This window comes from Salvelinus fontinalis, chromosome 6, assembly GCF_029448725.1.
Source record: "Salvelinus fontinalis isolate EN_2023a chromosome 6, ASM2944872v1, whole genome shotgun sequence".
NCBI classification, from domain to species: Eukaryota; Metazoa; Chordata; class Actinopteri; order Salmoniformes; family Salmonidae; genus Salvelinus; species Salvelinus fontinalis.
This window is the reverse complement of record NC_074670.1, coordinates 52,983,951-53,053,872: the sequence shown is the minus strand read 5'-3', so window position 1 is coordinate 53,053,872 and position 69,922 is coordinate 52,983,951. Positions and strand designations below refer to the sequence as shown.

The window sequence follows — 69,922 nt, the reverse complement described above, 5'->3', positions numbered from 1 at the left end:
GCGGCGGAGGCAGCAGCTGAGTTAGGAGAAGAGAAAACAGCACTTGCCTTAATTGTCTTAGCAAAGTGAGGAGAGGGGAAACCAACTGAATTAGGTCTATAATCAATAGCCTAACTGTTATGTGCCTGGCTTTATAAATCATCCATATATATATATATATATCAATGCATTCGAAAAGTATTCAGACCCCTTGACTTTTTCCAAATTTTGTTACATTACAGCCTTATTCTAAAATGGATTAAATCGTTTCCCCGGCCCCCCCCTCACATCTACACACAATACCCCATAATGACAAAGCAAAAATTAGGTGTTTATACATTTCTGCAAATTTATGAAAACGGGGGGGAAATGAAATATCACATTTTACATAAGTATTCAGACCCTCAGTACTTCATTGAAGCACCTTTGGCAGCGATTATAGCCTCGAGTCTTCTTGGGTATGACGCTACAAGCTTGGCACACCTGTATTTGGGGTGTTTCTCCCATTTTTCTCTGCAGATCCTTTCAAGCTCTGTCAGGTTGGATGGGGAGTGTCACTGCACAGCTATTTTTAGGTCTCTCCAGAGATGTTAGATCAGGTTCAAGTCCAGGCTCTGGCTGGGCTACTCTAGGACATTCAGAGACTTGTCCCGAAGCCACTCCTGCGTTGTCTTGGCTGTGTGCTTAGAGTTGTTGTCTTGATGGAAGGTGAACCTTCACCCCAGTCTGAGGTCCTGAGCACACTGGAGCAGGTTTTCATCAAGGATCTCTCTGTACTTTGCTTCGTTCATCTTTCCCTCGATCCCGACTAGGGTTGCAAAGGGTCTGAAACGTTTTCCAGAAATGTTCCATGGGAAGTTAAGCCCTGGAATTTTGATTTAAATTCATCAAAAAAGTTAGCTTTTAACAGTGAACCTTTTTTGTGGGGTACACATAAGGCAATTTTTGGTCTTGTGGCATATTTTGGTTAAACTTTCCCCAATTCCATGGAATTGCAACCCTCTGCATACACAGTGCACTCTTCCATCACATGTACAGCTGATTCTCAAGATCTTGCACACTAATAAGATGCTATTGAGGCCACACTACTACACTGTCCAAGCCATGGACTACATACTTTCTGGTAAGTTTTGATTACAATACTGGGTGTGGTGAATATATTTTATAGGACATTATTTTTTGTTAACTAGTATATAGTAGCCTACAGCAAAGTGTGTTTAAATAATTTCTAACTTGTTAACAATTTCTGCTAGTTAGTTTTTGCTTGCTTGAGCCTGCTAACTGAGGAGTGTTAATCCACCTGTTCCCATACATGTTTCATTTTAGAACATTTATGTTACAAAGGAGTTGTTTAATCTAATTGCTTAACTATTTATCTGTACATGGAATTGTATTTGTCATTTTTTTTAACTAAAGAATTATCATCTTTACAGGACAATGCCACAGGCACTAGCTGACGTGTGGAGACATTTCACTGCAGCTAATGTAGAAGGAAAAGCTGTGTCAAATCATGTGAAGAATGCAACGAAGATGCAGAATCATCTGGCCAAGTGCATAAAGTTCCCTCAGCGCTCACAATAAGCAACCTCTGACAAAAGTCCCTCTACTTCTATTTGAGGTGAAAATGATGAATCAGACACCTTATCGATAGCAACAGCTCATGGTCCTCCTGGAATCAGAAGTTTTTGTGACTCAATGGAGGAACGTTGTCAGATAAATGATGAATGTCTTGCTCGAGCTGTGTATGCAACTGGTTCAGCTCTGATGCTCACAGGCAATGTGTATTGGAAGAGATTTCTGAATGTTCTTCGCCCAGCATAAACCCCTCCAACCAGACATGCTTTATCTACGAATTTGCTGGATGCAGAGTTCAACAGAGTTCAAGTGAAGGTCAAGCAAATCATAAAGAAAGCAGACTGTATTGCAATCATCTCTGATGAATGGTCGAATGTTCGTGGGCAAGGAATAATTAATTACATCGCCACCCCTCAACCAGTATTCTACAAGAGCACAGACACAAGGGACAACAGACACACCGGTCTCTACATTGCAGATGAGCTGAAGGCAGTCATCAATGACCTTGGACCACAGAAGGTATTTGCACTGGTGACAGACAATGCTGTGAACATGAAGGCTGCTTGGTCTAAAGTGGAGGAGTCCTACCCTCACATCACATCCATTGGCTGTGCTGCTCATGCATTGAATATGCTCCTCAAGGACATCATGGCACTGAAAACAATGGATACACTCTTCATGAGAGCCAAGGAAGGTAGCAGGTAGCAGCAAGGTAGCAGTTAGGTAGCAGCAATCTAACTCACCAAGCAAAGTGAGAAGAATAAGAGCACCACATTGAAGCTTCTTAGCAACACCCGTTGGGGTGGTGTTGTCATCATGTTTGACAGTCTCCTGGAGGGGAAGGAGTCTCTCCAAGAAATGGCCATATCACAGTCTGCTGATATGTACAGCCCCATCAAGGGGATCCTCCTGGATGATACATTTTGGGAGAGAGTGGTAAGCAGCCTGAAACTCCTGAAACCTGAAGCAGTAGCCATTGCACGGATTGAGGGAGACAATGCCTTCCTGTCTGATGTTCAGACTCTGCTTGCAGATGTAAGAGAAGAAATCTGTACTGCCCTGCCCACTTCACTGTTGCTCCGAGCAGAGGAAACTGCAGTTCTGAAATGCATCCAAAAGCGTGGAGACTTCTGCCTGAAGCCTATACACGCTGCAGCGTACATGTTGGACCCCAAGTATGCTGGCAAGAGCATCCTGTCTGGTGCAGAGATCAACAAGGCCTATGGTGTCATCACTACTGTCTTGCCACCTTGGCCTGGATGAGTGCAAGGTTCTTGGCAGTCTGGCGAAGTACACTTCCAAGCAAGGGCTTTGAGATGGAGATGCAATATGGTAGTCGTGCCAACATATCTCATCAGCCACCTGGGGGAAGGGACTTTGTGGATCTGAGGCTCTTTCCCCTGTTGCCTCCATCCTCCAAATCCCACCAACATCAGCCGCCTCAGAGCGCAACTGGTCCTTGTTTGGGAACACTTACAACAAAGCACACAACAGGCTGACCAGTACAAGGGTTGAATAATTGGTTGCCATCCGGGCAAATTTGAGGCGTTTTGAGCCTGACAACAAGTCATCCTCAACAAGGTTGGAAAGTGACAGTGAGGATGAGGCCTCAGTCTGATGTTCAAGTGGTGGACATTGAGGCGGTTCAGGGAGAAGACTTGGAAGCCTGAGAGGAAGACTTGGAAGCCTGAGAGGAAGACTTGGAAGCCTGAGAGGAAGACTTGGAAGCCTGAGAGGAAGACTTGGAAGCCTGAGAGGAAGACAACCAAAGCTTTAGGTTCTACACTATCATTTTACAGATGTATGTTGAAAATGTTTTTGGGAGATGTGATGGATCATTCAATATTCCCTTTTGTTGTTCAGTGAAATCATCCCTTGTGAAGTGTCAACTCATTTAATTAAAGTTAAATTCGGAACTAAATCTGGTTTTTTTTCTATTGGAAGGATTTAATCATTTGCAATTATGTCTGTTTATGATAAGGTAAAAGGTTGATGTTTCTGTCTCCATATGATATGGTCATTATATCCAATGCAAAAAACATCTACATTTTAAATGGTATTAATATTAATTTGCATATATTCCTGTTAATTCCCACGGAATGCAATGTACCTACAGAGATTAAACCGATCCTGCTTCTGTTGCCTGTTTAGCGTTTGGTTAATAGCTTACTGATTCCGTGAACGGCAAGCCTCACGCAACAATTTCATAAATTGGGCTGTTTTTAATCTTTGCTCTGCTGTAATAAAGGCTTTACACTTTTCTTTGCGTTAGACCAGCCTCACTGGTATTATTTTATTGATTTAGTATTGTTTAATCTGTTACAAATTATCTGACAAATTATCTGACAAGTTATGCTTCTAATAATAACCCTCCTTTTTCTTTGATCTCCTTTTTGTTATTACTATCATTATAATAAGTACTTTCATTATTATTAGTAGGTATAATATAGCAGCCTTGTATAACCACCATTGAGCTGTCGGCCTAAGAGTGCAACCTGTTTAGTCTTAATATTGTAACTTACTTAGGCCTATATTTCAATACTTATAGGCTGTTGTAACAATCAATCATTTATTTGTTCATGTCATCACACAGCGTATGGGTCATTCATGATGTGAAATGTAATCAAGCATTTTAGTTTTAAAATAACGTGACCATTGAATAATTAGCGTAAATAATAAATTGGCCTAAACCATTCCGTTTCAGAAATTGCATTCACGAAGGAATGTGACTGTTTTTAGTTTTTGCTGTAAAAAAGGCTTTACGAAAAGAAAAACAAACGTTACAACTGGTACGCCTGTAATTTATTTTGTGTTTACATTGTTCCAAACGGTCTGAAATTATATTGTAATCTAACAGCACCTGTTTGGCGCACACACAGGCCTAATGTGCACGCAGCGCTTGTTCCATACCTTCTTTTTCTTGATCTCCAGTATTTTCCGTAACTAGTCAAATGTATTCCTCACATCTGACTTCCCCTTTACCTCCTGCGCAACCAGTAAGTATTTCCCCGTTTCAAATGTATTTTTAATGTCGTCTGCATCCATTTTGCTGTCATGTGTTATGGTGTTCAGAGTTTGTTATAATCAATTTATTTATGACGTGCTATAGGTCAGGCCCTAGGGTTGAGGGAATAGGGAATGTTTTTTTCCTAAACAAATGAGGGATTTCGGGTGACACATTCACTCGCTGTCCTTTTTTAAAAACACGGCTCAACAAGTCTGAGCAAGGCGGCACAATCAAATCAATTGCGGTCGGACTCCCTCCAGTTATTTGTGTCTTTGAATTATTTAATCAAACAGTGCGCTTAAAGCATCAGACAAGCTCAGTGCATATAGTTGATTTGATTAAAACAATCGATTCATATATGAAGAAATTAATGTTTAAAAATTTAGACCAATCACTTGGTCGAAAGAACAAGGTCGACCAAGATTTTTTTTAGTCGGGGACAGCCCTAATATCCTCACTGGTTCGACACCACCTCAGCCTACTTCTCATGTACAGTACCAGTCAAAAGTTTGGACACACCTACTTATTCAAGCGTTTTTCAAAATAAAATATATATATTTTCTACATTGTAGAATAATAGTGAAGACCTCAACACTATGAAATAACACATGGAATCGTGTAGTAACCCAAAACGTGTTAAACAAATCAAAATACATTTTATATTTGAGATTCTTCGAAGTAGCCACCCTTTCCCTTGACAGCTTTGCACATGCTTGGTATTCTTTCAACCATCTTCATGAGGTAGTAACCTGGAATGCATTTAAATTAACAGGTGTGCCTTGTTAAAAGTTAATTTGTGGAATTTCTTTCCTTAATGTGTTTGAGCAAATCAGTTGTGTTGTGACAAGGGGTGGTATACAGAAGATAGCCTATTTGATAAAAGACCAAGTCCATATTAGGCCAGAACAGCTCAAATAAGCAAAGGGAAACAACAGTCTATCATTACTTTAAGACATGTCATTACTTTAAGGTCAGTCAATGCGGAAAATTTCAAGAACTTCAAACGAGTGATGGAGTGCTGCATCAGTTGACCTGGCCTTCACAATCACCCGATCGCAACCCAATTGAGATGGTTTGGGATGAGTTGGACCGCAGAGTGATGGAAAATCAGCCAACAAGTGCTCCGCATATGTAGGAACTCCTTCAAGACTGTTGGAAAAGCATTCCTCAGTAAGCTGGTTGAGAGAATGCCAAGAGTTTGCTAATGTAAAATTAAAATATATTTTGATTTGTTTTAGACTGTTACATGATTCCGTATGTGTTATTTCATAGTTTTGGTGTCTTCACTATTATTCTACAAAGTAGAAAATATTCCAAATAAAGAAAAACCCTTGAATGAGTAGGTGTGTCCAAACTTTTGACTGGTACTGTATAGACAATGTGTTGAATGTCTGTGCTGAACAAGTAATGATCATGTATTTGAATTGCGACTGGTGAGTTGCACTGATGACGTATCACAAGTCCTGTTTACTAATTTGGTACCTAGTGTAAACAGCACTGCACTTACCCTGAGTTTGCTTTGCACTGATCTGGACTCCACTCTGTTAGCCATAACTGGGTCTATTCACTAGGCACAATTTACGAAACCTAAACAAAGAGGGCCGACGCACTGGGGGGGACAATCCTGTCCAATAGAAAACACTTGCTTTTTGTTTCCTGTTGCAAAACTCTTGGTGTCCACTAATGCATAGGACCCTGGTGTCAAGATCACATAGCGACATCTGTGTTACAGAGCATCATATTAGTTAGGGGGAGAGGAAGAGGGGTGTTGGAATGGAACAGATAGGGGACGGGGAGAGGTGGAGGGAGGATTGGGACCGTGTTTTTTGGGGGCGGGAGGAAATTGGTGTGTGTGTGTAGAGGCTGGGATGAGTGATTATTATGCCTGTGTCATGTAAGCATCAGCACTCTGCCAAAGGAGTAATGAAAGATGGTGCTCTACACATTGGAGCTGATGAGGACAGCAGGAACACACACACACACACATTGATATGTACATCTTTACATAGTTACCGGTCACTCATTACACACACGGACAGATTTATATCCAGTATATACTATATAATGTAAACTTAGATCTGTATATACGGGCTGTCACACACAAACACAATGTCTTCATACATCTTTACAAACACACGCACCGATGCTGTCAACACACTGATCTGATGTTCTATACACACACAGATGGACACGCATACACAGTCTGGCGTATATTCTCTCTGTCCAACACACACACACACACGCACGGTGGGCTTTCACACTCTACTAACCGAACACAAGGGTTTTCAAACTGGGGTTTTCAAACCGGGGTCCAAGGTACTGCAGAGGGTTGGCAATGTTGTAGAAAATATTTTTTACCATCATGGATACAATTTTTATGTCTCTGCGTCCAGTATGAAGGAAGTTAGAGAGTTTTACGTGGCGATGCTAACTAGCGATAGCACAATGATTGGAAGTCTACAGCAACAGTTGGCCTGCTAGCTGTTCCTGTTCATCCAACTCTGGGGAAGTAGATGAATGGATTCATTGCTAAAATCTCGAGCAATCCTTTTTAATATAGAGAAAATTGCAGTAATTTCAGCTAATTGCAGGGTTTTTTCTGTGTAGAAAATTCTTAGGCGGGCCATCTGAGTGCACATTTTTGGGATGGAAAAACAGTTTGCATCAACTTAACCTTTACGCTCGTGGGAATTGGCCTATATGGAGAAGTAGGGCTGGGACCATACCAGTGTTGTGATACTCGTTTGTATTCTGGCAAGGAAACCAAGCAGATTTAACTTATTTAGGAAAACAGATCAAATTATGTTGTCATCCGGAGTCGCATTTTATTTATTTTCCATGCTAAAGCACACTATAATTGACATAAAACAGGGTTTTAAAGGACCAAAGAGTTTGGTCTGCTTCGCGTTTTAATTTTTGCCATGTAAAAAATATTGCTTTACTGGTATCATCCCTAATTGGATAGGGCTAAATTGAAATGTTTCCTACAGAAGAAAAACATATTCATAACCATGGTAGCAATTGAAAAGAGACAGTTTCGAGATTATGGGAAAATTATTAGACCAAAGCTGAGGAGGACAGAACAGTTCAGCTGACACAAGACTGAATCATTTTTTTCCTCCCCAATTTTGTCATATACAATTAGTAGTTACAGTCTTATCGCCGCAACTCCTGTACAGACTCGGGAGAGGTGAAGGTCGAGAGCCGCGCGTCGTCTGAAACATGACCCCGCCAAGCCGCACTGCTTCTTGGCACAATGCACGCTTAACCCGGAAGCCAGCCACACCAACGTATCGGGGGAAAGAAACACCGTACACCTGGCGACCGTGTTAGCATGCATGCGCCCGGCCCGCCACAGGAGTCGCTACAGCGCGATGGAACAAGGACATCTCGGCCGGCCAAACCCTCCCCTAACCCGGACGATGCTGGGCCAATTATGCATCGCCGCATGGGTCTCCCGGTTGCGGCCGGCTGCGACACAGCCTGGTATCGAACCAGGATCTAGTAACAGAGGTAGCTCTGCGATGCAGTGCCTTAGACCGCTGCGCCAGTCTGGAGGTCAAATGTATTTTTATGTGAATTTTAAATGTATTGTACTTTTTGCCGCAATTGTTGACAACAACATTTGAAAATACTCTGGCTACATTCAAAATGTAGGGTAGGTGCAACATAAGACTACAACATGACAAGGGTTTGAGTGAGAGGACTAACTCGTGTCTCCAAGGGGTCACACACCTCTCCAAAGTGTGCACAGTTCCTAAGAAATTTCAATACAATTTTATAACTCAAAAGTAACTCAATTATTAAGGTGTTTTTTGGGGGGGGTCTTTTAGCTGTGCCGTTGAAGAACACAACCTTGCATTCCCCGCCCTCACACAATTACTGTTGTTTACGCAATCACAAACGCAATCCCCAAAAAATTTGTAAATCACAATCTGGGTCATGTGGGCATCATTTGAAAGTCTGTTCTATTGCCAACATGACTAGCTATGTTATAAAAGACGATATTAGTGTCAGGCGTTCCCCATGCAGTTCAGCTTATACCGAAAATCATTTTGGTGCACATAGAAAGGCCTAATGAGCCATGAGTGCATTCAGGTGTGTGTGTGCCGTGGTAAATTGTCTTCAATAGACAAATGGACCGATACTTTTTTTTAGAACAACCATCAAACGCTGTGATCGTAAACGTTGACCTGTATATCAAATCAATCTTGGGCCGAATAGAACAGGTGTGGACTTTACCGTGAAATGCTTCCTGACAAGCCCTTAACCAACAGTGCAGTTCAAGAAGAGTTAAGAAAATATTTACCAAATAAACTGAAGTAAAATACTTTTTATTATTTATTTGTATTTTTGTAACACAATAAAATAACAATAACGAGCCAATATACAGGGGGTACCGGTACCGAGTCAGTGTTACAGAAATCACAGAAAATGTGCTTGAGAACAGCAAAATGTTCGCGCCACCGGCAAGATACAGTACCTTCACCTTTCTAGCTAATGGGCTATGTCAATGAACTGTGGGGAGGTCAAAATAATGAAACTGTACCAAATCAATGTGGATGACAAGGCATCTATTTGTTTGCTAACATGATGGGGTCCCTGGGTCGCCGGTTTTCCTGGGCAGGGGACCCTGGGTCGCCGGTTTTCCTGGGCAGGGGTCGCCGGTTTTCCTGGGCAGGGGTCGCCGGTTTTCCTGGGCAGGGGTCGCCGGTTTTCCTGGGCAGGGGTCGCCGGTTTTCCTGGGCAGGGGTCGCCGGTTTTCCTGGGCAGGGGTCGCCGGTTTTCCTGGGCAGGGGTCGCCGGTTTTCCTGGGCAGGGGACCCTGGGTCGCTGGTTTTCCTGGGCAGGGGTCCCTGGACAAGAAAAGTTTGAAAACCCCTGACCTAACAGACAAGCTGATACCCAGGTGCATAAGCTCTATTTCCCACACATTCTCCTTTTCCTCTCTCAAAACACACACATACACACTGTCCTTTCACACACATGTGGAAGTGATTGCGGTGTGTGTCTGGGTGCTCCAGCTCTAATCGGGCCGGCAGGATAAATAAACGGACTGATTGTAAGCTGCGAGAAGGAGAGAGCGACCAGATTGAGCTGTGATTAATTAGCCTCCTCATCAAGGGGGAGGAAAGAGGGATGTTTCTTTGTTTTTACCTGAATAGTGTGAGCAGTAAGAATTTAACTGAGAACATCTTTCCTCTCTTTCTATTTTGCTTTCTCTCTGCCCCACCCTTGTCGTCTCTCTCCCTCTCTGACCCCCCCCCTCGTCTCCCTCCACTCCCCCTCTCTCTCTGCCCCCCCTCGTCTCCCTCCACTCCCCCCTCATCTCTCTCTCCCTCTCTCTCTACCCCCCCTCTCTCTACTCCCCCCTCGTCTCTCCCTCTCTCTACTCCCCCATCTCTTCTCTCCCTCTCTCTCTACTCTCCCTCTCTCTCTACTCCCCCCTCTCTTCACTCCCTCTCTCTCTGCCCCCCCTCGTCGTCTCTCTCCCTCTCTACTCCCCCCTCTCTTCACTCCCTCTCCCTCTGCCCCCCCCCTCGTCGTCTCCCTCCACTCCCCCCTCGTCTCTCTCTCCCTCTCTCTCTACTCCCTCCTCTCTCTACTCCCCCCTCTCTTCACTCCCTCTCTCTGCCCCCCCTCGTCGTCTCCCTCCACTCCTCCCCTCGTCTCTCTCTCCCTCTCTCTCTACTCCCCCCCTCGTCTCTCTCCCTCTCTCTCTACTCCCCCCCTCTCTTCACTCCCTCTCTCTCTGTCCCCCCCTCCTCTACCTCCCTCTCTCTGCAGGATTATGAGAGGATCTCTGAGTTCTTCAAGGCCAACTACAAGGTGGAGCTGACAGAGAAAGACATGTGCGTGAAGGGCTGGAACTGGGGCACTGCTAAATTCTCTGGTAAACAACACCCTCTAAATGTCACTGAACACGTATCACACAACACCAGCAGAGGGTCTAACTGTCCTGTAATTCCCTCCTGGATGGCTGGCATATTTACAAAACAACCCTTTTCATCTCTGGATCTCTCTTACTGATCTGTTGTAGCATTCATTGTAGTATTCCTCCAGCTGTGTTGTGGTGCATTATGGGAGCTGTGGTTTTGAACCCCCCCCTCTTTCCCCTCTCTCCGCAGGTCCATTGCTGTCGTTTGACGTGAACGACAGCTCCGTGTTTGAGATCCCCCTGGCCAGCGTGTCCCAGTGCGCCACAGGGAAGAACGAGGTGACGCTGGAGTTCCACCAGAACGATGACGCTGAGGTCTCTCTCATGGAGGTCCGTTTCTACGTCCCCCCCGGCCCCGCAGACGAGGGGACAGACCCCGTGGAGGTAACCCACGCTCTACTCTGTCCTGCCGCTGGCTGAATGGCGTGATCGTCGGTGCCTTACTGACTTCACCCCAGCAGATGGCGCCACCACTACAGCTGTCCCTATACACAGAAACAGTTCATTTTCACACCAACGTCATTGATGCGGTGGTTGACGGTATTCCTGTTTTAACCCTGTGTCCCTATCCTCCCTGTCAGGCGTTTGCCCAGAACGTGCGGTCTAAGGCAGATGTGATCCAGGCTACAGGAGATGCTGTGTGTGTCTTCAAGGAGCTGCAGTGCCTCACACCCAGGGGCAGGTACTGTGGCATCAGCACCACGAACCACTATTCATCAGTATTATCCGTCGTTGTTTAGTTGAATATTACTCTCCATTTATCAGATTGATCCACATTGTTCACTTGGCTCAACGCTAGCCAGCCACCCCCCCCCCCCCAATGAAAACCTACCACATACTAGACAAACACCAACTTTGAAGGCAGGCCTTCCTCTCTTTCTTGTTCACCCACGTTCTTCTCCCTCTGTGCGTCAGGTATGATATCCTCATATACCCTGCCTTCCTTCACCTCCACGGTAAGACGTTTGACTACAAGATCCCCTACACCACCGTGCTGCGTCTCTTCCTGCTACCAAGCAAGGACCAGAGACAGATGTTCTTCGTTGTAAGTGTGTGTGTGTGTGTGTTTTTTGATTGAGGTGAGTGGTTGACAGTCGAGTGTAGATTGTGTTAAGATGGTGTGGGGCCACCAAACGTGCAGACAATAGTAAGTAAATGCAATCATTCTCACTTCAAAGCCCTTGCCATCGTCTCCGATTCATAATCACTCTGTCTTCTTCTACCCCCCCTGCCGTGTGTAGATCAGTCTGGACCCGCCCATTAAGCAGGGACAGACCCGTTACCACTTCCTCATCCTGCACTTCTCTAAGGAGGAGGAGCTGAAGCTTACCCTCAACATGAGCGAGTAAGTGGGAGAGTGAAACCACAGCAGCTCAACACCACATGGGAGAGGAAGAATGAACTTGTATTGTTGGGTGGCGAGAATCGCTTAATACAATGTCTGATCCCCTCTCCTCCGTTCTCTCTCCCTCTACCATCCCTCTCTTGCCCCTCCCGCTCCCTCACCGAAGGGAGGAGGTGGAAAAGCGTTATGAAGGGAAGCTCAGCAAGAATATGTCAGGTTCTCTCTATGAGATGGTCAGCAGGGTGATGAAGGCTCTGGTCAACAGGAAGATCACCGTGCCCGGAAACTTCCAGGGGTAAACGCACACATACACACCAGATCACCGACACGCCAGATTCACTCACAACACACACCGGATCACAGACACGTCGGATCACAGACACGCCGGATCACAGACACGCCGGATCACAGACACGCCGGATCACAGACACGCCGGATCACAGACACGCCGGATCACAGACACGCCGGATCACAGACACGCCGGATCACAGACACGCCGGGTCACAGACACGCCGGATCACAGACACGCCGGATCACAGACACGCCGGATCACAGACACGCCGGATCACCGACACAACACACACACCGGATCACAGACACGCCGGATCACAGACACGCCGGATCACAGACACGCCGGATCACATACACGCCGGATCACAGACACGCCGGATCACAGACACGCCGGATCACAGACACGCCGGATCACAGACACGCCGGATCACAGACACGCCGGATCATAGACACGCCGGATCACAGACACAACACACACGCCGGATCACAGACACAACACACACGCCGGATCACAGGCACAACATACACGCCGGATCACAGGCACACCATACACGCCAGATCACAGACACAACATACACGCCAGATCACAGACACACCGGATCACAGGCACACCATACACGCCGGATCACAGGCACACCGGATCACAGGCACACCATACACGCCAGATCACAGACACAACACACACACCGGATCACAGGCACACCATACACGCCGGATCACAGACACACCATACACGCCGGATCACAGACACACCATACACGCCAGATCACAGACACACCATACACGCCAGATCACAGACACAACATACACGCCAGATCACAGACACACCATACACGCCAGATCACAGACACAACATACACGCCAGATCACAGACACAACATACACGCCAGATCACAGACACAACATACACGCCAGATCACAGACACGACATACACGCCAGATCACAGACACGACATACACGCCAGATCACAGACACACCATACACGCCAGATCACAGACACACCGGATCACAGGCACACCATACACGCCGGATCACAGGCACACCGGATCACAGGCACACCATACACGCCAGATCACAGACACAACACACACACCGGATCACAGGCACACCATACACGCCGGATTACAGACACACCATACACGCCGGATCACAGACACACCATACACGCCAGATCACAGACACACCATACACGCCAGATCACAGACACAACATACACGCCAGATCACAGACACACCATACACGCCAGATCACAGACACAACATACACGCCAGATCACAGACACAACATACACGCCAGATCACAGACACGACATACACGCCAGATCACAGACACACCATACACTCAGAATAACTGAGTCTCCCTCCTCTCCCCTGTAGTAACACCCCTGGGGCCCAGTGTATAACGTGTTCCTACAAGGCCCAGTCCGGCCTGCTCTACCCGCTGGAGCGGGGCTTCATCTACGTCCACAAGCCCCCAGTGCACCTGCGCTTCGAGGAGATCTCCAGTGTCAACTTCGCCAGAGGCACCACCACAACGCGCTCCTTCGACTTCGAGGTGGAGACCAAGCAGGGGAACCAGTTCACCTTCAGCAGCATAGAGAGGTATTAGAGGGGACGGAGAAGCACACACACGCTACCGTGTTGATTCTGTGTCGAATTCATGGTTCCTCTTTCTCTCTCTCGTCACAGGGAAGAGTACGGGAAGCTGTTTGACTTTGTAAACGCCAAGAAACTCCACATCAAGAACCGAGGGTTCAAGGAGGTAACCTTTACGAGATGTTTACTGTGGTGGACATACATTCAACTCCTCTCCAAGATAAATGATGTGTTTGTAAATATTGATGATGTCACTCTCTTCTTGTCTGTCTGTTGTGTACCCCTGAAGAAGAAGGTTGGTATGGTTACGGGGGTGTGGGAGTGTTGGCTTGATTTTTGGTTTGGAGCGATTACTGCTCGCATGGTGTGTGTGTTGGGGGGGGCTTGTGTCTGTGTATGTTGGCGGGGGGGGGGGGGGGGGGGGGGGGCTGTAATTCTAATCATGGTGGTTGATTTCTGTGAAGAACCATGAATGATTTACTAATCGGTATATGATTGCTGATTATGCTTATCCACAGATGTGTTTTGGAGAGTGTGTGTGAAAGAGAGGTGTGTGAGTGTGTGTGGTCTTGTTCTTCTATCCTCGCTGGGACCGGAAATCCCCCAAATTCTCCAAGGGTAGTAAAACAAGGGAAATTCTCAGTTGTGGGGACATTTCCCAGAAAATCTATTTTAGGCTTAGGGGTTAGGGCTACAATTAGGGAAAATAGGATTTGGAATGGAAATCTAATTTAGGTACCGACGAGGATAGTAAAACATGCTGTGTTTGTGTGTGGGGGGCGCTGCCTGCGTTGTCTTGACTCATGTATTGCCCAAGGCATTGCAGTGTGTTAACTGAAAGATGAAACACATCCTCTAAACCAAATACAGGAAGTCCTGATTTTACTCCCAGAATGCTCTCTGGTAATATAAGCAGCCCACTCTGTCCATCAGTGCCCTACTCCATTGCCCTGGGTGGTAATCGCCACGGCAACAAACTACTAGCTTGAGGTCACCTGAATGGTCAAAAACTACAAAGGATCCTGTCTTCCACTTCCTCCTGTTCTGTTTGTCTAGCTTAGCTTTTAACTTAGGGAGAATCTCATTACGTTTCCTTGATTCCTCGCGTCCTCTCTCGAAGCCTCCTCAAAACACATTAGATGAGGTCAGAGGTCTTTGACCTTCTCATCCAATGGGTTTTAAGGATGTGAGGAATCAAGGAAATGCAATGAGATTCTCCCTTAGTCTCTCCATTCCCAGAAGTAGTCCTACAGGTAAGGAGGTAAGGAAAGGAAGCCATTGTAAAGTGTTGGAACACAGACCCTTCTGTACAGTAACCTGCTGGCCATAGGAAGAGATACAGGGCCTTGTTGGAGCATCATGGGTAGTGTAGTCTCTGATTCTCTGCTGCCCCCCGACATGGTATAAAGGCTAAGAACAACGAGTACAGTGACTCAGACGACGATCAGCACGATGCCTACCTGGAGAGGATGAAAGCCGAGGGCAAGATCAGAGAGGAGGGAGACGGCAGCAACGACTCAGACGAAGAGACCGGTGAGTGACAGCTCCCGCAGCTATTAGGGTGGCCAGGCCGCTATGTGCCAGCTCCCGCAGCCAATAGGGTGGCCAGACCATTGATTGACAGCTCCCGCAGCCAATCGGGGCCTCCCTAATAGAGCTCAATGGGACTCATTCATACATGAAGAGATTTAAATACGTCGTAGGTCTGGCTATTGTGAACTAGTTGTGTCCCTGTACAAGAGAGCAGCCGGTTTGGGGGAGAGCTGTTACTGATGTTCTCTCTTTTTACTAGATGAGTCTTTCAACCCTGGAGAGGAGAGTGATGTCGCTGAGGAGTAAGTTTTTACCCGTCATCCCTCACTCATTCTCCCATTGCTTACTTCAGCCCCCCCCTCTCTCTCTCCCTCCCCTCTCTCTCTGTCTCTGTTTAACAGTATTCCTCCCTTCTCTCCCTCCCCTCTCTCTCCCTTTCTGTTTAACAGTATTCCTCCCCTCTCTCTCCCTCTCTGTTTAACAGTATTCCTCCCCTCTTTCTCCCTCCTCTCTCTCCATCCCCTCTTTCCCTCTCTGTTTAACAGTATTCCTCCCCTCTTTCTCCCTCCTCTCTCCCCCTCTCTGTTTAACAGTATTGCTCCCCTCTCTCTCCCTCAGGTATGACAGTAACGCGTCGGAGAGCGACAGCGGCAGCGGAGGGGATGGCAGCGATGATGAGGGAAAGAAGAAGAAACCTGCAAAGAAGGCCAAAGTAGTGAAAGAGAAGAAGGAGAGGAAACCACGCAGAGAGGTGAGAGAGAAGAGAGGGATTAGGAGTAATCTAGAAGAGGAAGGAGGTGAGAGAAGAGGAGAGGGATTGGGAGTAATCTAGAAGAGGAAAGAGGTGAGAGAGGAGAGGGATTAGGAGTCATCTAGGAGAGGGAGAAGAGGGATTGGGAGTAATCTAGAAGAGGAAAGAGGAGAGGGAGAAGAGGGATTAGGAGTAATCTAGAAGAGGGAGAAGAGGGATTGGGAGTAATCTAGAAGAGGAAAGAGGAGAGGGAGAAGAGGGATTAGGAGTAATCTAGAAGAGGGAGAAGAGGGATTGGGAGTAATCTAGAAGAGGAAAGAGGAGAGGGAGAAGAGGGATTAGGAGTAATCTAGAAGAGGGAGAAGAGGGATTGGGAGTAATCTAGAAGAGGAAAGAGGAGAGGGAGAAGAGGGATTAGGAGTAATCTAGAAGAGGGATTGGGAGTAATCTAGAAGAGGAAAGAGGTGAGAGAAAGAAGGGGGAATAGATGATTAATATCTTTGTTTATTATTGTATCAGAGAAAAAATATACCTTTTTGACCTATGGCGGCATTTACAAAGTTGATGTATTTTATGCACATGTGACGTATGTGGGTGAGTGCTCATGTTTCTCTCGCTCTCTGTCTGTCTTTTAGAAGAAGCAGAAGGACACTAACGCCCCCAAGAGGCCGATGAGTTCCTACATGCTGTGGCTCAACGCCAGCCGCGAGCGCATCAAGTCGGAAAACCCCGGAATCTCCATCACAGAGATCTCCAAGAAGGCAGGAGAGATGTGGAAACAGATAGGGAAGGAGGACAAAGAGGTGAGGGAGGGGGAATGCTTTCTCTACTCTCCGTTTCCTGTATTCTGCTCCTCTCTCCCATTTTTCTGTTTGGGAATTTTGGAATAAAATAATTGTCACCCTAGCGAACTGTAGTTCTGTATTTAAACCATTATTTAGGAAAACAGATTGATAACAAAAGGTTTCTCTCTGCTAGGAATGGGACGGGAAAGCAGAGGAGGCTAAAAAGACCTATGAGAAAGCCATGAAGGAATACAGAGAGAGTGGTGGAGGCTCCTCCACACCAGCCAAGAAGTAGGAGACCAAAAACACACACACAGCCATGAACATCAGATACACACACACACACACACACACACACACACACACACACACACTACCAGGTGCACATAGAAGCTCTCTTAACACACACACTCATAACAACCTCAATCTTACAACCATCTTGACCCTAGAGTTCCATTTCTCTCCATCAGGGAGAGCAAGAAGAAGGCGGGAGGCAAGAAGGAGGACAAGAAGAGGAAGTCTGGTGGAGGAGAGAAAGAAAAGGAGCAAGGAGGGAACGACAGCTTTAAGAGCCGAGAGTTTATCTCCAGCGAGGAGAGTTCATCTGACGGTGAACGCAAGAAAGCCAAGAAGGCCAAGAAGGCCAAAGGCAAACCCCAGAGCAGGGGCAAGGTACTGTACTGTCACCATGGCAACAGTAGGATGAATTGATGGGATTATCATAGTGAAGAATATCTCTCTGTCTCTGTGTGTCTCTCTCTCTCTGTGTCGCATTCTCTGTGTGTGTGTCTCTGTGTGTGTGTCTCTCTCTCTCTCTGTGTGTGTCTCTCTCTGTGTGTGGGTCTCTCTCTCTGTGTGTGTCTCTCTGTGTGTGTGTCTCTGTGTGTGTGTCTCTCTGTGTGTGTGTCTCTCTGTCTGTGTGTCTCTCTGTGTGTGGGTCTCTCTGTGTGTCTCTCTCTCTGTGTCTCTCTCTCTGTGTCTGTCTCTCTGTGTCTGTCTCTCTCTGTATCTATGTGTGTCTCTGCCTCTCACTCTCTCTCGAGCTCTCTTGCTCGCTCTCTCTCTTGCGCTCTGTCTCTCTCTCACTCTGCCTCTCTCTCGCGCTGTGTCTCTCTCGCTGTGTGTCTCTCTCTCGAGCTCTGTGTGTCTATCTCTTGCGCTCTGTGTGTCTCTCTCTGTGTGTCTCTCATTTTGTCTCTGTCTCAGGAGTCTGAGGAGGAAGAAGAGGAAGCAATGACCACACCCCCCAGCTCTGCAGAGGACTCTGACTGAGGAGAGGGGGAGGAGCCTCGCTGGACCTGCTGAAGACATAGCAACGAATGGGGAACATTTGGACAAGTTTACTCAGTAACCGGTGCACGAAGAAACGCATATCATACACACACACTAAGCGTTAAATGGACCAACAATTTGTACTCCCGCTATGATGTCCTACACATTCTCTGAAAGTGAATACCTCTTGCTGTGCTGACAGGCTATTTGTTTTCCTGATGCTAAATAGAGGGTTTATCAACAGACTAAGTCCGATCTATCCAACAGCATATTATGTACTACATTACCCATGATTTTACTGGGTTCTATTCTATTCGCCCCATGGGGGTGGTTGTAGTTTAATAGCACTGAGACATGCAGAGGGGTCTTCAGTCTTGAGTTTTTAAACTGTTTAGAGAAATTAAGAACTGCAATTCTGTGCGTTTTTGTTTATTTGCCATGTCAAGTTTGTCTTTTTCAAAGTGAAAAAATAAATCTTTTTTTAATAAAATGTGAGTGATTGTTTGTGGGCACTTGAGGAAATTACAGGAACTGTAATGGGTGGGTGGGTGGGTGGGGGGGGCGTTTGGGAGGATTGGGATGGAGCCAGGTGAGAGGATCCATGTATTGTATGAGTGGAGGACTATCAGGTAGAGGAATGAGATTTAAACCAATAGAGATTGGTCTCTACCCTGAAATGAACCTCAAGACCACAAGCTCTCACACACAGTTGGCTATAATATGTTGTGAGGTCAGCAACCACATCAGATGGAATATCAAACGGAGGCAGATGATGACCGCATTATCACACCCACTTACACATGATAATAGGCAGAAGAAGTACACACACTTCCAAAAAGACCTTTTTCATGCTTTTTATTAACTGGCTCTTCATTGAGCTTGTTGTAGATAGTTTGACGTTAGCGGCTGTACTGAGAGATATTACATACATGAAGGTTTATGCTATGTTGTTCAGATGTGCCACATTAGCCAATCAACAAATCATACATCTGGAAATATTAACCTATGTTATTATAGGCGGGGAATGGCTTTGCCCTTTGGAATTGGAGGAGGAGAGAGGCAAAGAACGGTTCCCTGTATAATAGCAGAACAAGACCAGTTGTAGTAGTGAGTGTGTGGAGGGAAGGGACAAAAGGTGAACCATGAGGAACCTCGTCCTGGATGCAGAAAGTTATTTAAATGTTCAATGTAGCCGTTTTTATCTCAATATCAAATCATTTCTGGGTTACAGTTAAGTACCTTACTGTGATTGTTTTCAATTAAAATGGTTAAAAAAAAATGCTCTATTCAAAGGGCAATTTCTCTAGCAATCTTTTTGTTAGGACTGTCTGGGAGTGGGGAAGGGGAAACTGAAAATTGGTCTTATTGGTCTCTTAACTAATTTACCGCATGGTGATGTCACCACGGAAGGCCAAAAGTCCCTCCCACTAAAACAGGTAGAAATTTCAAGTGCTCTTTTCTAACAGCTCTTACACTAAAAGGGCTTATCATAATTTTCACAATTTCACAGTATTATTCCAAACTGATAGTGTGGAAATATATAAAACACAGGAAAATCACGTTTTTGAGTGCACTGGGTCTTTAAAACAAAGAGAGGAACTTAAATTATTTCCCTGCTACTTATATACAGTTGAAGTCGGAAGTTTACATACACCTTAGCCAAATACATTTAAACTCAGTTTTTCACAATTCCTGACATTTAATCCTAGTAAAAATTCCTTGTCTTAGGTCAGTTAGGATCACCACTTTATTTTAAGAATGTGAAATGTCAGAATAATAGTAGAGAGAATGATTTATTTCAGCTTTTATTTATTTATTCACATTCCCAGTGGGTCAGAAGTTTACATACACTCAATTAGTATTTGTTGGATTACCTTTAAATTGTTTAACTTGGGTCAACTGTTTCAGGTAGCCTTCCACAAGCTTCCCACAATAAGTTGGGTGAATTTTTGCCTAGTCCTCCTGACTGAGCTGGTGTAACGGAGTCAGGTTTGTAGGCCTCCTTGCTCGCACATGCTTTTTCAGTTCTGCCCACAAATTTTCTATAGGATTGAGGTCAGGTCTTTGTGATGGCCACTCCAATACATTGACTTTGTTGTGCTCAAGCCATTTTGCCACAACTTTGGAAGTATGCTTGGGGTCATTGCCCATTTGGAAGACCCATTTGCGACCAAGCTTTAACTTCCTGACTGATGTCTTGAGATGTTGCTTCAATATATCCACATAATTTTCCTACCTCGTGATGCCATCTATTTTGTGAAGTGCACCAGTCCCACCTGCAGCAAAGCACCCCCACAACAGGATGCTGCCACCCCCATGCTTCACGGTTGGGATGGTGTTCTTCGGCTTGCAAGCGTCCCCCATTTTCCTCCAAACATAATGATGGTCATTATGGCCAAACAGTTCTATTTTTGTTTCATCCGACCAGAGGACATTTCTCAAAGAAGTACGATCTTTGTCCCCATGTAAACCGTAGTCTGGCTTTTTTATGGCGGTTTTGAAGCAGTGGCTTCTTCCTTGCTGAGCAGCCTTTCAGGTTATGTCGATATAGGACTTGTTTTACTGTGGATATAGATACTTTTTTATTTCCTCCAGCATCTTCAGTCCTTTTCTGTATGACGGCTGCTTGGTCCCATGGTGTTTATACTTGCGTACTATTGTTTGTACAGATGAAGGTGGTACCTCTGGGCATTTGGAAATTGCTCCCAAGGATAAACCAGACTTGTGCAGGTTTAAAAAAATTATAATCTGACGTCTTGGCTGATTTCTTTAGATTTTCCCATGATGTCAAGTAAAGAGGCACTGAGTTTGAAGGTAGGCCTTGAAATCCACAGGTACACCTCCAATTGACTCAAATTATGTCAATTAGCCTATCAGACACTTCTGAAGCCATGACATAATTTTCTGGAATTTTCCAAGCTATTTAAAGGCACAGAAAACTTAGTGTATGTAAACTTCTGACTCACAGGAATTGTGATATAGTGAATTATAAGTGAAATAATCTGTCTGTAAACAATTGTTGGAAAAATTACTTGTGTCATGCACAAAGTAGATGTCCTAACTGACTTGCCAAAACTGTAGTTTGTTAACAAGAAATTTTGTGGAGTGGTTGAAAAACTAGTTTTAATGACTCCAACCTAAGTGTATGTAAACTTCCGACTTCAACTGTATATATATATATATATATATATACAGTTTCAAAATCCCTTCCTCAGGTCACTGCAACTCAATCCCTTATGTTAGCGTTTCCCAAACTCAGTCCTCGGTCCCCCCCTTGGGTGCATGTTTTGGTTTTTGTCCCAGCATTACTACACAGCTGATTAAAATAATCTATAATTTTGCTAAGACTTACTTTTTTGCATGTGCATGTTTATCTGTTTATAATGAGTCCATTTCATGTATGATGATAACTTGTCGTTTTCCCTTTCACAAAAATCTTAGTAATGAGAGAGACCTCAGTCAATCTTATTTTCTCTCTCGCTCTCTCTCTTTCTGTCTCTCTTGTGTCATTAGCACACGGTCATGTGTGCTTCCTGGTTCTAATTAAGTCTCTCATGTAACATTTATGTCTGAAGTGTATATAGATTTCAGAGAACCATGTCATTTCCTGGAACGTGACAACATTGCCTCGGTGTGTGCACTCAGAGCTCATATAACTGTATTGTGTTGCATTACTGTAATTTGCCACAGACGTAATGGAACCACTTAAGAAATGAAGAGATGCTATCTTCCAGCTCGGTCTCTAGACACTACACACATGTACACACGTAGCAAACACACACATTTTGAAATGATTGCATTAACACACTGTGTGGATGACTCTAAGCGTGACTATTATAGCCATTATCATTAGACCCATAATGATATGTCATATAGTTTGTATTGATCTCTCAAAGGCATCTACTATTCTGTGCTTTCTGTTCTGCAGAGTACTGTCCACACGTTGTTCTGTTCTGCTATCACGTTTTAGGGAAGACCCAGATGCAGACAGTGTTGAAGTAACACAAGTTTATTACTAGAAAGGGGGGCAGGCAAAATGACAGGTCAAGGGCAGGCAGAGGTCGGCAATCCAGATCAGAGTCCAAACGGTACAGAATGGCAGGCAGGGTCAGGGCAGGCAGAGGTCAATAATCCAGTGTGATGTGACAACGTACAGAACGGCAGGCAGGGTCAGGGCAGACAGAATAGTCAAAACTGGGAAAACTAGAAAACAGGAACTAGAAACAGAATGGAGCAAGGGGAAAACGCTGGTAGGCTTGACGAACAAAACGAACTGGCAACAGACAAACAGAGAACACAGGTATAAATACACTAGGGATAATGGGGAAGATGGGCGACACCTGGAGGGGGGTGGAGACAAGCACAAAGACAGGTGAAACAAATCAGGGTGTGACAGTACCCCTCGTCTAGGGGAGCCACCTGGCGTCCTACCTGGGCGCATACCTGGTTAACCGGGGTGCCGGCGTTGGAAATCAGCGATGTGGCCTGGGTCCAGGAGACGGACTGAGAGAGATAGGTTTGATTCTAGACACATGAAAAGTGGGAAGTATACGGAGGGTACGGGGCAACAAACGATGAACAGCAGAGGGGCTAATGACCTTGGAGATGGGCAAAAGGGGCAATACACCAGGGGGGAAGATTGCTGGACTCCACCCGGAGGGGCAGATCCTGGGTGGACAGCCATACAGACTATACCGGGGAGCCGGGGTCCCGTGGCGGTCCGCATGCTGTTGATACGTGGAAGTGGTCTTGAGAAGGACCGACCAGGTTCTCTTCCAGGTATGACGACAGCGGCACACAAACATCTGGGCCAAAGGTATGCCAACCTTTTCCTCTTGCTCAGGGAAGAGCGGGGGCTGATAACCCAGGGACCACTCAAGGGCGAGAGATCCGTGTCAGAGCAAGGAAGGATGTTGTCGGCGTATTCGAGACCAGGCTGCGAAGAGTCTTCTCCAGGTCATGGTTTGCTTGCTCCGACTGGCCATCGGACTGGGGGTGGAACCAGGAGGACAGGCTGGCCGACGACCCAATGAGTGTGCAGAACACCTTCCAGAACTGGGACGAGAACTGAGGACCCCGGTCGGAGACCATGTCCACTGGGAGTCCATGGATCCGGAAGACGTGCTGCATCATGAGCTGGGCCGTCTCTTTGGCAGAGGGTAGCTCGGAGAAAGGAATGAAGTGGGCGGCTTTGGAAAACTGGTCCACTACTGTCAGGATGGCGGTGTTGTCATCAGATGGGGGGGAGACCCGTGACAAAGTCCAAGGATATGTGGGACCAGGGACAGTGAGGGACAGGCAGAGGTTGAAGGAGACCAGCCGGAGCTTGCCGAGGAGTCTTGTTCTGCGCATAGATCGTGCATGCGGCGACGAACGCGGAGACGTCAGGAACCATGGTAGGCCACCAAAAGCGTTGTCGCACCAAGGTCAGGGTCTGACGGGAGCCCGGGTGGCAGGCAAGCCTGGAGTAGTGGGCCCACTCCAGGACCGAGGAGCAGACCGCGTCAGGAACAAACATCTGGTTATCTGGCCCCCTCCCCTGGGGTTCGGCTGGGAAAGCTGCGCCTCATGAACCTGTTTCCCCATTCCCTAGCTGAGTGTCATCGCCAGGCACGATGTGGGAAGGATGGTCTCGGGTTTCCAGGGTTGTAGCCGTGGGGCAATAGCGGCGTGCGAGCACATCCGGCTTGACATTCTTGGTTCCTGGTCGGTATGAGAGGGATAAGTTGAAGCGGGTCAAAAGCAAGACCAACCTAGCTTGCCTAGAACTGAGACGCTTGGCGGTGCGGAGATATTCCAGGTTCTTGTGGTCGGTCCACACAATGAACGGATGTTCCAGCCAGTGCCTCCACTCCTCCAATGCCATCTTCGTGAGAAGCTCACGATTCCCCACATCTTAGTTACTTTCCGTGGCGTTGAGGCGTTTGGAGAAGAAGGCGCAGGGATGCAACTTGAGGTCCAGGGTAGAATGCTGGGACAGGACAGCCCCCACTCCGACATCCGAAGCATCGGCCTCCACCATGATCTGGCGGGACGGATCAGGATGAACCGAGATGGGAGCTGTGGTGTTTGAGATCCCGGAATGCCCGGTCAGCAGCTGGGGACCACGTGAACAGAACCTTGGGAGAGGTGAGTGCAGACAGGTGGGAAGCCAGGGTGCTGTAACCCCGGATAAAAAGTTGATAAAAGTTTTCGAATCCCAGTAAACATTGCAGCTGCACCCTGGACGTAGGCTGGGGCCAATCCACCACCACTCTCACCCTCCCGGTATCCATCTATACACTCCCTGCTGCGATGATGTACCCCAGGAAGGGGATGATGGAGTGATGGAATTCGCACCTCTGCTTTCACAAAAATCTGGTTCTCTAGGAGGCATTGGAGAACCTGGCGGATGTGGATCACATGTTCTTGGGTGGAGCAGGAGAAGAAGAGGATGTCGTTGAGATAGATGAAGACGAACTGGTTCAACATGTCGTGGAGAACATCATTAACCAGAGCCTGGAACACAGCTTGGGCGGTTGTTAGGCCAAATGGCCTGACCAGATACTTGTAGTGACCGCTGGCCGTGTTGAAGACAGTCTTCCACTCGTGCCCTTCCTGTACCCGCACCAGGTGGTAGGCATTCCGTTGGTCCAGCTTGGAGAACACCGTGGCCCCCTGGAGCGGCTCGAAGGCCGAGGAGATAAGTGGTAGCAGGTAGCGGTTCTTCACCGGGATGACGTTAAGGCCCCGGAAGTCGATGCGCGGGCGCAGGGTTTTGTCTTTCTTCTCCACAAAGAAGAACCCTGCGCTAGCGGGCGAGGCAGAAGGACGGATGAACCCTGCTGCTAGTGAGTCAATGTAGGTCTCCATAGCCTTGGTCTCCGGACTGGACAGAGAGTACAATCATCCCAGGGCGGAGTGGTGCCTGGAAGAAGGTCATTCCCGCAGTCATAGGGTTGGTGCGGCGGAAGCGAAGTGGCCCGGGCCTTACTGAACACCTCCCAGAGGTCCTGGTACTCCGCGGGAATAGCGGAGAGGTCCAGAGCAACTTCTGAGACCCCAGGAAGACATCCTGGGGCAGGCTGCGCTGACTTCAGGCATTGAGCGTGGCTCCCGCCCTTGATGGCACCAGCAGTCCAGTCTATGATGGGCTGTGTCTCTGGAGCCAAGAGAATCACAATACCATGGAACCTGAGGAGACTTACTGAGCAGGAATTGGTCCGTCTCGCTGTGGTTGCCTGACACACGTAGGTTGATGGGGGTGGTACTGTGGGTGACCCGGCCTATAGAGCGCCCGTCCAGCGCTCTAACATCCATGGGAATGGAGAGGGGCTGAGTGGCGATGCCCACCTCAGACACCAGGGTAGCGTCCATAAAGCTCTCATCGATGATGAGTCGATGAGAACCTGGAGAGATTCAATTGGTTCCCCCACAGCAACATGGCATGAAAAGGAATGCGAGTAAGGGGAGAGGAGAAGTTCTCCGTATGGCCCACCAGAGTACGCGTTCCTACTGGTGAGCCTGGTCTTTTAGTGGACAGGTGGAGACGAAATTACCAGTAGTCCCATAATACAGAAAACTCTTAGTGTGAAGCCTGTATAGCCATTCGGCTGGAGACAGCCTAGCTCTGCCTAGTTGCATTGGCTCGGGAAGAGGTGAATCAGCAGACTTTGGAGACTCTCAGGGGAACTCGGGTTCTCTTGGCAATGGAGAACTCACGGACTTCCGGGATGTCTTGGAAGCGAGGCGGAATTCTTGGGTGGGCGAGTGAAATCAAATCTCTCCTTCCTTCGTTCCCGTAGTCGCCCATCGATCCGAATGGTGAAGGCGATGAGCAAGTTGTGATCCGTCGGTAGTTCCCGGGCTGCAAGCTCATCCTTTACTTCCTCCGAAACTCTGTGCAGGAACATGTTGAACAGCACTTCTGGGTTCCAGCCATTCTCAGCTGCCAATGTGCGGAAATCCACCGCATAGTCTGCCACACTGCGGGAGCCCTGCCCGAAGCTCGAGTAACTTCCGGGCAGCCTCTCTCCCGGACAGTGGAGCATCGAAAACTTTCTTTACCTCCGTCACGAACTCCTCCAGACTGAAGTACACGGCCGACTGTTCGGCCGTTGCACAGGCGAGAGCCCTCCCACACATTAGCGTGATGAGGTACGCTATCTTAGAGCGGTCCGAGGGGAAGGAGGAGGGCTGCAGCTCGATGATGAGGGAACACTGAGTGAGAAACGCCTGACAGTTGTCCGACTCTCCATTGAAGTGTTCCGGGGAGGTAAGCGGGGTTCCCGGGAAACTGAGGTGGCCGGGGAGGCGGTGCTGCTAACAGCTGGGTTACTGAGAGGCTGGGAGGTTACCGTCGTAGTAGGCTGTCTAACAAACAACCAGCGGAATTGCTCCAGCAATGTGTTCAACGCTCAGTCATGGGATTCGGTCAAGGTCTGGAACTCTTCCATAAGACCACGAAGCAACTCATCGTGCCTTCCAATGGTGGCTCCTTGGGAGGAGGTGGCTTTGCGGAGCTGGTCTGTGTCTGCTCGGTCAGTCATGGCCAGTTCGTACTATCACGTTTTAGTGAAGACCCAGATGCAGACAGTGTCGAAGTAACAAAAGTTTATTACTAGAACAGGGTGCAGGCAAAACAACAGGTCAAGGGCAGGCAGAGGTTGGTAATCTAGATCTATAACGTTTCAGGTAAGACCCAAGTGCAGACTGTGTTGAAGTAACAATGTTTATTACAGCAACAGGGGCAGACAAACGACAGGTCAAGGCAGGCAGGGGTCGATAATCCAGAGTAATAGGGCAAAGGTACAGGACGGCAGGCAGGCTCAGGGTCAGGTCAGGCAGAGGTTGGTAATCCAGAGTAGGGACAACAGTACAGGACGGCAGGCAGGCTCAGGGTCAGGATCAGGGAAAGGCAGACTGGTCAGGCAGGCGGGCTCAGAGTCCGGACAGGCAAGGGTCAAAACCAGGAGGGCGAGAAAAAGTGAGACTGGGGAAAAGCAGGAGCTGAGAAAAACGCTGGTTGAATTAACAAACAAGACAGGCAAGCAGAGATCAATAATCCAGTGTGATGTGATAAGGTACAGAATGGCAGGCAGGCTCAGGGTCAGGGCGGGCAGAATGGTCAAAACCGGGAAAACTAGAAACAGACAGGAGCAAGGGGAACAACGCTGGTAGGCTTGACGAACAAAATGAACTAGCAAGAGACAAACAGAGAACACAGGTATAAATACACTGGCGATAATGGGGAAGATGGCAACACCTGGATGGGGGGGTGAGACAAGCACAAAGACAGGTGAAACAGATCAGGGTGTGACATCTGCAGAGTATTGTCTACGTTGTTCTGTTCTGCAGAGTATTGTCTACGTTGTTTTGTTCTGCAGAGTATTGTCTACGTTGTTTTGTTCTGCAGAGTACTGTCCACATGTTGTTCTGTTCTGCAGAGTATTTTCCACATGTTGTTCTGTTCTGCAGAGTACTGTCCACATGTTGTTCTGTTCTGCAGAGTATTGTCTACGTTGTTCTGTTCTGCAGAGTACTGTCCACATGTTGTTCTGTTCTGCAGAGTACTGTCCACATGTTGTTCTGTTCTGCAGAGTATTGTCTACGTTGTTCTGTTCTGCAGAGTACTGTCCACATGTTGTTCTGTTCTGCAGAGTATTGTCTACGTTGTTTTGTTCTGCAGAGTACTGTCCACATGTTGTTCTGTTCTGCAGAGTATTGTCTACGTTGTTTTGTTCTGCAGAGTACTGTCCACATGTTGTTCTGTTCTGCAGAGTATTTTCTACGTTGTTCTGTTCTGCAGAGTACTGTCCACATGTTGTTCTGTTCTGCAGAGTATTGTCTACGTTGTTCTGTTCTGCAGAGTACTGTCTACGTTGTTCTGTTCTGCAGAGTATTGTCTACGTTGTTCTGTTCTGCAGAGTATTGTCTACGTTGTTCTGTTCTGCAGAGTATTGTCTACGTTGTTCTGTTCTGCAGAGTACTGTCTACGTTGTTCTGTTCTGCAGAGTATTGTCTACGTTGTTCTGTTCTGCAGAGTATTGTCTACGTTGTTCTGTTCTGCAGAGTACTGTCCACATGTTGTTCTGTTCTGCAGAGTATTGTCTACGTTGTTCTGTTCTGCAGAGTATTGTCTACGTTGTTCTGTTCTGCAGAGTATTGTCTACGTTGTTCTGTTCTGCAGAGTATTGTCTACGTTGTTCTGTTCTGCAGAGTATTTTCTACGTTGTTCTGTTCTGCAGAGTACTGTCTACGTTGTTCTGTTCTGCAGAGTATTGTCTACGTTGTTCTGTTCTGCAGAGTACTGTCCACATGTTGTTCTGTTGTTGGGTTAAATTGGATTTAAAGGTGTTTTGTGTTCACATGTAGTGAGACTTTTGTTTGTTCAGGAGTCAGAGCAGAGAAGTGTTATGATGAGGAGAGGGGGAGTACGTGATGGAGGAACAGAGATAGAAAGCCAAAGAGTTGTTTTCCTTTTTTCTCTTTGTTCAGCGAAAGGGGGAGGTCCAATATGACCATTACCCAATGTGTGAGAAAAAGAGAGAGAGGCAGGGAGGGAGGGGGACAGAGTGACCTATGGAATGTACTAAATCATTACAGAGATAGAGGCACAGATAGGGTGAAACGAAGAGAGGACACAGGGAATTTATGCGAAAAGTCTTATCAGCAGCATTATGTGGTAACTAAAGGCTCTCACTCGCATACTTCTAAAGAAACTAATGCAAAATACACTTATCGCTGTAGCTGTCTCTAATATAGACACATGCACACATACACACAACCCAGCTCTCAGGATGCCTAAGATATGGGCCTTTATTACGGATTTCTTCACCTACGAGACGACCAAGTCGGTTGTGGTGAAGAGCAGGTCTGTTGGAATCATCAACCGCGTCGTACAACTACTCATCATCATCTACTTCCTATGGTCTGTACAACCTGTTTTTGCCTCTGTGTGTGTGTGTGTGATAATGTTGACCTCTCTTCTTCGTCTCCTTTCCTCTCTCCAACATTCTAGAACTCTTGTTAATAATCCTCCTTCATTACCCCCCCCCCCCTTCTTTCTACAATCTTCACCTCCATCTATCTCTCTTTCTGTTGTCGTTTAGTTGGGTCTTTATACACGAAAAGGCGTACCAGGTGAGAGACTCGGGCATCGAGTCTTCTGTCATGACCAAGGTGAAGGGCTTCGGTTACCATAACAATCGTGTGATGGATGTGGCGGACTATGTCGCCCCTACACAGGTCTGTGACAACCTGACCCTGACCGTGACCACTAACCCTTGACCCTAATCTGAGACAACACCAAAGTTATACTGCAGCGCAACCATACTTAGTTACTGTACACAACCTGTATATTATACACTCCCCTCCGTATTTATTTGGACAGTAAAGCAAAAAAAATATATTTGTCTCGATACTCATTTTGGATTTGAGATAAACTGTTTTATATGAGGCGGTAGTACAGAATGTCATCTTTTATTTGAGGGTGTTTCCATACATATCTGTTCTACTGTTTAGAAATGAAAGCACTTTATGTATCTAGTCCCCCCATTTGAAGCTGTCATAAGCATTTGGACAAGTTCACTTATAGTGTATTAAAGTAGTCAAACGTTTTTGGATTATATTGTGTTCAATAGAAATTAATGGTAAATAATGCACAACATTTTTTAATATTGGTCCCATGACTTGAATTGTATTTGTGCCACAAATGCTAAAACGTTAGCATGTGGAAAGAGTGCCAAGAAAACTAAACCAAAGCATGAATTGCTGTCATGTCTTGTCCATAGACTGCTTACGGGGTAAGGAAACCATAGTCATTTTGTTATTTGGGTGAAGTATCCCTTTAATGCATTATAAGTGAATTTTTCCAAATACTTATCATACCTTCAAATGGGGGGACTAGATAAACAAAATGCTTTCATTTCTAAATTAAATGAAAATAACCTCAAGTAAAAAGTGTCATTCTGAACTGTTGCCTCATATAAAACCTTTGATCCCAAAACAAAAATTCTAGAGTATAAAGCCGAATTAAAAGTTTTTGCTTCACTGTCCAAGTAAATAAGTAGGGGAGTGTAACTGTGTATACTGTGGAATATACAAAATATTGATTCAACTTTAGATTAAATGATCGCAATATGTAGGCGGAGTTCACTCAGTTGAAACATACCCGAACAGTCTTTTGATACTTGATATAAAGTGATTGAGCACTTAGTGGTGGTCATTTTAAACACTTAAAGGGAAATGTTTTGTGTGAGGTGATGATGGAAAAGTCCTTTGGTTGGGTGGAAGAAGTGGCTCGTGATGTATAGCTACTACGTCGATTTAGCATTAGCCCAACAAACCGGTTGAACAATTACAAACTCATGCATTGGTTGAGGCTTTGAGATGATTTTAGCAGTAGGCCTGATATGTTGCCTTGACGATGTTTAGGCTAAACTGTTGGTTTTGAATATGATCTGACAGGGTGCCGCAGTGTTCTGCATCATCACCAAGCTCATCATCACAGAGAACCAGTTCCAAGGATTCTGCCCGGAGGTGAGTCCAGTCCAGTATACATGTACCTACCTGCTCCAGCACTCTATACCAGTGGTTTTTGTTTTAGCCACGGACAAGCATACCTGATTCTACTTGTCAACTCATCATCAAGCCCTTGACACGTTGAATCAGGTGTTTTTGTCTGGGGCTACAACAAAAAGGTGTGCTGTTGGGGGTACTCGAGGACCGGAGTTGGGAAACACTGCACCTATGCCATGTTTATAACAATACAGTGTACTCTACTCTATGAAGTCCCGGCCATTACCATTACTGTCTGTGTTCAGAGTGAAAGCAAGTACAAGTGTGACACGGATGAAGAGTGCGACAAGTATTTGGGGAGCTCCACTGGAAACGGTGAGTCCCTCTCTTCTCTTCTTCTATTCTCCATCATTCCCGTGCTGGGACTCCATTGTTTCTTTCTCCTCTCTCTCTCTCTTGCTCACTCTCTTTGTCACCACATCCGCCGAAGTCGGCCCCTCTCCTTGTTCGGGTGGGGTTCAGCGGTCGACGTCACCGGCTTTCTAGCCATCTCCGCTCCATTCTTCAATTAGCCATTGGTTTTGTCTTGTTCCATTCACACCTGGTTTACATTCCCCAATCACACTACATGTATTTATTCCTCTGTTCCCCCTCATGTCTTTGTGTGTAATTATTTTGTGTGTTACGTGTTGTACGCACTAGGCTAAGCGTTTGTTATTATCCGTGTGTTTTCACAAAGCTTATTTGTATTGCTATACATTTATGCTGTGTGACATTTGTGCGCGCTATACACTTTGCCTTGTTGGCTGGAGGAGGTTTTTGACGCAGCTGCGTCCATCTGTTTATCTCTCCTGCCGTAGTAAAGTGTGCGCCTGTTCACAGTTCTCTGCTCTCCTGCACCTGACTTCACCACAAGTACGCGCACGCCTGACACTATTTCTCTGTCTCTTTTTCTCTCCTTCTCTCTCTTCTTCTCTCCCTCCCTTACTCACTCTCTATCTTCCCCCAGGAATAATAACTGGTGCCTGTGTGAACTCCTCTAAAGGACGACGCTGTGAGATGGAGGGTTGGTGCCTTGCAGAGGACGACAAAGTCAACATGTAAAACCTTTATCTCATTATAGAAAAACCCTTGAATGAGTATGTGTCCAAATCTTTGACTGGTACTGTATATATATATATATATATATATATATATATATATATATATATATATATATATATATATATATATATATATATCTCCCTCCCCCGTTCTCAGGCAACCAATGATGGAAGTGGAAAACTTCACCATCTTCATCAAGAATAGTATCCGCTTCCCTATGTTCAATGTTACCAGGTGAGTCCCACACACCTCCCATTTCTGGGGCTGTAATGGGCAGACCTTTATGAAGTTGTGCTTGAGTACTTTCAGGAGGTCTCACCCATATCCGCGGGAAGTTGTTTTGAGTAGTGAGACTAACAATAAAATCTAAATTCCTAATGTGATGAGTACCCAGAGCATAGGACAAGATTGGTTAACAGTATCACTGCAGCCTCAGTTAATTTAACTCATGGCTGTTTGCAAAACTAAGTCTGTTGTGTACAGCACACATATTTATTTGTACTACATAATTACAACAGGTGTGCGTGTGTGAGAGAGAGAGAGAAAACAAGAGGGGTGTTGTAACAAAATGAGGTTAACACAAGATTGTGCCTCATAAAAACTGAAGGGGGAAAAGACGGTTTCATGAACATAAACAGCTATGCGAGACATCTTGGAGAAAACCGCTCACCTCGATCCAGCACCGATGGGGCCGCGACCTGTGTTGCTTGCTAGTGGGCTCATAAGCAGTATGTATACGTGTTTGACGTGGGCCGGAGCAGGCCTGTGAGCCGAGGGAGAGAGAGTGACATGTTCCTTAGATGATATTGGTCCCTTTTCGCCAAGTTTAGAATTGTGAATTGAAAATAGAAGACTATTGCGAGCACTATTCACCTTAAGGGGAAGAGGGACAGGAAGAGGAGGGAGAGAGAACCAACTCAAACGAAACTGTCTATTGCACAGCAGAGCATGTGTCTGAATCCATCCCCCCTCAACTGAGTAGATAAGGGCATAAATCATGAGCACATCCCTTACAAAACAGAGCTGAGCGCTCTCCATGGAGAATCGGGCCGGTGCCACCCAACTAAATCTAGCAAAGTGAATTCATTTATCACCAACGCCTCCCACCAAAGCACAAATTCAAAAACAAAATCTCCACAAACCACAACATAACACAAATGCGTTCAAGAAGAGAAAAAACACAGTTGACACATGTTTGTAGCCAACACCATATTATCCACAACCCACTGGGCACACCACATCAACGTTTATTTCAACGTTTATAATTGGGTAATATTTGGTTGAGACGTTGATCAATGAGATTACAACCATATTCACCCACTCAAAAAGACAGCCAAAAGTTAGTTGAATTTCCAGTGTGCTTTCAACCATCTAAAAGCACAACCAAATTCCAATGGAAAAACAATGTCGGATTTTTGGTTTAGTTGTCATATAAATGTCCTATCAGTGCACGTTCAACCATTTATAAGCACAGCAAAGTTCAAATGGGAATACAATGTCAGATATTGTTTATTTATACAATCACTGTGCTTCATCTAATACCAGAACGAAATGACCTGGATTGCGGTTGAGATTACATCAAAAATACATGGAGCAAATGAACAATACCATTTGAGATTATGCACAGATTATTATTTTAAGAGCACAAGGCGAGACCCAGATGCAGACACGGGAGACAGATGGTTTGAGTCTCTGATATTTATTATAATCCAAGGGGTAGGCAAGAGAATGGTCATGGACAGGCAAAAGGTCAAAACCAGGTCAGAGTCCAGGTGGTACAGAGTGGCAGGCAGGCTCGAGGTCAGGGCAGACAGAATGATCAGGCAGGCGGGTTCAGAGTCCAGACAGGCAAGGGTCACAACCGTGAGGAATAGCAAAACAGAGAGAAGGAAAAAGCAGGAGAATGGGAAAAAACACGCTCGTTGACTTGACAATCAAGATGAACTGGCAACAGGCAAGCAGGGAACACAGGAATAAGTACCCAGGGACTACTGAGGAAAACAGGTGACACCTGGAGGTGGGTGGAGACAATCACAAAGACAGGTGAAACAGATCAGGGCGTGAATTACAGCAATTGTGAAGATCTCCACAGACCTGCGATGACCTATGCATTCTATAACATGCACGCTTTATATGATTACATAAGACATTTTATAGTTACAGAAAGCTCAACATGTGGCCATGAATGTGTTACTCATTTTAAGGTTGAATGTTCCGTTCATTTGTAAGAGCGTTAACTTTAAGATATAAAGTTTATTTTTATTTTTGTAAATGTATAAAACATTTACAACTGAAATACCACATTTACATAAGTATTCAAGCCCTTTCCTCAGTACTTTGAAGCATCTTGTAACGGCTGATTTCCTCCTCTTCGTCTGAAGAGGAGGAGTAGGGATCGGACCAAAACGCAGCGGTTGATGAATACATGAAGATTTATTAAAGCAAGACGAAACACGAAGAACACTTGAATAGATTACAAAATAACAAACGACGTAGACCGACCTGAACATAAGAACTTACATAAACACGAAGAACGCACGAACAGGTACAGACTAGCACAAACGAAGCCCCCCCAATACATTTTTGGGCTTGACTCACAGGCTTCCAGCCTCGCTTCCGTGCTGCCTCCTCATACCACCGCCTCTCGGCTTTAGCTGCCACCAGCTCTTCACGAGGGCGGCGATATTCTCCAGGTTGTGCCCATGGACCTTTACCGTCCAATATTTCCTCCCATGTCCAGGAATCCTGCGATCGCTGCTGCTGCTTTCTCCCACGCCGCTTGGTCCTGGGTTGGTGGGTGATTCTGTAACGGCTGATTTCCTCCTCTTCGTCTGAAGAGGTCCGAGTAGGGATCGGAACAAAACGCAGCGGTTGATGAATACATGAAGATTTATTAAAGCAAGACGAAACACGAAGAACACTTGAATAGATTACAAAATAACAAACGATGTAGACCGACCTGAACATAAGAACTTACAAAAACACGAAGAACGCACGAACAGGTACAGACTAGCACAAACGATACAGTCCCGTGTGGTAACAAACACTGACACGGAAGACAATCACCCACAACCAAACAGTGAGAACAGCCTACCTTAATATGGTTCTCAATCAGAGGAAACGTCAAACACCTGCCCCTAATTGAGAACCATATCAGGCAACACATTGAACCCAACATAGAAACACATAACATAGACTACCCACCCAGCTCACGCCCTGACCATACTAAACAAATACAAAAAACAACGGAAAACAGGTCAGGAACGTGACACACCTTTGGCAGCGATTACAGCCTCAAGTCTTCTTGGGTATGAAGTTACAAGCTTGGCTCACCTCTATTTGGGGAGTTTCTCCCATTGTCCTGTAGGAAGGTGAACCTTCGCCCCAGCCTGAGGTTCTGAGGGCTCTCGAGCAGGTTTTCATCAAGGATCTCTCTGTACTTTGCTCCATTAATCTTTCCCTCGATCCTGAGTAGTCTCCCAGTCCCTGCCGCTGAAAAACATCCCCAATGCAGGATGCTTCCACTACCATGCTTCACCGTAGGGATGGTGCCAGGTTTCCTCCAGATGTGATGCTTGGCATTTAGGCCAAAGAGTTCAATCTTGGTATCATCAGACCAGAGAATCTTGTTTCTCATGGTCTGAGAGTCCTATAGGTGCCTCCTGGCAAACTCCAAGCAGGCTGTCATGTGCCTTTTACTGAGGAGTGGCTTCTTACTGGCCACTACCATAACGGCCTAATTGGTGGAGTGCTGCAGAGATGGTTGTCCTTCTGGAAGGTTCTCCCATCTCCACAGAGGAACTCTGGAGCTCTGTCAGAGTGACCATCGGGTTCTTGGTCACCTCCCTGACCAAGGCCCTTCGCCTCCGATTGCTCAGTTTGGCTGGGGGGCAAGCTCTTCTTCCATTTAAGAATTATGGATGCCACTGTGTTCTTGGGGACCTTTAATTCTGCAGAATATTTTTGGTAACCTTCCCCAGATCTGTGCCTCGACACATTCCTGTCTCGGAGCTCTACGGACAATTCCGTCAATCTCATGGCTTGGTTTTTGCTCTAACATGAACTGTCAACTGTGGGACCTTATATAGACAGGTGTGTGCCTTTCCAAATCATGTCCAATCAATTGAATTCACCACAGGTGGACTTCAATAAAGTTGTAGAAACATCTCACGGATGATCAATGGAAATAGGATGCACCTGAGCTCAATTTCAAGTCTCATAGCAAAGGGTCTGAATACTTATGTAAATAAGGTATTTCAGTTTTTATTTTTATTACATTTGCAAAAATTTCTAAACCTGTTTTCGCTTTGTCGTTATGGGGTATTGTGTGTAGATTGGTCCATTTATTTAATACATTTTAGAATAAGGCTGTAACGTAACAAATTGTGGAAAAAGTCAAGTGGTCTGATTACTTTCTGAATGCACTGTATCTACTGCTTGGATGGTTCCATCTGAGCACCTGGTTTAATCACATTCTTTAACAACATTTTTTGGTTGAGTTGGAGATGTGAATGCAACATATAATTTGTTAGCTTGTCAACTAGTTAATGGGCTATTTACTGTTCCAGTTTGTCCATAGGTTAATAATTGATATGTTGGCTATGCGTCTCCATCTCAGCCAACAATCTCAGTTAAAGAAGACTAAAGAAGGTCTTATTCTTTAACTTAGATTTTTGGTTGAGATGGAGAAGTGGATCCAACATATCAATTATTCATTTGTTGAACAACTGGATTTAAAGCCAGACTAAAATCAGTGGCAGAGATGGAACTATCCAAGCAGAAGACACATCTCCTTCAAATGTTGTTATTTGGTTATGTTGACAACCAAACACAATTCAATGTCACTAAATGTCATTACATTTAAAATCAACCAGAGCTTAAAACCCTAGGCCTACGTGTACTGTCTATTTTTATACTGAACAAAAATATAAACGCAACATGTAAAGTGTTGGTCCCATGTTTCATGAGCTGAAATAAAAGATCCCAGAAATGTTCCAAACGCGCTAAAAGCTTATTTCTTAGACACTCTTATCAGGCACTCTTATCAGGCACTCTTATCAGGCACTCTTATCAGGCACTCTTATCAGGCACTCTTAGACCCTCTTATCAGACACTCTTAGACCCTCTTATCAGACACTCTTAGACCCTCTTATCCAGAGTGACTTACAGTAGTGAGTGCATACGTTTTCATTTGTACTGGTCCCCTGTGGGAATCGAACCCACAACGCTGGCGTTGCAAGCACCATGCTCTACGGGGCCATACATGAACGTAAAATTGTTGCATGTTGCATTTTATTTTTGTTCAGTATAGTTCAATTCTGGGTTGAATTGAAACAATAGCTGTTGATGACTTTGCAAATGCTATATAGACCTAAATAGTATCATTGATGACATATGTAATGAAGTATGGTTACATTTAATTTGCTCTGTTAAACCTACCCTGAGGAGGCTGGTGGGAGGAGCTATAGGAGGATGGGCTCATTGTAATGGCTGGAATGGGTTAAATTGAACGGAGTCAAACATGTGGTTTCCATATGTGTTTGATATCTTTCCATTCATGCCATTGCAGCCATTACAATGAGCCCATCCTCCTATAGCTCCTCCCACCTTCCTCCTCTGAAGACAGCACATTAACGGCCCTGTTATACTACACCATCGGGTGTGGCTTTGCTGTCAGACATCAGCAATTGAGGGAATGCTTCCTTTGAAATCAATGAAAGCTGCTATACTGCCCGTGTTGCGTCACATCCAATGGCAGCGTCCAAGCTCGAGAATTGCGGAGGTTACATTTTTGATGGCTTGCCGGTAGTCATAAAACACCAAATGTGGCCTTGCGCTTGGGGGTGATTCTGATGAAGGCCCTCATCAGGGCATGTTAGTCCAATAGAGCCCCACATTGGAAGTGTCATGATACCCATAAAACCTAGCGGTCAAACAGGGAAATGGTTCCAATCGTTTTTCCAACATTCATTTTTCCCATAGGGAAAATAGGAAAAGGAAATAGGAAAAACACTTAAAATAATGGCTGTGTTTCATGTAGGCTTACTCTGGCATGACGTTTTAAAAACTGTGTAAATATCTCCAGGACAAGGTGACTTTTTTCAATATATTTGGCTCGATTTGCTCTCAGATTCAAAAACAGTAATTAGCATCAGTAGACATCATGCAAGACAAATCCCTGCAAGCTCCTGCACATCATCTCTAGCTGACACCTTTGTTAACAGGTATTGCGTCGATTTCAAACTTGCACAAGACAGTTCACAGAATTTTCAATATAAAGAAATGTATTCATTACTAAATTTAGATAGTTAGTCCAGAGATTCTTACCTTTGCCTCGATTCCTCAGTCTCATCCAGATCATCATGGCATTTGTAGTTCTTTATTATAGCCTCATTAGCAGCTATTTGGCATTTAATATTAGGGGGTAAATACAGGCGAATATTAATAAAAAGTAACCTTGTTCGAGAGAGATTTACACGTTATCAAAACATCACACCAGGGTCAGTCTACACGAAACACAGCCCTTAGTGTAAGTGTTTCTAAAATCCCCTATGGGAAAAATGAATGGTGGAAAAACGATTGGAACCATTTCCTTGTTTGACTCAGGGGTGTAGCCAGAATTTTGAGGGGATAGGCCTAGAAAAATGTAGATAGGCATTTTTTTCTACTTATTTATTTAATTTATTTTGCAACGCTCACCGTATATTATTTAAGAATACAATCGTTTTATACTAGTGCATAGTACTCGGAGCAACCTCGTTACATATACAAATAATTACCTGTCCCATCATATTAAAATAAGACAGTAACTTCAGATCAGTTGTCAACTTGCCAACAACATAAAACTTATCTTCAGATGCACTTTAATCTCGATGGGCAAGCAAGCCTATATTTGATGTTACAATTTATACCACGGCGGGCAGTAGTACTATAAAATGGTACCTTACCTTTAGAAGACGTATCATAAGGCGTGACCGACATCACAAGGCGCAGACGGATGATTTCATCATAATCCAATGTATCTGTCAGTTCGCGCTCAAAAGACAGCAAACTGAAGTGGTTCAGCCGGGCGCTTGTCATTGATGTGCGAAGATGATTTTTTATCCTAGTTGTTGTTGAGAAAAGTCTCTCCACACTGCATGATGTCATTGGAAGTGTGACAATGATCCTTAACAGAGAGTTTATATTAGAGAAAATATCATCAGGGCAGCTGTCAAGTACACTCATTATGGAGGAAAAGTCACTCTTTCCCATGTTCATTTGACGACTGCTGAATAAAAACAGTGAATTCAGCATCCTCAATTGATTTTGCATAATGATCGCATGTGGTCTTCAGCTGCTCTTTAAGGCCACAGGTTTGGGATTCTTTGGAATAAGAGTAATTAAAACATGCTAATAATGGATCTTTGGGTATACCAAAAAAGGTATGATAGACCTCTTCTGGTATACCGTCAAGCCCTGGTGTTTTTCCACACTGAAAAGATTTTATTGCCTCAAAAAGTTCCTCTTCTGTAAATTGGCCTTCACACAGGTCTTTGTGTAAATTTGTTAATTTTACATTATTATTAGGAAAGAAATCCTTACAGTTAACACCATTCAGTGGAAATGGACGAGACTGAACAGAAAACATATGCTTAAAATATTTTGCTTCCTTTTTCAAAATATAATTTGGTGAATCATGGATAACTCCATTTGTAACGAGTTTCTGTACATCCTTTTTAGTCGAATTTCTATGTATTTTTCACCATTTTCCATCCAATTCGCATTATTTTTGTAATACATTACACTTGATCGTTTCTTTTGTTTTTCCTCTAACCTGTTTTGTGCCTCTATAGTACAGTTTCCGTTACCATCTACCTGCGCTGTTACTTCCGCTATTTCCTTTATTAGTCTCATCTCTTTTGACCTAAACTGCTTTAGTTTTAATGATGAGTGTTGTATTGAATGGCCTCTAAAAGTACATTTGAAAGTGTCCTATACAATACGGGGATCTGCTGTACCTATGTTGTACAAATAAAGTTAATTATGAATTATTTAGTCTTAGTTAAGAACAAATTGTCACCCAATAGGCTTTGATTAAATTTCCAATATCCCCGTCCACGTGGAAATGCTGTCAGAGTTATATGGAGGCCAATTAGATGGTGGTCCGATCGCATTCGGTCTCCCATTAATACTTTTTGTACTTTTGATGCCAGCAAGAATGAGACTAGGAAGTAAACAAGACGGCTAGCTTGATTAAGCCTCCTCCATGTATATCTCACTAGGTCAGTGTTTTTCAACCTCCATATATCCACAAGTTCTAATGTATCCATGATCTTTGTGATCTCCTTAATAAGTGCTTGAGGGTGATAGTTTGTAGTGTGTCCTTTAAGATCCATTGAGGTACCTAAAATCGTATTATATTCTCCCACCATAATAAGAGATTCTTTCATTGCTTGTGAGCTCAATAGATTATTATATATATTTTCGAAAAAAGTATGGATCATTATGTGGCCCATATAGATACATTAGCCAGATCTGTTTTTGGTCCAATAGCATATTTAATATAATCCATCTTCCTGGTTGATCTGTTTGCACAGTTTGCACAATCAGATCAAAATGTGTATTAATTAGTATAGTCACCCCTTTTGAGTTTCTTTGCCCATGACAAAAATATATTTCTCCCTCCCAGTCCTTTTTCCACCCAACCTCATCTATATTTATAGAATGAGTTTTCTTTAAACAATAGATATTATATGGAATCATTCTTAATTAATATTTAAATCAGGCTATCATTATTATTTTTCTTTCGATTTTGTCATTGTTTCATTGTTACATTATTCACTTATTTCATCGATGTTACATGTCATATTAGTATATTATTATGTACATTTAGTGTACAAAACATTAAGAACATGTTTTATTGAGTTGCCCTCAGAACAGACTCAATTCGTCGGGGCATGGACTACAAGGTGTCCAAAGCTTTCCAAAGGAATGCTGGACCATGTTGACTCCAATGCTTCCCACAGTTGTGTCAAGTTGGCTGGATGTCCTTTGGGTGGTGGACCATTCTTGATACACACAGGTAACTGTTGAGCGTGAAAAGCCCAGCGGGGTTGCAGTTCTTGACACACTCAACTCGGTGCGCCTGGCACTTAATACCATACCCCGTTCAAAGGTGCTTAAATCTTTGTCTTGCCCAGTCATCCTCAATCCACGTCTCAATTGTCTCAAGGCCTAAAAAACATTATTTAACCTGTCTGCACCCCTTCATCTACACTGATTGAAGTGGATTTAACAGGTGACATCAATAAGGGACCATAGCCTTCACCTAGATTCACCTGGTCAGTATATGTCATGGAAAGAGCCATTTAGTACACTCAGTGTAAGTATTGGATGTGTTTTAACCTTGAGTTGTCTGTGTCATTAATTTAATAACATTTGATTTCAATACAAGCCTTGGCTGTCATCTCCTCCATGATGAGGTCATCTCTTAGTGCCCTGACCCGTTCCCTCAGCACATTTGCACATTTTAGTGCTTTCCTGTCAACTCGTTGTCCTCTCTTTTCTGCTGAAGGGGATTTGGCCCTATCGCTCACGTTTTTACCTTCCCTCTCTCTCCCACAGAGGGAACTTCCCATCATCCCTGAATGCGACTTATATCAGGAGCTGTACGTATGACCCGGAGCACAACCTCCACTGTCCCATCTTCAAGGTGGGAGAAGTGCTGCGCTACACAGGACAGAACTTCTCCACCATCGCTCAGACAGTGAGACCTATCTCCTCCTGTCTTCCACCTCTCCATCTCTCTCCCCTGAGAGTCTCCATCTTTCTTTCCTCTACTCTCCCTCTATCTATCTATCTCTCTCGTTCTCTTTCTCTCTCTCTCTCTCTCTCTCTCTCATTCTGCTTTCTTAACCTCTCTTCCTCACTCCCCCCTCTCCATTTTATATATCTCCAGTCCCACATGCTTCTCCCTACATTTTCTCTTCCCTCTCCTCACTTATCTCCCCTTCTCTTCCCTCCATCTATCTCCCTCTACCAGGGTGGAGAGATTGCGATCAACATTGAATGGCAGTGTAATCTGGATGAGTCAGAAGAGAGATGTGAACCCCACTACTCCTTTACGCGACTTGATGCTGTGTTTCAGAAGAACGGCATCTATAAGGGATACAACTTCAGGTACTGAAACCCTTTTCAGTTTAGTGTCATTCAAGGGAATCCCCCGCTTTCTTCCTCCTTCTCCCTTTCTTCTGTCAGGTCATTTTCCACCACCTTTTTCTCCTCTCCATTTTCCTTACCCCCTCTTCCTCGTTATAAAGCTGTGTTCATTGACACTGTCTCCTCCTCTGTCTCCCTCCACAGATTTGCCAAATATTACAAAAATGAGAACGGGACGGAGTTCCGCACTCTCCACAAGGCCTACGCCATCCGCTTTGACATCCTGGTCACTGGCCTCGTGAGTGTGGATTAGGGTGTGTGTGTTCTTTTGTACCTGTTATCTGTGTATCATATGGGATTAATCTGTCTCTGTTCTTTCAGGCAGGGAAGTTCAACACAGTTCCTACTCTGATCAACGTAGTGGCAGCCTTTACCTCTGTGGGACTGGTAAGGCTTCTGTACTCAGACCATATGTTTTAAAAGGAGGCCATGCAATACGTTTTGAGTGTTACCACCATTAAAAGCAAATACAGTAAGCTCCAAAAGTATTGGGGCAGTGTCAAATGTTTTGTTATTTTGGCTCTGTAATGCAGCAGCACTTTGGACTTGAAATTATACAATGACTATGATCTTAAAGTGAATAGTTTTTAACCACTTTTTTCTCCACAATTTCCTGGTATACAATTGGTAGTTACAGTCTTGTTCCATCACTGCAACTCCACATGGACTCGGGAGTGGCGAATGTCGAGAGCCGTGCGTCATCCAAAACATGACCCAGCCAAGCCGCACTGCTTCTTGACACAATGCCCGCTTAACGTGGAAGCCAGCCGCACCAATGTGTCGGGGGAAACACAGTACACCTGGCTACGTGTCAGCATGCATGCACCCCGGCCCGCCACAGGAGTCGCTAGAGCGTGATGGGACAAGGAAATCTCGGCCTGCCAAACCCTCTCCTAACCCGGACGACGCTGGGCCAATTGTGCGCTACCTCATGGGTCTCCCAGTCACGGCCAGCTGTGACACAGCCTGGGATCGAACCCAGGTCTGTAGAGACGCCTTAAAACGCTGCAACACTCGGGAGGCCACCGAAAATTGATTTTAACCTACGGGATCGGTGTCCCCCCCCATGGGACGGTTGAGCTAACGTAGGCTAATGTGATTAGGATGAGGTTGTAAGTAACAAGAACATTTCCCAGGACATAGACATATCTGATATGGGCAGAAAGCTTAAATTCTTGTTAATCTCACGGCACTGTCCAATTTACAGTAGCAATTACAGTGAAAGAATACCATGCTATTGTTTGAGGAGAGTGCATATTTGGGCAGTCTTGATACAACATTTTGAACAGAAATACAATGGTTCATTGAATCAGTCTAAAATGTTGCATCTAGTGGCCAAAATCGAAATTGCGCCTAACCTGGAACAATACATTGTGACCTTTCTCTTGCATTTCAAAGATAATGGGGAAAAAAACAAAACAAAAAACGCATGTTTTTACTATGTATTATCTTTTACCAGATCTAATGTGTTATATTATCCTACATTCATTTCACATTTCCACAAACATCAAAGTGTTTCCTTTCAAATGATATTAAGAATATGCATATCCTTGCTTCAGGTCCTGAGCTACAGGCAATTAGATTTGGGTATGTCATTTTAGGTTGATTATTTTTGATTTTCCTTCTTTATTATTTCCCCCTAACCCCACCCCACCCCCACCCCTCTAATTTGAGTAAACTAATGGACAGCAATACTTAGGCTTCTACTTCCAGCTTATACAGTTGAAGTCGGAAGTTTACATACGCCTTAGCCAAATACATTTAAACTCAGTTTTTCACAATTCCTGACATTTAATCCTAGTAAAAATTCTCTATATTAGGTCAGTTAGGAACACCACTTTATTTTAAGAAGGTGAAATGTCAGAATAATAGTAGAGAGTGATTTATTTCAGCTTTTATTTTTTTCATCACATTCCCAGTGGGTCAGAAGTTTACATACACTCAATTAGTATTTGGTAGCATTGACTTTAAATTGTTTAGCTTGGGTCAAATGTTTTGTGTAGCCTTCCACAAGCTTCCCACAATAAGTTGGGTGAATTTTGGCCCATTCCTCCTGACAGAGCTAGTGTTATTGAGTCAGGTTTGTAGGCCTCTTTGCTCGCACATGCTTTTTCAGTTCTGCCCACAAATTTTCTATAGGGTTGAGGTCAGGGCTTTGTGATGGCCACTCCAATACCTTGATTTAGTTGTCCTTAAGCCATTTTGCCACAACTTTGGAAGTATGCTTGGGGCCATTGTCCATTTGGAAGACCCATTTGCGACCAAGCTTTAACTTCCTGAATGATATCTTGAGATGTTGCTTCAACATATCCACATAATTTTCCTTCCATGATGCTATCTATTTTGTGAAGTGCACCAGTCCCTCCTGCAGCAAAGCACCCACACAACATGATGCTGACACCCCCGTGCTTCCCGGTTAGGATGGTGTTTATCGGCTTGCCCATCCTTCAGCTACAGTACCCTCAACCCCTCCCATCTATCTCTGAAGACCATCCAGTTTTGATTTCTAGCTGCCATATATTTTTAAACTATGCTGTAATGTTTCACAAAAGTGTCTGAACCTTTCTATTCTCATAGTTTCTACCGATTGTAAATTAAAGACAAAATGTTTTGCTAAGAGCATTATATTATTGATCAATTGACTATGACTTTTGAAATCACCCAGCAGTGCTATTTGCAGAGTTAGCTCAAGGTAAATGTTGTAATTCTTAAGTCATTCCTGAACCTGCAACCAAAAACAAGCTACTGTACATAATATGGGCATAACCAAGACTATGGGCTGTACCAAAACAAGTGAGCTAGTGATTCTGTCTCTTCACAGCAAAATCTGCAGAGCTGGGATGGTTGTATCCCTCATAGATATAACATCATTTTGGTTTCAATCATTTTTTTTATTAATTTCAATTGAAAGTTTTGAATCTGGCGTCGTTTTGTGTATCAGTTCATACATAAACCATGTGCCATGGAATCGATTAATCGAAAATCTCTTCCCAACTATTTTGCAACCTGTATGGCACAGCTGTACATTTTTTGGTCCTTAAATTGTCAGGACCCGGTGCGAGAAACAGTCACTAATAATCGTCAGAACCCAGAAGATGAGGCAGACACAGCAGTACTAGAGATGGTGGTTTAAATAAAGAACAAAATCTTCAGGCAAAGAATCTAAATCCACAATGTCCAAACATAAAGTCAAGAAGCACAAAATGGATATCCTCCAAAATACAAAGAAACTCCACAAAGTGGTAAAAACAAACCTCAAAAGACTACTCAAAAATACACAAGAACTAAACCAGAGAACCTCTGGAAAATCCAATAAGAGAATCATATGTTCAGAACAAGGCTGGGGCTGGGTGCTAACATACAAACACTGAGCAAGGAACTGAGGAACACACAGGGTTTAAATACTAACAAGGGAACGACACACAGGTGCAAACAATAATTAGAGCAAGGAAAAACAAAAGGTACAAAAAAGGTGCAATGGGGACATCTAGTGACCAAAACCTGAACAGTCCTGGCCAAAACCTGACATAAATTAAACTAGTATACTTTCTTATTTATCATAATTTTCTTTAACCATTTTTTAGGTCTTTAATGTAGGTTCCTTACCTTGTCCCCCTTCCACTTGCCTCTTCAATTTTTGTGTTAATGCTGCAATTAGTTGGTTATAATTTTGAATAGAGCAGACATTTCCACATATTTTTGTTAGCTGCATGTGCGACATAAGTAGCAACCAACTTTCTTTTACATCTATTTTAAGGTACCAAAGGTATTGGGACAAATTTGCTTATGTGTATTAAAGTAGTCAAAAGTTTAGTATTTGGTCCCATCTGTAACTTTCTCTCTCATCATTATTCACGATTCAGTCAGGAATATCCATAATCATAGTAGCATCCACATTATTGTAGATGTGTTTTGAAACATATTATATTCTTATTTACAGTAAAAGTGACTCCAAAATGACTATATACATTATTTCCCATTAATTTCTATTGGGCACAAAATAATTTGAAACACAACAAAAACAAATGCATCCAACAAGTTTGTAGAGTCACAATCTTGATGTACTAATTGCGTGCTAGGAATATGGGACCAAATACTAAACTATTGACTACTTTAATACACATAAGTGAATTTGGCCTAATACTTTTGGTCTGCATAAAATGTGGGGGACTATACACAAAAAGTGCTGTAATTTTTAAAGGGTCCACTTGGTATGGATGAAAATATCCTCAAATTCAAGCTGACAGGCTGCACCATTTTCCTCATATTCATTGTGTCATTTCAAAGTGCTGGAGTACAGAGCCAAAACAACAACAAAATGTGTCACTGTCCCAATATTTTTGGAGCTCACTGTATTTCACGATTCGTTAAGTCAACTTGTATAACTCTTCGTTCTGACTGGCTGCAGGGTACGGTCCTCTGTGATATCATTCTTCTGAACTTCCTGAAGGGGGCAGACCAATACAAAGCCAAAAAATTTGAGGAGGTACTGTTTTAATTACTCAGATAAAAGTATATTGTTTTGTGTTATGTATCGTTTGTGTGTGGGAGAGAGAGGTGAAGAGCATCTGCAATCTGTCTTATTCTCTCTTTCTCTCTACTCCATCTTCTCTCCCTCTCTTCCGCTCCCTCTGTTCCTCTACCCCATCTTCTCTCCCTCTCTTCCTCTCCCTAGGTCTCTGAGTCACAGATACAGATATTACTCTCTCGAGAAGGTTGCAGCCAGCTTTCAATCCAACCAGAGGAGAAGATTTCAGACGACTCGGGAACTGTCTCCCTCTGCCTGGACCAGCAGCTTTGAGTGATTTGAGGCAGGGTTTGTTAGAATTTAATAGGGATTTATTTGTATTTCATTTTTTTATTTCCTAGTTGTACAGAATTAGGCAAACCATGATTGATGGCACACTCCAGCACAGTAGGTGGCGGTGTGCACCTTAAAATTTTGTTTGAGGACCGCCATTATACAGAAGAAGAAGCTTTGAGTGACAGCCCACATCAACCCAACGGCAGAGAGGAAGATCCTCCCACACTTCCTTAGTTCATCAGCAGCTGTTGATATGTTCCATGTTCATGTGGGTGAAGCAGTGACGATTTTAGCATGTAAATCTTGGTGGGGCAAACTCCCCAAATTGTTTTTAGATGCATGCCAGCAAAGACACTACACAACACAACACTTAACAATACATTAATTACACTATCACGGCGACAAGCGGTGCCCGCAAACTGTTAGGGCCTACATAAAGATGTCCCAACAGCAGAGCTTTCTTTCCAGCACCATGGAGTGAATCCTTACCACCGCTACACCTGGCAATCAGCGGAGCCTTGTCTGGCAGCAAAACAATTAATTCAGCCTTGTTTACTGCCTTTTAAAAAAACATAGCTGATAAAACAAATGTGGTTTCTACTGACAATTAAAATGTCCAAACTATGGCATAAGGGAATGACGAGCAGATAATAGGCATTCCGTAATATCGATTAAGACATTAATGAGCAAGCGGCGACGGACGTAGTCAATACAACTATGTGTTCAGCACTTTTGAAATGTACAGCGACAGAATGCAGAACATGGGCTGCTCTTACAGAATTTTCCCTGTACACCAAGTCAGAACTGTAGGATAAATGAAGGGGGAATATAAGCAGACAATGAAACCTCTTACAATATTAGATTACATTTCTCAAAGCAGGTTATAGGCTACATGTGCAGCACCACCGAGACAGAACAGTAACATTAGGCAAAATTAGAGGTGAAAATAGATCAAATTATTAGGGTGAGGAACATGGGCTACTAACAGCTTACGACACAACATACACTTAGTATTACTTCCTTAGCTATAGTATACATAGCTCCCTTGCATATTACATAATTTATGCAGCAGCATACAAGACATTTTTGGACTCACCTTAGCTTGTGATGTGCTCACTTAAACATGAAGGTGGCACAGCGTTTTTGTCATCAAACTTTGTCATCAAAGTCTGGCATTCTTTGGATTTATGGTGGGAACTCACAGCCACTCCATTGAATAGCTGGCTACTGGTTGCATTGCAATACTTGCAGTTAGCCACTGATTCCTTCCAAACAACTCATTGTTGAATCTTTATGTCCAATGGCCGATGAGCACCGATATGTTTTATCTATAATTTCTCTTCATTATTTCTCTTCATATGACAAGGATTAAAAAGGATTTGCCAGTAGATTGCTGACTTGATTCATGATGATGAATGCTAGCTAAGACATTGAAAGTAAGATGTTGACATGATCAGTCTAATCATAGCTACTGTACATATAACGTGATTTGATGTCATTTTATCTGTGGCCAATGACCTTGAGCCTTCTTGGAAGGGCATATAACTCTATGGCAGGACCCAAAGGGCTGACATTTTGGATGTCTACCCTTACTAAGGACATAAACTTGGCCTGTGACGTAGTGTCCCCATGAGTGACAGAACACTGAGCCAATCACGGCGCAATGCTCCTATTTTTGCTGGCTCGCCCCACCACCACCACAGAAAGCACTGAGCTAGGCTGAAACACCTGCATTTTGGAGCTGCCTTACTCAAGAACACAAAAAAGAGACCATGTGTGTATGCAGATTTATTAACTCAATGATATATATATACATTTTTTTTTACATAGTTTGCAAACTGATATGTGACACATGTTAATGCCAAAATAACATGCAAAACGGCAAGCCTCCCCAATTAAAAAAAGTATACATGTTTTATTTATTTATTGCTAAAAATGTGGGGCTCAAAACAGATGGGGCTCTGCCCCACTTGCCCTGAATGACGTGTCACCACTGGGGTGAAGGTAACAATTGAATCTCTGAGTAACTTTTAAAATGTGTTTTTAAAATGTGTTCCGATCTTTGGGGGCAAACTATCTCTGTACGGTGGGATGAATACATGAGTAAAAACAAACTATTGTGGCTTAAAATAACTTTATAAACTGTTACTCTCAATATTATAGTTGTTACACAGTCTGCCACCACATAAAAGCTTTGCCCTGGTCCCATTACCTTTGTACATACTCTGTAGTTCATATGTTATAGTTATCCGGCCTCATCCCTTTCTCCATCTCTGTCTTGCTCCATTTGTGAAGTACTATAACAATGGGGGGTATGAGAAAAGATGACGTGGTCCTATACTGATCTTGGAACCTGGTGGAAAACAAAGGTAACCAGGAATTATACAATTATCGGATTTGACTGAGTCGTGCCTGCTGTATTGGGTTTTTCTGTATCCGACTATTGCAATACACACCCAATATGCACGGACACATACACACACACAACCTGGGCACTCCTCCTCTCACCAAGGACCCATCACAACACTAATAGATCAGCAAACGAGCTTCTTAATGGTCTTACGCCACTGTTAATAAGGACTGATGAGGAGCGAGGGAGAGAAACGGTCTATTATAACTATTGTCTCCTGACATTCCATGCTAATGGCCTTAGAACACTTTCATACGTAAACATAATGATCATGTAATGACATGAGTTTATTTTTGTGTTTTGGCTTGTAGATTGATCGAAGTAATCTTGTTTCCTTTCCTCTTCCCGTCCCCATGGAAAGCATTAATAACTCAGTATCAAACATTTGAGTTGAATGAAAAAAAGATGCAAAAGTAATTACAAAGTGCTTTTACTATCTTGCCAAGTCTCTCTGGCAAAGGAGATTCTCAAGATAATTTATTGGTTAAATAAGGGTAGACAAGGATGAGCCTGTTATTGTTCAGTGTCTGTGTTTCTTCCTTGTCTTCCTCCTCAGAGCTAATATCCAGGCGGGGAGAACAGCAGCGGGCTGTGACATCATCGGCATAACTTTAACTTCCTCCATCACTGTATTCTTCTCTAGCGTGGAGTCCTCCTCTGTCCCACAATCCTCCTCTGAGTCGGAATACTGCTGGATCAGGAGGCTGGGCGGCATGGTAACTACCTCCTCAGAGAACCGCACGTGACGAGAGTTTGACATCCGCCTCTGAGAAAGAGAGAGGAGAGAAAAGACACAGAAAGAGAGAGAGAGAGAGAGAGAGACAGAGAGAAGGATTGGGTGAATGCCCCAAGTGATTTTTCAATTTGCAGTTGTCCAAATGCTGACAGTGTGGGACAGACAAATGAGAGTAAAATCTGTACAAACCTTTTTGGTCACTGTTTCCATTGATAGTGAGGACTCTGAATCTTGAAACACTGAGTGTCGCAGTATACTTCGGGTGACAAGGGGATGTGAGGTGGAGGAGGAAGAGGGGGAGGATGGAGGGAGAGGGGAAAGGGAGGATTTCAGGGGGTAGACAGGCATCAGGAAGTTGTCCCCCTCTTCCCTCTCCTCCTCATCAGATGGGACTGAGTTGTCTTCTAATCTCTCTCCCCCCTCTCCTTTTAAAAATTCTCTCTCGTCTTTCCTCTCCTGTGACTGGTGCTCTCTTTTTCTGTTCATGTGGACCCTGCTCTTCAGGGCAGAGCTGTCCAAGACCTCCACTGGCTGTGGAACAACAAGGCACACTATTATCATCTTTAATCCTTAAGAGTCTATTATTGATGTACACGTGCATCAATATATGTGACGTAATTAAAAAATTCCCCATCACAATCTGTCAGTTTAAGATAGAGAGATTTTTATTTTTGCATGGACTGCGTCAATCCACCTCATCCACCTATGTTGACCTTCTGCATCTGCGGTGGAAGGTGGCCAAACTACAGTGTTTGTCAGACCCGAAAATTGGTCTTTCACTAAAATATCTGTAGCATCTGGTCTGGCCCCACTGGACTCATCTAAAGTCACTACCTCCGATGTGCCAACTTCTGTCTGTAGTATCCCAACCGTTTGGGCTACACTCTATGGAAAGATAAGGTTCTCACTAACACGTTGGTGTTCTCCGTCTTGTTCTACAACTCCCACAAGTGTCACGGGACTCGTCTGAAGATAACCCAGTACCGGTTTAAACAATCCATATTAGTATGGAGGTAGTTTTGTGCCAACAAAAAAAGGGGTTAAGTATGTTTCCAAAATCTTTTTTATAATATATTTTAACTCCTAGATATACGACAGACACTTCAAAAATGATTCCTTATGATTTATTTTTTGTCTGTCTGTTTTGCCATTTATGAATGTTATTCAATGTGTTTCTATGCTATAGTACAGTAGTAAAGGACAAATTCAATATGTTATCAAAATAAATGTATATATATTTTTTAGACCTACAGGGGTCCTAAAATTCCAAATTAAATAGCTAAATGATCCATGGTATGACCATCTTAAAACAATTCCATATGTTATCTTAGTAGAACCCCCCCCAAAGGCATAGACTTTTAGTTCATCAGGATTAGTTCATTTAGGGTAACATAAAAGGCTAGTGATAGGGTTTAAATTAAGGCCTATAGGGGCGATTTCCTGGTCACAGATTAAACCTAGAACTGGACTAAACTGCAAACTCAATGGATAATTACTTTTTAGTCCAGGTTAGGCTTAATCTGTGTACAGGAAACTACACAATAATGTTTGAGTGAAATCTTACCTTAATGAAGGAGAACTCTAACACAGGTATATGATTTGGCCTCACTTCATCAGAACTGGTTTGTGATTGGACATGACCGTATTCCTTTGGTGCTGATTGGATGAGTTCACATTTACTGTTCTGTTCTTGGACAAGGCTTGGTTCTGTGATATTCATATTGACAGATGAAGAAACATCAGCGCTTCTATCATAACTTTGGTCCAATTCACTTGGTCTGAAGTCCCACTGACTGTTCACATTTCCTGACTGGCTGACTCTGTCCAAGGTCATAGTTGATCGGCCACTCTCATGATCTTGTGGGCGGCTCTGGCTGGTCTCTAATTGATTGGTGACCTCTTCAGCTGGTGTTTGATTGGCTAAGGTGTCTACTTGTGATGGGTTTAGAAACCTAGCCCACTCCTGCCCTGTGAAGATCTCCTCCAACAAGCTAAAGGACCCAAGGCCGAACTCAAAGGAACTTGGGGATCTGTCATGACAAATAAGGAATACTAGATTAGATATATCAAACATGTACATACAGTATATAACTATCTAACAAAGCACCACTGTCTTACTCAATACTCACTAAAACAGGAACTGAGAACTTCCTGTGTGAGTGAGAGAGAGAGTGCGAGCGAGAGTGAGAGCACGTTAACAAGCGGGTAATTGAGAGTAACTGTCAGTGACTAGGGTGTGTCTGACACCTCAAAGCTGTCAGTGCCCAGTATCACCCTGACTAATGTCTCTGCTATGACAACCTCCCTTTGCATATATCAATAGCACACAGAACTTACTCAGATGTGAAAGCAAGGTGTTATTCCTAGTTAGATCGCATAGTCAGAAAAATCTCCTGGCCCTGTATTTGTATTTACTAAGGATCACTTCATGTGTACGTGTGTGTAGAGTGTGCGTCTTATCATGTGTATGTGTGCCTGTACGTGTGTGTAGTGTGTGTCTTATCATGTGTATGTGTGTCTGTGAATGTACGTGTGTGTAGAGTGTGTCTTATCATGTGTATGTGTACCTGTACGTGTGTGTAGAGTGTGTGTCTTATCATGTGTCTGTGTGTCTGTGAATGTACGTGTGTGTAGAGTGTGTGTCGTATCATGTGTCTGTATGTCTGTGCCTGTACGTGTGTGTAGAGTGTGTGTCTTATCATGTTTCTGTGTGTCTGTGCCTGTACGAGTGTCTCTTCACAGTCCCTGCTGTTCTATAGTGTATAATTAAGGCAAAAAGGTTTTCATGACCACCTGACCTGACAAGGAAATACTCCATGCCGTAACTATAGGCAAACTGGTACACAAATTACATTTGAACCAATGCACATCAAATCACGAGACAGTAGTTAAAATCTACTTCCTAGGGAAATGAGTTAGCCATATGCACAGAGGCTGAACAACCACAAATATATCAGTTAAGCAAACCATGGCCGCTAACACATACAGTACCAACGCTGATCTGCTATACTGACAGTTGTTTGTTTGTCTGTTTGTTTTGAACTGACCTGAACTGACCCAATGTACCGCTGTCTTCTGACAGAGTTGGAGGGGCTTCCCCCTGGCCCTCTCTGATTGGTGACTGAGTGGTCGTATAGCCTTCTTTATTGGACATCTTAGTGAAGTTATCATCTCTGGTTGACAGCTGAAACTGTTGAATGAAAAGTATATTGAATGTTCGAGTGTAATGCTAGACAGTTAGCTAACAAAGGTTAGCAAAGATGTTACTTGTATTTGCTAATGAAACGGTCTGCATCATCAAATAAATAAAATGAGTCAAGTAAACTCTACTGTACTTACTTTAACTTGTTTTGCATCTTTCCTTTCTTCTCTCACTCCGTCCTCCGCTTTCCTTTTCTTCCCTAAACTCCCCTGCCTGTCCCTCCATTTCTCCTTTATCCTCTGTGTCAATCTCTTCATCGACTTAGTTGACGAGGTGTTTTCTGCTACACCTTGACCAGGTGACATAATCTTCATGACATCTCCATGTCCCGGAACCTCCGACCCCCCATTCCCCAAAGTCCGCCACCTCTCCATTTGAGTCCCCATGTCAAATGGAATAAAGTCCGAGTTTGACGTCATTAGAACCGACCGGTCATGGTTCTGAGAACCCTTGGTCTTGGAGCTGAGAGATGAGTTACTGAGAGGTGATGCGTCAATGTAGCCCTCGTTCCCGGTTTGAGTTCCTGTGAAGGTCATCACTGTTGGCAGAGCCCCCACTGACCCCCCTGGGTCACCTCTTACACTGCCAGCATTCTGTGAGGGGGCGAGGACAGCGGCACCCTGAGCAGCTGAAGGGGATGACACCATATGTCCCCTGTCCAACTTGGGGAGACTGCCAGTGGGTTGCTTCCTCCCTTCCTCCTCTTTCCCTTTCCGACTGGATCCCCCAAAATTACAGTTCCACACCGGTATCCCAAACTCCTCCCTGGAGTCCAACCTCGTCATCTCACGCTTCCTGGCCTTCTCACATCCCCCTTTTCCCTCAGCCGCTCTGACATCATCAGCCGGAGACAGCCCCAGAGCCCCATTGTCAATGGTGTTAGCCCAAGGTCTCCCCCCATCCTCCCCCTGGCCCTGGGCAGCTGTGGTGGGGCCGTGGGGGGCCTGGTCCTGCCTGCCGTGCTGGGTCTCTGAGCCAGGCTGGAGCCTCAGTCTCTGGAGCATGGACTGAAGCAGAGTCTGGGTGTCAACGGAGGGGCTTGGCTGAGACATTCAGGACAGAGAGCACTCTTACATCAGACCCCCTGGGTTAGACCAATGATGATATATACAAACAAACATACAGTACATACATATGATATGCTTTATATGGATTATGGATTAGACAGACCAGCGGCTATTGAGATTGAGTTACAGAAAACAATCTGGAATATTCCTTGTGTTTGTCCTCAGTCTTAGTACAGTTTCAGGCGTGTGCACTGGCGTCTTTTGTCTTGTTAGGAAGCGTGTTAGGATTGTTTTCTTTTTCATTCCAGTTGTTCTCCATTGTCATACTTCACCAGATTTTCCAGATGGATTGTTGACATATTCTTTCCCCTTATTTCCTCTGTCTGATGCATGGTCACTCCAGTCCTCCATGGGTTGTCAGAAAAGTTGCGACATCGCTCCGTAGACTCAGCAGTGTCAAAAAAACAGCAACGCTCAAACTTTTCTGTCTCTCTTACACTCACGCTCTCTCTCTCTATCTCTCTTCCTTTTCCTCTATCACATTATCTCACTCTCCTGTTTGTTTGGTCTCTATCTCTAGAAGTCACGCGTGTCTATTTGCGTGGTGGAGAAGTTGTCCTTCTTTCGATTGGGGAGTGATCATGTCATCACTAGGAGGAGAAGCAGGGGAATAACATTCAACATGCCTTACAGACAGATAAATGCACCCAGACCAGTGAGGCTGGTCTAACTACTCTATAGCACTTTCCTCCACAAGTGACAGTGACTCAATCTCGCTCGCTTTTGTCTATCTTTCTTTCTCTTTCTCTCTCTCATTCGGTCTCTCTGTCACACGTGTACACTGGCACATGCCCTCTTTCTCTGAACAGTGTGGTCAGGAGGGGTTTTTTGGGGCATTTTTGTCTCAGCAAAAGGAGTTGGCCTCAAATTAGGAAAGACATTGCTTCTACTGTTCCACACGAAGATATATCTGTGATACATTTACAAAATCCTTTTTGTTCTTCTAGCAGACATTTGACCATGTTTTGAACATCTTTGAGATCTTCTCTGCAAATAAGTGTTTTTATATGTTATTAAGGAATCTACACTGAACAAAAATATAAATGCAACATGTAAAGTGTTGGTCCCATGTTTCATGAGCTGATATAAAAGATCCCAGAAATGTTCCATGCGCACAAAAATAGTATTTACATTTTTTTTTTTTTTTTACATCCCTTTGCCAAGGTAATCCATCCACCTGATAGATGTGGCATATCAAGAAGCTGGTTAAACAGCATGATCATTACACAGGTGCCCCTTGTGCTGGGTATAACAAAAGGCCACTCTAAAATGTGTAGTTTTGTTACACAACACAATGCCACAGATGTCTCAAGTTTTGAAGGAGCGTACAATTGGTATTCTGAATGCAGGAATGTCACCCAGAGCTGTTGCCAGATAATTTAATGTTCATTTCTCTACCATAAGCCACCCCCAACGTCGTTTTAGAGAATATGGCAGTACACCCAACCGGCCTCACAACCACAGACCATGTGTAACCATGCCAGCCCAGGACCTCCACATCTGGCTTCTTCACCTGCGGGATCATCTGAGTCCAGCCACCCAGACAGCTGATGAAACGGAGGAGTATTTCTGTCTGTAATAAAGCCCTTAAGTGGGGAAAAACGTCTTCTGAATTGCTGGGTAGGCTCCCCAGTGGGTGGGCCTATGCCCCCCCCAGGCCCACCCATGGCTGCGCCCTTGCCCAGTCATGTGAAATCCATAATTAGGGACTAATACCTTTTTTCAGTTGATTGATTTCATTATATGAACTGTAACTCAGTACAATCATTGAAATTGTTGCGTTTATATTTTTGTTTAGTATAGTTACAACCCCCAATTGAAAGCTGTGGAGTGTGTGAATTGATAGGACCAGTTTCTCTAATGAAATATTTACCGGTTAGACTTGATACCTAGCTTTTGTTTGGAAGCTGTCCGAAGATCCAGTCATATCACTACATGGGCAGGCGCTGAATCACCAAGAACACGCCCATTCGTTTCTCTCATTGGTCGGTCGAAAAGACGCGCGTTATGGCGGCTTTGAAGTAAACAAAGTGAGTATTTACAACACTTTGCTGTGTATATTTATAGCTAGCTATGGAGGTTAGTGAATAGTATTAATGGCCAATATAATGCACAAGCCTTCTGCATATAGCCAATCGAGCAGGAATGATAGTTTCTGACTAAAATGCTAGCTAGCTAAACAGATTTCACTTTACTCAACTAGCTAACGTTAGCTGGTCCTGTTAGCTAGCTAGCTATCCAGGCAGCAAGTACCCTTAGCTAGCTACATTGTGAACTGGTGTTATAACGTCGCTAGCAATCTTTGGTCAGTAAATAACTTTGCTAATTTGCCAGTAATATAACGTTACTCCTTTGGAATTACATTTGTAGCTGGTTAGCTTCCTTCTGCAATCATGTTGCCAAGTGCTAACGTTACCCATTTTAAAAGTGACTGGAGCAACCTTTGCTCACTGATCATTTGCTATCAAACAGAGAGTCACTTTGCTATTTGTCAGCTTTCTGTGAGGGATGAGTAGCCAGGAAAACCCTTGTAACTGTAGCTATATCTCTCTGACTGACATACCCTTATTGTCCAGGCACTATGACAGTGTGATCTGTACGCCTGCATTGTAACTCAAACAAGTACTGTCATCTCCCCGACATGGACTGTGTTGTGACAGGGGGCAACGTGAAAGGTACTTATCCCATCTGACATTGAAGAAGACATTTTATACCACCACCTACAATACCAGTCAAACGTTTGTACACACCTACTCATTCCAGGGTTTTGTACATTGTAGAATAATAGTGAAGACATCAAAACTATGAAATAACACATATGGAATCATGTAGTAAACAAAATATTGTTAAACAAATCCAAATATATTTTAGATTCTTCAAAGTAGCCACCCTTTGCCCTAATGACAGCGTTGCATACTCATTGGCATTCTCTCAACTAGCTTCACCTGGAATGCTCTTCCAACAGTCTTGAAGGAGTTCCCACATATGCTGAGGACTTCTTGGCTGCTTTTGCATCACTCTGTGGTCCAACTCATCCCAAACCATCTAAATTGGGTTGAGGTCGGGTGAGTGTGGAGGCCAGGTCATCTGATGCAGCACTCCATCACTCTCCTTCTTGGTCAAATAGCCCGTACACAGCCTGGAGGTGTGTTTTTGGTCATTTTCCTGTTGAAAAACAAATGATAGTCCCACTAAGCGCAAACCAGATGGGATGGCGTTTCGCTGCAGGATGCTGTGGTAGCCATGCTGGTTAAGTGTACCTTGAATTCTAAATAAATCACTGGCAGATGTCCTCACTATTAGTTTACAATGTAGAAAATAGTAAAAATGAAAATAGAAAAACCCTTGAATGAGTAGGTGTGTCCAAACTTTTAACTGGTACTGTAGCTAGCTAGCTACATGCCTTTTTATTGAATGAAATTGGGATGATTTGTGTGTCTGTGTTTTACAGTGCTGGCCAAGGCCATCCACTCTCTGTCCAGGATAGGTGATGAGTTGTACCTGGAGCCACAGGAGGATGGGGTGAGTTACCATGATACACACACAAGCACACTTTAATGTGCATACCAAAATACATTGACACCCATTCTCACTAAATTCTACAATATTGTTGCCAAGACATCATTGAGGCCCAGGGATTGGGCTATAGTTGTAAAGTTTCTCTTTCCTGTCTCACAGCTGGCTCTGCGTTCAGTGAACTCATCCCGCTCAGCCTACGCGTGCTTCCTTTTCTCCCCACTCTTCTTCAGCAGGTATGGGGTGTGTGTGTGTGTGTGTGTGTGTGTGTGTGTGTGTGTGTGTGTGTGTGTGTGTGTGTGTGTGTGTGTGTGTGTGTGTGTGTGTGTGTGTGTGTGTGTGTGTGAGAGAATGCGAAAGAAAGAAAGGGTACACTACCTATGGCTGCTTCCATTCTTTTACAGGTACACCATTCCCTTAGGACATGCTTTTCGCTGCAAGATGGCTATCAAGGTACATTGACACATTGCTTTGACCCCAGGGTTGGGCGCAATTCAAATTGAAGGCAGTCAATCCAGGAAGTAAACTAAAATTACAATTCAATCATAAAAAAAGGGCATTTATTTTCAATTGCTTTCTCAATAAACTGAAAAGTATAAGCTATTTATAAAAAAATAGAAATGATATATATATCATTTTTATCTTCTGAATTTTCATTCTAACCACTTCCTGAATTGACTGCCTTCAATTTGAATTGAGCCAACCCTGTTTGACACATTTCTGTTATCTACAGTTTAATACTCTTCTGTTATATCTGTAATGTCTACTTATTCTCTTCCCTCTCTGCCTCTCTCAGTGTGTGCAGGCTGTGTTCAGGTCCCTGTCGTCTCTGGAGAAGACAGTAGAGAAGTGTCACATTGAACTGGATGGAGAGACGAGTCGTCTCACCTTCACCCTGCACTGCAAACATGGTACAGACCGTTAAAGTGCCATAAAATAACCACAGAACAGTTTAATCTGGAGTTTTAACCAATTTAAACCTCCTCACACCCTTAACTTTCCCCTAACCAAGGCATATCAAGTGTGTGTGTTTGCGTTCTGTAGGGCTGCTGAAGACACACAACCTGTCATTCCAGGACAGTGAGAGTCTGCAGGCCGTGTTTGATAAAGAGAGCTGTGCCAACATGCTTCGCGCCCAGCCCAGGTCAGCACATTCTCTCTCTCTCTTTCAGTGTTCTTCTCCTGTCATCTTACCTCCTATGCATCACTTTGATTTTTCCTTCTTTCTTTCCTCCAGGTTGCTGGTTGACACGGTGCTGCACTTCCCTCCCTCTCTGGAAGAGGTGAGTGTGTCAGTGAGTGGAGAACGAGTGTGGTTCAGGAACCATGTAGATGACGAGGCAGGTGAGGAGAAACCATTTTGTTTTTCTACACTATTGAAGTGTTGGCGGTGTAGTTTTTATTTGGTATTTTTCAATAAATCAATAACCCTGTATAGCAAAATGATAGTAACTTTAATCCCCCCCTTCTCCTTTTCTCTCTCTCTCGTAGAGCAATCCAAAGCCATGCTGACTGAACTGTGTTTGAGTTCTGATGAGTTTGACCACTTTGCTGTCGGAGCTCAGACCACCATCACATTCTGCCTAAAGGAGCTGAGGGTATGTAGGGTTATGTTACTTGTTAAATGGGTTATTTCCGTTTTTATAATCTGGCGTGCTATGTCATAAGTGATTTGAAGGCATCATAGCAGGCCACTTAATAAAGCGTTGTGTTGTCTTTCAGGGCTTGCTGGTGTTTGCAGAATCCACAGGTCTCCCAGTCTCAATGTATTTTGATGAGCCAGGCAGGTTAGGATACATATTCACCACTCACACATACCAATATGAAGGTATAAGGATATTTTGTTTCCCGTGTAGCATTCATTTGTTTTTGTCAGTCCTGTGGTGTTAAGTGTAACAGACAGTGTTCTGGAGGTGAACTTCGTGCTTGCCACTCTGTCTGATGACTCCAACCTCTGTAACCATAACAACAACACAAAACGGTAATTGAACATTAACTGTCAAACATTCAGAACAGTCATGCCTCTTTGTACAGGGCCCTGTTCTTTACCCAGAATCCTCTCCGTTCTCCCCAGAGCTCGTTCGCCGCCACCTCCTGACGACTTTATGACTGACGACATTGATTCTTATCTCATCGCCATGGAGACCAGTGAATTAGCGGGTCCCTCCGATGCCCTTGCGCCCCGGTCCCCCTCGTCCAATCACACGCTTACAACTCAGCCATCTGCAGCCATGCGCAGTCTAGAGAGAGGAGAGGAGGAGGAGGAAGATACCGAGGACACTGAAAGACCTCCAAATAAAAAGGTGAGCTTTGTTGTTAAAGGGCTTGCTGTTACTTACACAACTGCTGGGATCAATGTAAAACTAACCCCTCTCCCCCTCTCTTTCTTTATTCCCGCTCAGTTCCGCTCGCTCTTTTTCGGGTCAGTCTGTCCCTCTGATTCTCAACTGACCAATCAGACGATCAAGAGCCAGGAAGTGCTGGCCAGTGACAGCGAGGACGACACCCAAGCATCATTGCCGTGACCTGGGGTGGTGGAGTTGAAGCCACGTGTGTTTGTGTGTGTATGTGTTTGGGAGAAACCCACTTATAGAATCCCTGCGAAGAGATATTTAAAAAGATGAAAAAAGGTATGCGTCTAATCTGAAGACTAATCACATTAGATGCAGAGTCTTACCCTTGGAATAATTTTTCCGAATATGGATTTGACAAAATCCAGACCTTTCTAGTTCTAATGACCGTTGCAGCTTTGAGAGGAAAGTCTGCGCTCAGTAGGTCCTCTGAGGGACAGTGATGGGACATTCAGACTTTTTATTGGACCATGGTATCACACTGGGGACTCTGGAATTATGAGGAAATGGACAACAAGTACTTCCTGTTTATGATGGCATGTCAATGATCAATGTACACAAGCTCTAGAATTAAAAAAACAAAAACTTTTTTTCCCCCCTGAGTTTGAAAATATAAATTGTTTTATTTACATTTTTTTTTTTTCAAGTCTACACTTGGATGAGATGCTTTATGAGTAATTTTTGTGTTTTGTAAAAACTTTTAGTATGTCTATTTCTTTCCTTGCTTGTTAAAAGTATGTCTCCATAGATGGAGTTGAGTTTCTTTTGGAACCAAATGTCTGTGAGCCACTGTTTCCAGGAAGGGGAACACTGCTGTGTAGCACCTGAAAACTCTTCCCCCTCGTCTGAGGCTTCCTCCTCTCCCTCTTTCTCTCTTTCTCTAACTCCTTCTCCCTCTTCTTCTGTAACTTGTCCTCCTCTTTCTCCCTCCTCTCCTGCTCCCTCCGTCTCCTCCTCCTCTCTCTGGAGCTCAGGTTCTCCTCTTCCTCCCCCCTGACCGTGCTCCCCTCACCCGTCCCATCACTGAAGTCCTGGATCAGGATTTGAGGAATGGGGACTTTGTGCTCCCCTTTCTCCTTGTCCGGCCTTGGTTGCTCCCCTTTGAGCCTGCGGAAGAGACCAAATAGCCTGGGGGTGTCGGTAGGCCCAGTCTGAGGCGGGACAGTGTCCGGGTTGCTCCCTGTCACTCGTTTAGGTGATTCTGGGTGCTTTGGTACCTGAATGGGAGATGTGGGTTGTGGTTGATTGGACTGAATGAAGCCTATATTTGATTGATTGGATTGTGTGAAGGTGGGTTGTGATTGGTTGGGGTTAGTGAAGAGATCCTCAGAGAGCCTGCGGGTGAGCCTTCGGGAGCTGGAGGATTTGCAGAGCCGGAAGTCTGCGGAAGGGGTTGCCCACGGTCCATCACAGGGCGTAGTCCTTTGGGACGAGACATCAATTTGTGTGGACACCGAGTTGCCAGAGTCAGCCTTTGAGTCTGCAGGAGGGGGAGACTCACTCTGACTTTGTGACTTTGGGTTGTCAGGTAAGTAAGGGAAGTCACCTGTCAGTGATTCCCTCTGATGTAATGGTGGAAGGATGTCAGTTGAGGCTTTCTCTCCTTCACTCTCTCTGACTTTCTGGGTCTCCTGACCTGGATGGATGGTGACTGGACTCTGGGGTTTTTCAGGAAGCTTCTGTTCTGATGAGTCCCTCTCCTCCGCAGGCTCAGTAGTGGATGTCAACTCTGGAGAAACCTGGCTCTGATTGGCTGGTATTATGCTAGAGGGCTCTGTGTACTGTACCTCTGTCTTTGCTGTCTCTGTGTGTCTCTGAATGTCATGTGGAGACTCCATGGTTGTCTCTATCCCTGTGTTTGTGTCAGTGGCTTTCTCTGTGCGCGTCTCAATCCCTATGTATACATCTACCTGTATCTCTGATTCTTTGTCCATCTGTGTTTCTGCCTCAATCTGTGACCCCAAGTCTGTCTCTGCCTCTATGTGCATCGCTGACTCGTTTTCTTCCTGTCTCTCTGGTTCTGTATGTGTCTCTAACGCCGTTTCTCTCTCTGCCTCAGATTTTTCATCTGTGTGCGTCTCTGTCCCTTTGTGTGAATGGATCTCTGTACGTGCCTGTATCTCCTTGTCGGTGTGTGTGTCTGTGTCAGTGCCTTTGTCTCTCTCGGTCAGTGAGCCCGTGTCTGTTTCTGCCTCCAAGTTTACATCTGCCTCTTGTTGTGTGTCTGTCTCCGTGTCTGTATTCACATCTGTTTGAGTCGCTGTCTCTGTGTCTGTATTCACATCTGTTTGAGTCGCTGTGTCTGTATTCACATCTGTTTGAGTCTCTGTGTCTGTATTCACATCTGTTTGAGTCGCTGTCTCTTTTGACCCCATGTCCGTCTCGGTCTCTACACTTTTATCTGTGTGTCGTCCTTTCTGTACCTCTGCCTCCATTTCCCCCTCTGTCTTTGCTTCTGTGTATGTCTTCAGTTCTGTGTGTGGAGCAGTTTCCTCCTCTGTCTTTGCTTCTGTGTATGTCTTCAGTTCTGTGTGTGGAGCAGTTTCCTCCTCTGTCTTTGCTTCTGTGTATGTCTTCAGTTCTGTGTCTATGTGTGGAGCAGTTTCCTCCTCTGTCTTTGCTTCTGTGTATGTCTTCAGTTCTGTGTGTGTGTGTGGAGCAGTTTCCTCCTCTGTCTTTGCTTCTGTGTATGTCTTCAGTTCTGTGTCTGTGTGTGGAGCAGTTTCCTCCTCTGTCTTTGCTTCTGTGTATGTCTTCAGTTCTGTGTCTGTGTGTGGAGCAGTTTCCTCCTCTGTCTTTGCTTCTGTGTATGTCTTCAGTTCTGTGTGTGTGTGTGGAGCAGTTTCCTCCTCTGTCTTTGCTTCTGCATGTGTCTCTGTCTCCTTGCTTTTCTCTGCCTCACCCTTCGTCTCTGTCGCTATATGCACTGTGATGATATTTGCACTTGCTGTTGACTGTTTGTTCAGTACTTCCTGTCTTTGCATGGTGTCTTTACTGTGATCAGTTTCCTGTGTCTGTCTGTCGCTGTGCTGCTCAGAGACCGGTGTCTGGCTGAAACCCCCCTGCTCCTCTCCCTGGCCCTGTGAGGTGACGCTGTGGTCAGAGGTGAGCTGACGCTGCTGGGAAGGTTCTCCGTCTGAATCTGGGGTCAGCTGGGTTTTCTGTCTTCTGTCCTCCTGTTCTAAGGGTTCTTTGTGTTCTAACGGTTCTCTCCTTTCCACTGGGGCCCTGTCCTCTGTAGGTGGACGTGGAACACCCGGAGCCCTCACTGGACTACCATCCATCTCACTTCTTCTCCTCAGATTCCCTCCCTCGCTTCTCTCCTCCCACACCTCCTCTGAAACCTTCCTCACCTCTCTGCCTTCTCCCTGCCACTCCCCTATGTCTGTCCTACTCCCTGTCATCCACCTCTTGCGGAGGAGCGAGGGAGAGAGAGAGAGGAGGGAGGGCGAGCGAATCAGAGGGAGGGACAGGTTCCCTTTCTCCCTCTCCTTCCTGTTCCTCTCCTCCTCCCTCTCTTGAACCCTCGCCCACGCCATCCGATATCCGTGGCAACGACCCCGGGGATCAAAGGTGGAGGCGGGCCGTTCCATTCTCCACTTCTCCAGCTCTCTCTCCGTCTGCCTCTCCAGATCCTTACTTGACAGGGGGACAGAACACACCTAGGTGGGGGTGAAAGGGAGAAACGGGGGGAGGTGGTAAAAGTGGGGGTTTATCTACTATCACACAAGTGTGTGTATTTATATACATGGTAAGATAGTTCAAGTATAACTTGTGTACATGCGTATCGGTCCTGAGGCCAGGTGTCTGACCTCTGCAATGAAAGTATCGTCCTCCTGCTGCACCTGCTCCCTCACACCCCTCAGCCTCTCCAGAGTCTCCATCTGGCCCTCGCACGCCTCCCTCTGCTCCACCCGGCCCAGAGCCCTGCGCACCAACACCACCGCCACCTGGAACAACACACGCACTCCTGATGGAGGGGGGATAAAAACAACACAAGGAGGGAAACGGAGGAATCAAATCTCCTCTTAGAGAGATTCTTTCAATCTTGTGTGGACAGAAGGGCCAAGAAATAAGAATAGATAGATTAGATAAGAGGATTGATAGAATGCATAAATATGACCATAGATGATGGATTGATTAAGTCCCTTATTCAGGTACAGACCGTAGCAGAAGAACAGGTCCCAGACCCTGAGCAGGGTGTTAAAGGGTAGGTGGCGTGTGAACAGGCACATCAACCAATCGGTGGCGAACATCAGAGGCTCCACGCCGTGTCTCTGCAGGTGCTTGTGAGCCGCGGGACACGTCCTCTTCAGCACCCTGGTCAGCATGGCTGCGTCAAAGAGAACCCCCTCCTACCGACAACATTAGAGGGACAAGTGTCCGGAGAGCTGCTATTCAGCTATGTTACAACATCCAAACCTTTTACTTATGAAAAATATATGCACGTTACACTGTTGAGCACGCTGTATCACAAATTGATAATGTGTAGTAAAGTAACTGTGTAGAGCCATCATCTTACCAGAAGGGGACTGTAGTAGCCAGGGAGGTACTGTTCACTGATCTGCACCAGACACCAGAAGGCCTGCTATAGGAGGGGAAAGCAAAGGTATTAAGAGAGATGGAAGGTCCAGTCCTTTCAACGTGATGATGAAGGATCACTGGTGATAACATGGTGATTGTAACAGTACCTCAGTAGGCATGTTCATCAGCAGTACAGCTGCTACAGGTCCCTGGGCCTGGCAGTAACCCTCCTCAGGCTTCAGCTGAGTAAAGGCCTTCAGCACCCGGAACAGACCACGCTGTCTGCCCACACAACCAACACAACACTCTGATGAATCAAACATTGACGGGATAACGCTCTAGATAATATTTATACAAAACTACAAGATGGAGAAAGATGTGTTTTAGTATGTCATCATTCCATATGTAGTATTATGAGGATCTGTTACCCATGGCCGTCTCTGGAGAGGAACATCTCATGGAAGGGGAACTGGCGGTCTAAGTCTCTCTCTATAACGTCCACCCAGCTCTGTAGTGCGGGTCTGGAGTCCAGAGTCTGATAAAGGGGGAGAGATTTACCTGATGACTAGGTTTTACTCTGCAATATTTGTAGATTTACAGTAAGTATATCATGCAAATGGAACAGTAAGGTTCTAATTGTTGGCTCTATCTGTAGAGGTGGTTGCTCTCTTACCTGATAGAGGTCCTTGTTGTGGCGCATTCTGTCTGTGGCGCCACACAGCAGTGGCCAACACTTAGCCCTGAGGGATGCTGGGATGCCTTTCTGACACTGCTCTTTGACCTGAGAGACGGGTGGAGGGTTTGTAACGGTCATGCCAGAGTAAACACCTGGGTCTGGTGTTCCAGAAAAGGTTACATTTAAAAGTACACACCTTGCTGGACTTTTTTAGTAAGACACGATCCCATTGGCTTATGATGTTGATCCATTTGGCCTCTCTTTGTCTAACGAGCTCAGGGGGCGGGCCTTCACTCCTAACCAACATATCATCAGCAGAATAAGGTAAACAGTTTAAACAAAACTGTCATAACATTTCCAAGTCAGTATATTTCTCAGGTAGGTAACAAACGTCTCTCACGATGGCTCGCTCTATCCTGTTTCTGTGGACCAAATGATCTGCAAATTTACTGAGATGAGTCAACTGCACCTTCAGTTCTTGTCACAGAGAACGAAAACACCATAAACACCCACAGGAAACAGGAAAACCACAAGGTGGCGGTGCGACTGTCTCCATGGCAACGGGTCAGGATGTTCAACGACACAGAGTGAGTGAGAGAGTGTAGGAGGTGATTGTTATATTGGTGTTCTGATTCTACCTGGGTTAAGGCCCATTTGTACTCGCATCTATTGAAAAACAATTCTGTCTGATGCTGAACTGTCATCTTTCCTGCCATAACTGTGTTTTTTGCATTCAGTTGCAAGCTATAGGATGTCTTTAGTGTATTTTATTCACCAGAAATGCATTCTCTCAGTTTGTTTCTCTTATCGTAACTAATCAATCTTTTAAAAAAACAGAGAGAGACAGAGAATGGTCAACAAAAAAAATTCAGTGCTGCTGAGCTAGAAGATCTGCGTAGTACTGACCCAGCAGTGGATCCATTCCCCAGGATGAAGCCGAAGCGGTCTGTCTCTGTGGCTGGAGCTCCAACACTGACCTCTGACCCCCTGTCAGAACCAGAACTGTCCTCTCCGCTTGGGGGCGTCTGGGTCGGGGTGGACGCACTCAGCATCTTACCTTACAGAACAGAGAGAGGAGAGATAATGGTCTCAGTTACAATATAGTGCACACGTGTGTGTGTGTGTGTGTCTGTACTGTTTGTGTTCAGAATGAAAGCAAGTACAAGTGTGACACAGAATACTCATCCTGTATATTAGAAATTAGGATGTTTAAAACCTTTTACAATCTAGGCAACATACATACATACAGTTGAAGTCGGAAGTTTACATACCCCTTAGCCAAATACATTTAAACTCAGTTTTTCACAATTCTTGTTATTTAATCCTCATAAAAATCCCCTGTCTTAGGTCAGTTAGGATCCCCACTTTATTTTAAGAATGTGAAATGTCAGAATAATAGTAGAGAGAATGATTTATGTCAGCTTTTATTTCTTTCATCACATTCCCAGTGGGTCAGAAGTTTACATACATTCAATTAGTATTTGGTAGCATTGCCTTTAAATTGTTTAACTTGGGTTAAACGTTTCAAGTAGCCTTCCACAGCTTCCCGCAATAAGTTGGGTGAATTTTTGCCCATTCCTCCTGACAGAGCTGATTTAACTGAGTCAGGTTTGTAGGCCTCCTTGCTCGCACATGCTTTTTCAGTTCTGCCCACAAATTTTCTATAGGATTGAGGTCAGGGCTAAGTGATGGCCACTCCAATACCTTGACTTTGTTGTCCTTAAGCCATTTTGCCACAACTTTGGAAGTATGCTTGGGGTCATTGTCCATTTGGAAGACCTATTTGCGACCAAGCTTTAACTTCCTAACTGATGTCTTGAGATGTTGCGGTATGACGAGCGGTATGACGGCTTTGAGCGGTATGACGGCTTTGTGGTCCCATGGTGTTTATACTTGCGTACTATTGTTTGTACAGATGAACGTGGTACCTTCAGGCGTTTGGAAATGGCTCCCAAGGATGAACCAGACTTGTGGAGGTCTACAATTTTGTTTCTGAGGTCTTGGCTGATTTCTTTTGATTTTCCCATGATGTCAAGCAAAGAGGAACTGAGTTTGAAGGTAGGCCTTGAAATACATCCACAGGTACACCTCCAATTGACTCAAATTATGTCAATTAGCCTATCAGAAGCTTCTAAAGCATGACAATTTTCTGGAATTTCCAAGCTGTTTAAAGGCACAGTCAACTTTGTGTATGTAATCTTCGGACCCACTGGAATTGTGATACAGTGAATAATAAGTGAAATAAAATGTCTACAAACAATTGTTGGATAACTTACTTGTGCCATCCACAAAGTAGATGTCCTAACTGACTTGCCAAAACTGTAGTTTGTTATTAACAAGACATTTGTCAAGTGGTTGAAAAATGAGTTTAAATGACTCCAACCTAAGTGTATGTAAACTACCTGCTTCAACTGTACATACATACATAGTGTGGTGCTACAGAATTCTAGCCACAGCATCAGCAGATGAAGTTGTTTCATTTGAAGCAGAAGTGATACCCTATCTACTCCTTGCCATGCCATCAACCGTGACTGTAACCCCACCTGGTAGTTATAACGTAGTAATGATGTAAAACGATGTAAAATCAAATACCTGTTAGTTCTCTCTCTCTGATCACTGGATGGGAGGCTTGCTGGAGAGAAGTGTTTGGTTAGAACGAGATTGGAGAGGACGAGAGAAACTTCCGCTATTGATGCTGTCACTTGCGCTCTCTATCACACGCTCATAGGAAGTCATAACAATAATGCGCGTGTGCGAATTACGATGTAATAGCACTTTATAGGAGAGTGATGTTGTGTAAGGAATACTACCATAGTTGATTATGCACAGGACAATTAGTGAGAAATTAAGTAAGTGAACCTTTGCCACATTTAAAATGGCGACAACGTCTACCCAGGAATACGCTGCTGTTTCCCACGCCTCCTCTGAGTTCCTCTGGGAGCGACAGTGCCAGAGCATAGTATTGGGAAACCGAGGATTTCCGCATGCTTCGGAGCTTTCACCAAAGTGTGCCAAAAAACTGTTCAATCTTCAGAGCTTTATCATTATCGGTTCAAAATGCACATGAGTGACATCTGCTGGTCAGCAATACATAGACGCATGTGATTTACTAGATTATTTTATTTTTTTAATTATCCGTTGTTTTCTTCAAACCTCCGTGGCGCAGCAGTAAATCGTTGGCTTTAGTAGCCTATAATCAGTTGGAATACCAGATTTGCATCTTACATCATTCTCCCCTTTTTTGCCTTCAAGTTTACTCTTTTTCAAAAACGATATCTATTGCATTATTTAGGGTGCTTAAACAGACGCGTATACTATACTAAATACAACTAATTATTTGAACAACAGTGCAGAAAGTGTGGTTTCACATAAAAAAACAAGTGCACCTTCAATGGGTTTTGACCTCCTACCCTCATGTCCCTGAATATGCCATAGTTACCTACTCAACCTGCTAAACCAGGGGTTCCCAAACCTTTTCCCTCAGACCACGCTTCCAGCATTGGGGAACATTCTGCACGTCACATCTTTTTGTATGTTTACTTCTACACATTTTGTCATGTCAGAGAAAATGTTGCAGTTTTACAGCTAATTTTCTTACAATTGTATATATTTTGCCATGTCTAATGTGTATTCATGTGATACAAGTGCCTCAAACATTATAACATAATCTTTGGGCTAAAAAACCTAGATAAGATACGTTAGCTGTCATGGGCTAGTTGATCTGGACATTTCTGGCAAGTTATAAATAGCTCTAAGGTATGCAATGACAAGAGGAAAACTGATTATGCACTACCCAATTTCAAAATTGCACCTTGTGCATTCTACTATTACAACTTTCAAGAGTAAGTTGAAAGCCGGACTGAGTTCCTAAAAAATAAAATGTTATTTAAAAAAAATCCTGGGCTGGCGTGGTTACACGTGGTTTTGAGGCCAGTTGGGCGTTCAGCCAAATTCTCTAAAACAACATTGGAGGTGGCTCATGGTAGAGAAATTAACATTAATTCTCTGGCAACAGCTCTGGTGGACATTCCTGCAGTCAGCATGTCAATTGTGGTGTAACATTTTGTTGAGTGACATTTAAGAGTTACCTTTTATTGACCCCAGCACAGTAATGACCATGCTGTTTAATCAGCTTCTTGATATGCCACACCTGTCAGGTGGATGGGTTGTATGGGCAAAGGAGAAGGATGACGGTGTTGCAATTGTGGTGGGGATCAGGATCATGAGTTCCTGGAGTGCCCTGTAAGGTTGAAGGAAATTGAGGTGGCAAAAGTTTAAGTTGTTTCCATCCAAATTGTGTGATTGCCAATATACCATAGAAGAAGAAGAAAAAGAAGAGCAGCAGCTTTGCAAGTCACTTCTGATAAAGTGACATGTCTCAGCACACTGCTTCGCTGCTTACGAAATTGATGCATATATGGGAACTCCGTATCAAATTTAATGCCTTGACCACACCTACATTGCTTTTGCACAAAATGGTAAGCAGCATCATCTGGATATACAGTACCAGTCAAAGGTTTGGACACACCTACTCATTCAAGGGTTTTTCTTTATCTTTACTATTGTAGAATAATAATGAAGACATCAAAACTAGGAAAAAACACACATGGAATCATGTAGTAACCAAAAAAGTGTTAAACAAATACAATTCAAAATATATTTGAGATTCTTCAAAGTAGCCACCCTTTGCCTTAATGACAGCTTTTCACATTCTTGCCATTCTCTCAACCAGCGTCACATGGAATGCTTTTCCAACAGTCTT

General features: G+C 44.4%; 5 protein-coding genes across 6 annotated transcripts in view; 3 read left to right on the top strand and 2 right to left on the bottom strand.

Annotated features, from left to right (window-relative positions):
• The window catches only part of ssrp1a (structure specific recognition protein 1a), a 21,622-nt gene extending 3,060 nt beyond the window's left edge, over positions 1-18,562 (top strand). Inside the window, exons 4-18 of one of the 2 annotated variants that reach the window (XM_055927064.1) lie at positions 10,349-10,454; positions 10,690-10,883; positions 11,081-11,181; positions 11,415-11,544; positions 11,741-11,844; positions 12,011-12,139; positions 13,513-13,737; positions 13,825-13,897; positions 15,141-15,264; positions 15,524-15,566; positions 15,883-16,015; positions 16,651-16,818; positions 16,994-17,091; positions 17,271-17,472; positions 18,007-18,562. In XM_055927064.1, the coding sequence (XP_055783039.1) occupies positions 10,349-10,454; positions 10,690-10,883; positions 11,081-11,181; positions 11,415-11,544; positions 11,741-11,844; positions 12,011-12,139; positions 13,513-13,737; positions 13,825-13,897; positions 15,141-15,264; positions 15,524-15,566; positions 15,883-16,015; positions 16,651-16,818; positions 16,994-17,091; positions 17,271-17,472; positions 18,007-18,072 (1,896 nt within the window). In that variant the 3' untranslated portion in view covers positions 18,073-18,562. Of the gene's footprint in view, positions 1-10,348; positions 10,455-10,689; positions 10,884-11,080; positions 11,182-11,414; positions 11,545-11,740; positions 11,845-12,010; positions 12,140-13,512; positions 13,738-13,824; positions 13,898-15,137; positions 15,265-15,523; positions 15,567-15,882; positions 16,016-16,650; positions 16,819-16,993; positions 17,092-17,270; positions 17,473-18,006 lie in introns of both variants that reach the window. The other variant, XM_055927063.1, reaches the window with a different exon arrangement.
• Positions 18,563-28,674: 10,112 nt separating this feature from the next.
• On the top strand, positions 28,675-48,470 carry p2rx3a (purinergic receptor P2X, ligand-gated ion channel, 3a). Its single transcript, XM_055927062.1, has 12 exons — positions 28,675-28,981; positions 29,163-29,298; positions 30,520-30,591; positions 30,876-30,945; positions 31,580-31,670; positions 31,831-31,908; positions 41,281-41,422; positions 41,699-41,835; positions 42,019-42,112; positions 42,196-42,261; positions 46,283-46,360; positions 46,550-48,470. The coding sequence occupies exons 1-12, from the start codon at positions 28,776-28,778 to the stop codon at positions 46,673-46,675; spliced, it is 1,296 nt and encodes a 431-aa protein (XP_055783037.1). The 5' UTR covers positions 28,675-28,775; the 3' UTR covers positions 46,676-48,470.
• Positions 48,471-48,794: 324 nt separating this feature from the next.
• zgc:113229 (uncharacterized protein LOC550612 homolog) lies at positions 48,795-54,788 on the bottom strand. The gene is made up of 5 exons (XM_055927061.1): positions 53,164-54,788; positions 52,872-53,014; positions 51,389-51,854; positions 50,014-50,355; positions 48,795-49,854 (listed from the first exon to the last, which is right to left on the bottom strand). The coding sequence occupies exons 1-5, from the start codon at positions 54,076-54,078 to the stop codon at positions 49,609-49,611; spliced, it is 2,112 nt and encodes a 703-aa protein (XP_055783036.1). The 5' UTR covers positions 54,079-54,788; the 3' UTR covers positions 48,795-49,608.
• A 1,247-nt stretch (positions 54,789-56,035) lies between these two features.
• On the top strand, positions 56,036-60,562 carry rad9a (RAD9 checkpoint clamp component A). The gene is made up of 13 exons (XM_055927060.1): positions 56,036-56,123; positions 56,670-56,768; positions 57,545-57,615; positions 57,772-57,845; positions 58,014-58,062; positions 58,406-58,520; positions 58,654-58,753; positions 58,847-58,953; positions 59,101-59,207; positions 59,332-59,396; positions 59,486-59,590; positions 59,684-59,912; positions 60,012-60,562. The coding sequence occupies exons 2-13, from the start codon at positions 56,735-56,737 to the stop codon at positions 60,132-60,134; spliced, it is 1,179 nt and encodes a 392-aa protein (XP_055783035.1). The 5' UTR covers positions 56,036-56,123; positions 56,670-56,734; the 3' UTR covers positions 60,135-60,562.
• On the bottom strand, positions 60,560-68,012 carry tbc1d10c (TBC1 domain family, member 10C). The gene is made up of 10 exons (XM_055927059.1): positions 67,753-68,012; positions 66,067-66,217; positions 65,357-65,456; positions 65,158-65,265; positions 64,913-65,019; positions 64,652-64,766; positions 64,483-64,548; positions 64,126-64,315; positions 63,773-63,930; positions 60,560-63,622 (listed from the first exon to the last, which is right to left on the bottom strand). The coding sequence occupies exons 2-10, from the start codon at positions 66,210-66,212 to the stop codon at positions 60,689-60,691; spliced, it is 3,924 nt and encodes a 1,307-aa protein (XP_055783034.1). The 5' UTR covers positions 66,213-66,217; positions 67,753-68,012; the 3' UTR covers positions 60,560-60,688.
• Between the last annotated feature and the right edge of the window lie 1,910 nt (positions 68,013-69,922).

Bases quoted from the DNA above. Each gene is read 5' to 3' on its own strand.
- zgc:113229 (XM_055927061.1), bottom strand. From the start codon at position 54,078: ATGTCTCAGCCAAGCCCCTCCGTTGACACCCAGACTCTGCTTCAGTCC. The intron at 50,356-51,388 runs GTAAGATTTCAC...GTTGTTCCACAG, and splicing joins TAGAGTTCTCCTTCATTAAG to CCAGTGGAGGTCTTGGACAG. The intron at 49,855-50,013 runs GTTTGTACAGAT...TCTCTTTCTCAG, and splicing joins TGGAAACAGTGACCAAAAAG to AGGCGGATGTCAAACTCTCG.
- rad9a (XM_055927060.1), top strand. From the start codon at position 56,735: ATGGACTGTGTTGTGACAGGGGGCAACGTGAAAG. The intron at 57,616-57,771 runs GTGAGTTACCAT...CCTGTCTCACAG, and splicing joins TGGAGCCACAGGAGGATGGG to CTGGCTCTGCGTTCAGTGAA. The intron at 57,846-58,013 runs GTATGGGGTGTG...ATTCTTTTACAG, and splicing joins TCCCCACTCTTCTTCAGCAG to GTACACCATTCCCTTAGGAC.
- p2rx3a (XM_055927062.1), top strand. From the start codon at position 28,776: ATGCAAAATACACTTATCGCTGTAGCTGTCTCTAATATAGACACATGC. The intron at 31,909-41,280 runs GTGAGTCCCACA...TCTCTCCCACAG, and splicing joins CCTATGTTCAATGTTACCAG to AGGGAACTTCCCATCATCCC. The intron at 42,113-42,195 runs GTGAGTGTGGAT...CTGTTCTTTCAG, and splicing joins ACATCCTGGTCACTGGCCTC to GCAGGGAAGTTCAACACAGT.
- tbc1d10c (XM_055927059.1), bottom strand. From the start codon at position 66,212: ATGCTGAGTGCGTCCACCCCGACCCAGACGCCCCCAAGCGGAGAGGAC. The intron at 65,266-65,356 runs GTGTGTACTTTT...CCCGTCTCTCAG, and splicing joins TACTAAAAAAGTCCAGCAAG to GTCAAAGAGCAGTGTCAGAA. The intron at 63,931-64,125 runs GTCTGTACCTGA...CCCCTCCATCAG, and splicing joins GGACCTGTTCTTCTGCTACG to GAGTGCGTGTGTTGTTCCAG.